Source organism: Anastrepha ludens, chromosome 6 (genome assembly GCF_028408465.1).
Source record: "Anastrepha ludens isolate Willacy chromosome 6, idAnaLude1.1, whole genome shotgun sequence".
NCBI lineage: Eukaryota > Metazoa > Arthropoda > Insecta > Diptera > Tephritidae > Anastrepha > Anastrepha ludens.
This window is the reverse complement of record NC_071502.1, coordinates 101,754,918-101,818,065: the sequence shown is the minus strand read 5'-3', so window position 1 is coordinate 101,818,065 and position 63,148 is coordinate 101,754,918. Positions and strand designations below refer to the sequence as shown.

At 36.1% G+C, this 63,148-nt stretch overlaps 1 protein-coding gene across 6 annotated transcripts; it reads right to left on the bottom strand.

Annotated features, from left to right (window-relative positions):
- Positions 1–6,181: 6,181 nt before the first annotated feature.
- On the bottom strand, positions 6,182–30,079 carry LOC128867845 (uncharacterized). 6 transcript variants are annotated; one of them, XM_054109397.1, is made up of 4 exons: positions 29,820–30,079; positions 15,425–15,800; positions 13,132–13,284; positions 6,182–8,111 (listed from the first exon to the last, which is right to left on the bottom strand). In XM_054109397.1, the coding sequence occupies exons 1-4, from the start codon at positions 29,869–29,871 to the stop codon at positions 7,259–7,261; spliced, it is 1,434 nt and encodes a 477-aa protein (XP_053965372.1). In that variant the 5' UTR covers positions 29,872–30,079; the 3' UTR covers positions 6,182–7,258. The 6 variants fall into 6 exon arrangements, 4 of the variants coding, with proteins under 4 accessions (XP_053965372.1, XP_053965373.1, XP_053965374.1 ...); XM_054109398.1 differs by having other exon boundaries at positions 13,132–13,281; XR_008455031.1 differs by having other exon boundaries at positions 8,025–8,111; positions 12,614–13,284.
- Positions 30,080–63,148: the final 33,069 nt, after the last annotated feature.

The following is a 63,148-nucleotide window of genomic DNA, read 5'->3' as shown; positions in this document are numbered from 1 at the left end:
TGCAAGCGAAGGCGGACAGACCAGTCACGCTGGCACGCTAGCCCGCACTGTCGGACTGGGGGTCAACATCGCCAAGAAAAAGGCTATGAGAATCAACCACAATAAAGCAAGACCTATAATGGTTGATCGGTGTCCGGTGGAATTTGTCGAAAGCTTCTGCTACCAGCAGACGGCGGATTAGATGAAGACGGCAACTGCAGGCTAAACAAAGCAAGGGCGAATACATACAGTATGGGAGAGTAAACTGCGAATTTTCAGCTCATGTGTGAAATCAGTATTGTTGTATGGAAATGAAATATGGCTGGTCTCCAACCCCATCACATAGAGGCTACAATCTTTCGTCTACAAATGCCTCCGCATCATCCGTAGAATATTCTGACTGTACACCAATGAGTAGCCCATCGTATGGCAAATCAAATGCAGAAAGTGGCGATGGATAGGTCACACGCTTAGATAGCATCACGAGAATAGCACTGGGCTGGAACCCGCAAGGGAGTAGAGGTCGCGATCGGCCAACTTGGCGTAGGTCGATGTTGCGCGACCTATCAGATATCGACATCACATGGGACGGCGCAAAAACAGTATCCCAGAAGCGTGTATGATGGAAGAGTCTAGTCGAGGCCCTATGCTTCCGAGCAGAGTCAACAAGTATTAAAAAAGTGTCTTTTTATCACCCAATTTGTATTATTGTAATATTTGATTAAAAAATAAAAGTAGTAAACAACAAATTTTGAGCTTAAAAAAATTACAAATTTAAAAATTAAAACTCACTATTTTTTTTTAGTTAAATTTCATTTGTTATAAATTTTTTTAATATTCTTATTTTAAATTAAGGAAAAAATTGCTTTCTTGTGGAATGCCCCATTCGCACACTGCATAGGCAGGTACATAAATATGCCAATGTACGTGCGCAAGTATGTGTGTTATGCTAATTTATATATGTCATATTGCATATGAGCGATAGAACTTCTATCACCTGCTGCTACTCCCAACCGACAGGTTTCTGAAAGAGCTAATCGCTCGAATTATAACGTTGATTGGTTGAAATCATAAAACAAGTAGCAAAAGCGATTAAAACATCTTCTGCACCAATTAAGTAGCGAATGCATTGTTTATATTATATTGCCATGCATACTGGATTTGCTTACAAACATGAAAGAAGCGGGTTGGCTTTCAAAGAAAATTTGCCTTTCTATGCCCCCTCGCACACACCTCGCATACCTAGTAGACAAATATAGTACGAGTGTATTGCTTTACTGCCAATTATATTTATGTACCTGCCTCTGCATGTGTGTGTGTCGGTGTCTAGTTAATAATTCTCCAGACGCATTAGCGAATGGAGAGCAGCAAACGAGTTATTTCGGTTTATAAATTTGCTTATGCTAATTAGGTACAAGTCGCATTTGTTGCTGGAAAAATAAATAAATGATTTGATTTTTAATTTCAATAATGACTTGAACGAAGCTAAAGAATGATTTAGAGCTGTAACAAAGAAGAGAAATCAAAACAAAAATGTTTTCGGGTATTTTTAGCTTTTTATTGATAATTTCATCTGCGCTGATAGCGGCAGTGAGCTGTCCGATTATTTTTTACGATTTGTTAGTTGCGTGGTAAGCTCCCTCAGCTTAGCTTGAAGTGAAAAATATGTATCTCTGTAACAATGAGCAGGCTCTAACGATCGGCCTGCGTTGCAGTCACTAGGATAATCAGAGGCTTTGAGCTTGATCCAACTAATGTTCCTTTATCCTTAAAAGCTACATGACTGATAGACACTTCTTCATAAAATATGACGATGAGTGTTCTGTTATCTTGACGGCGTCTGCTGGAGTACCTCAAGGAAGCGTACTGGGCCCCATACTATACTTAGTATACACAGCAGATATACCAACGCCAACTACTCGAGGATCAATGATAGCTACATTTGCAGACGACACAGTTTTAATGTCAGCTAACCACAATGAAGAAGCAGCAACAAAAACACTGCAAGATACGCTATCAGCTACAACACAATGGTTTGAAAAATGGGGCATTGGGGTCAATAAGGATAAAACACAACATGTAATATACGCGAAGAGAAAATCTGCAAGATATCCAATCCAAATTAACGGGGAAGACATAAAAATACACTCAAGTGCAAAATACTTAGGCATAACGATTGACTCAAAACTCACATGGAAAAAACACATACTGAACAAGAGAAACGAGATGAAAAACAATTCCGACAACTCTACTGGCTACTAGGAAAACATCAACCCTAAGCTTACTTAATAAACAAATGATATACAAATCAATAATCAGACCGACATGGACCTACGGACTAGAAATTTGGGGGACTGCCAGTAAATCAAACCTACAAATTATTCAGAGAAGTCAATCTAAGATGCTAAGGACAATCACAAACGCAAATTGGTACATAAAATATTATGACATTCACCGCGACCTCGGCATAGACACTGTCACTGAAGCAGTAAAAAGAAGCACCAGTAAGCACATCTTGCGTCTATTAGAGCACAAAAACCATGAGAAGAGACTGATACCGGAAACGGAACTTAAAGAAGACTAAAGCGCAAAACACCCACAGATCTTGCTCGTACTGTAATATAAAATAAAATATAATAATATAAAATTATAGAAAACTAAGTATTGGTAAAATTGTAACTAAATACCACCAAAGACAATAATGTTCTCTTTCAAAGGGAAGGGACATTTTAATTCCAAACCCTAACACCAATTACTTATTGTTAATATTAACAGATCGTAATTTATAATGGAAAAAAAAAAAAAAAAAAAAAAAAAAAAAAAAAAAAAAAAAAAAAAAAAAAAAAAAACTAATGTTCCTGATAGAGCTGTTCGCCGAAGAAATTGCTTCGTAGATTATCGTACGGCTAAAGGAACTGGAACTTTGGAAAGAGTAAGCGTGTGAACATGGACTTATCGCATGCTGCCCCAACTAGCCACGAATATGCGGCGAATTAGTTCACATTGAAGATGGGCTTCTCACATACGCATAGTATTTACTGAACGCTTCGAAGCACCTATCTTTAAGGAGGGTTCGAGAACGAACTGCGGAATAGACGCGGGTTTCTCGCGGATCTTTACACCGAGAAGCCTGTGCGATTAACAGACTTAGAGAGCGTTTCCAGTCGAGTCTAATATTACCGTCATTTCGAGCAGCCAAGCAGCAATAAAAGCTCCTGGTTCTGTTACAGTGAGCCTTTTAAAGCAGTGCAAATAATCTATCGTTGACTTTGCTCTAATGAGGAGCATATACTCTGGTTTGGATGTCGCGGCATCGTAGTGTGTTTCTAGATACTCGGAAGAGTTTCTAGGTCCTCTGATCATCAACGGTCGGAACTGCCAACATTGGCTAAGCTTGGCTGGCACTAATAAGTATATATATATATATATTTGGCGCGTACACCCTTTTTGGGTGTTTGGCCGAGCTCCTCCTCCTATTTGTGGTGTGCGTCTTGATGTTTGTCCCCAAATGGAGGGACCTACAGTTTCAAGCCGACTCCGAACGGCAGATATTTTTATGAGGAGCTTTTTCATGGCAGAAATACACTCGGAGGTTTGCCATTGCCTGCCGAGGGGCGACCGCTATTAGAAAAATCTTTTTCTTAATTTTGGTGTTTACCGAGATTCGAACCGACGTTCTCTCTGTGGTTTCCGAATGGTAGTCACGCACCAACCCATTCGGTTACGGCGGCCGAATCTATCAGTAATCTAAGTAGGAATTTTTAACATGAATTATAAAGATCGCGACAATTAAGAAGAAGAAGAATATAAAGATTTCTATGACCAAAATTTGGAAACATCGACGCACTGTAAACAAAAGACCGGAGGTGTGCTGCAGTATAATTCTATTCTAAAAAGGTGCTTTACACATAATAAAGGGGTTTTCAATAAGAGGTGCTATTCCCGTAAAAGATTAATGGTTTTGTTGCTTGTGTGGCACGTAGCGCCGTCTTGTTGAAAATAAACGTTGTCCAGATAAATATCATCCAATTCCGGCTATAAAAAATTGTTAATCATCTCCCGATAGCGCAATCCATTCACCGCAACTGTTGCTACAGCTTCATGTTCGAAAAAGTAAGGTCCAATGACTCCTCCGGACCATAAATCGCACCAAACAGTCACACGTTGAGGATAGAGAGGCTTTTCAACAACAACTCTGTGATTTTCTGAGCCCCAGATCCGACAATTTCACTCAAGATGATTTTTCGATGGAATTCCGTATCATTGCAACGACCCAATCAGCAAAGACACGACGTTGTTGATGATCGACCGGCTTGAGTTCTTGTGTTAACTGGACTTTATAAGCCTTAAGACCAAATCTTTATGCAAAATACGGTGTAATGAGGTTTATGAAATGCCTAGTTCCAAAGAACGACGAGGAATGGACAAACCTGGGTTTTCTTTCAACACGGCTACAACAGCAGTATTTTCGGCTGTTCTTGAGAAACGGGCATGGTTTTTATTCATCACTAACTTGTCCCAACAGATCGAATTTGTTCACCAATTTCTATATTGCGGTCCGACAAGGTGCTTCACGATGACCCAAAAATGTTTGAGTTTTACGAACCGTCTCAGCCAAATTTTCCCAATTTTTATAGTGAATTTTAATAATTTCAATGCGATGTTGAAGCGTGTATCGTTCCATTTTTATTAATGGCGTAGTTTCTACTTGTCAAATATCAAAAAATGACAGCTTCAAAAGTGACATCTACCGAAATAGCGGGCTATTCAAAATAACACCTGTTATTGGAAAACTCTTTATATTTTCAGGATTGCACTACCGATCTTTTATGTTCCAAAAATGCTGTTCAATAGGAATGATTAGGATGTGCATCATAATCGTTGGACTCCCGTCGCTTAAGTCTAAATGAAATAAAGGGTTTTTCAATTGGCGCGGGTCGATTTTGGCGCCCTGTGGCAGCCATTTTGTTTTGGTGACATCTGTCAAGTCTTTTGTTTATTTTTCAGTTGTTTATGCCAAATCATCGTGGCAAGTTCAAATGATAAAACTTTATTATCAAAATGAGTGTTCATTAACGCAAACGTTGCGCGCATTGCGCCCATTTTTCGGTAGACGTGGTGGCCCTTCCAATTTCTTATGGCCCATATTGGCCATATGGACCTAGACGACTTGTGGTTCCAGCAGGACGGCGCTACGTGCCACACAGCAAACGCCATTTTATTCCATTTCAACATCTCTACCCGCCCTTATTGAAAAAACCTTTCGCTAAAAATGCTGTGATATAAAATCTTTGGCTTAAGATATTGAATTTAAGCATTAAAATGGCTTATATTTTCAGATATTCAGCGATGCTATTATGTTTCATGTCCGAGTTGATTGCCTTAGCAGCCTACTTGCCGCTCTTCTAGAAGGAAGAATAAATTGCTTTCTATGCCTCTGTTCTGGACTTTGCATCCAGGGTAGTATGGATTCCATGTCTTCCCAGTCCTTGATAACTTAGGGTAGCCAACAAAAGAGGTTTTTGTATGTAGTTTGGAATCTTGATGTAGCGCCTAATTTCGCTAGGGATGATAGATTACAGGGTGTAGCTATTCGAAGCAAAATTGTTTGAGTGACTTCGGTTGCCACGTCATCAGGGATTCGCTAGCATAATTCTGTCCGCTCATTGCCCACGTATGCCCACGCATGTGCAATCAATCGTTGTTCAGACATCAACGAAGAATGAGTGTAGGCTGCTCTGATCTTTTTTTATATCACCAACACAACCTCAGTTTGGACGTAAACAAACCGCTTTCATATCCCCTGTTACGTCAGCAAATCAGCTGATTCCTTCACAATCGATGAGAGTCGGTTAACGGTCTGATGTTGGCAAAACCTTCTGAACTCTCTCCAACGTGTAATTTTGATATGTAGTCCATCCATCCATAGTTCGTTGTCATCATGACCTTCATGTTATTATGTGAGATTGCAGCGACTATAAGGCTGCCTGGCTGTCTCACATAATACATATGCGCTTCAGATACATTATTCCCCTATAAAATATTTGCATCTTAATCGCTGCTTCCTCATCTCACACCCCTCTCATTCTGACACGACCCACATTTTCTGGCATTTCCATTAGCTGAGATTAATGAAGATATCAGAGGGAGACCACCTTTTACAAAAAGATCCATTAATAACTCATTAACATTTATGGGTTTTTGTATATTTTTATTGAATACACATAACACTCTCACATGCTTACGTATGCATTGAGCGGGGATGTGTATTTGCAAATACATACATATCATTTTTAACTTAAAAGTCTAGTTTTACTGCCGATAGCAATCGATTGTGGTACATACTTTCTATTGTAACTGTTTATTTTGTATAGTACATATTACATAATTCGTACACACTCGAACTAAGTACGTTGTTTCATTACAATTTATTTTTTACTTTCATTTCGAATAAAATATTTATTAATAATATGTGTATGTATAGGTGTGTATATGTATATGTAATTTGTTATAATTTAAAATAAAATTATTGCAAATATATTCTTGAAAGTTCAGTACTAAGTAATTTCTTTGCAAGCGCATACTAAAATATAATTTAATCTTTATATGTATTTATTTTTATTTTTCTTTTCACTTTTAATTGTTAATACTAACGCCATGAAAGTACTCACACGCCTCGGTAAAATAATGGATCGCCCGAAAGAGAGAGCAAAGTTGCGTTTGTCTCGTGTACTCATCTGCCTGTGGCAAATAAGTGAGTCTACCGTCTTGCCGAAGCGTGCAATGATTCTGATACTTTTCAGGCTCCAAAGATTTGTTTTAAATCGTAAAAAATATTTCACTGCAGCATACTATTACTAAACTTTAAGGCATCGTCGTATAGTTAGAGGGTTTGTAGGACGGTGGCCCGTGGACAAAATTATTAAATATAGGATATTTTTTTTTTGTTGAAGATCAATAGTTACTTTGGAAGAGATTATTCATCAAAAGAGGTGGGCACAATTTTTCATATTCATAGTTTCTTTTCGTTATTCCTTTTAAAGTGCCAATTTTAAAGTTTGTACCGCGTAAAAGTAAATTCGAGATCGCCAGATCTGTATGTAATTATGTATATGTAGGGTATTATCTCCGTTTCCGCTCTGCAATTGTGCATGTTCTCACGCTTTTGCTGCGCTTGCGCTCGATATCTCCCCTTTTAATTTCTAATTTTTCTCGCTTCTATCTTCTTTTTACTCCATCTCTGCGTTTTTATGCCTCTCTTTCACAAATCTTCTTCTCTTTAATGCATATCCTTGTCGTAGAATTTGTGCGCCTCCTCATTGTTAACTACCTCGGAAGTCTCGCCGAGTACGCGCATAGCATTCGAATAATCCGAATCGATTTGCGGTATTATTTGTTTATTGTTGGGGCGAAGCGTACGTATGAGATCGGTGAGTGAGAGGAATGATTGTCGATCGACGTCGTTGTTGTCATGATGGAGCACACCCACGGGCGCATTGTTATGACGCTGATTCTCATTGTTGGCTGCAGCCATCTTTTCGATTTCTTGCGAAATCTGCTTTAGACGCACTTCGACGGTGGGCACTTCGGCGGGTGCAGCAATAGCCGGTACAGGTAATGTTTTCAATTGATGTTCGCCAACACTGTTGCTTTTGGTGTCCACATCATCGGAGCTATCCTCATGCGAGACAGAAATATTCTCCTCATTAGCAGTCTCATCTTCTTCCTCTTCGCCCCCGTCTTGTTGGGCATCTTGGTGTGCTTCTTGTTCGACATGTTGTTCGACGGACTCCTTATTGATGGCATGCAAATTGTTGTTCTCGTATACGGGCAGTGTACGCTTCTTATCATCTTCGTCTTCATCTTCAGCATCAAAGTTGTCATGTTCATGTTCCTGTTCGTGTTCGTGTTCATGTTCATGTTCATCGTTTTTCGCTTCTTCCTCGGCGCTCTCAAGATCATGATCGAGATTCAAGGAGACGAATGACAATTGCGGCTCATCGTGATCATCCTGATGTGAACGCTTCGAGAAAGGTGTGTATGTGGACATGGTGAGCGGTAACGGAGTTGTGGATAGGCTCAGCTTTGTTAGGTCGACAGTGGGACGTGAAGTTGTAGAGGTGACGGGACGGCTGTGTGCGAAGACAAGGTGAAAGGAAAAGCAATTAAAAATGTAATTAGAACTACATTTTCGGTAGTAAAAAACTGAGGCTAGTTGGAAATTTTGTGAAAATCATGGTAGTCTGTGCGTGCGTGCGTGCGTACATGTGTGAGTGTGTGCGTATGCTCTTATGCACATTAATTTGCCGTAGCGGTATTTTCGACCGTGTAACAAATCGTACGGGCACACACACACACACCCACGCCTACACATGCAAGTCACATAAAGCTGTTAGAGGTGCAAAAAAGTATGAGTTTTAAGCCACTACTTATACATAGATATGTACATACAAACAACTGTACTTGGAGTTAACCGATACAATAGCAACAAAAGAGGTGTGTAATCCTTAACGTACGATTTATTGGTAGTCGATCAGTGATAGGCACCAAAACATGGCAATTTCATTTCTTATTGTCTGTTTGTAATTTGTTTTTATGTTTTCGTTCCATTTTTTTTTTGTTTTGATGTTTTTTTTTCTGTGTTGTACAAGCAGCTAAGCCCCAAACCATGAAATTCATAAAAATATTTGTTATCAACTTTTACAAAAAAACGAGATTTTAAACAGGTTAGTACGATCATAAAAAGTATGAATACTATGTAGTACGAATACAATACGAGCATGTACGAATACGGGTGTGTTGTATGTGGGCGTGTAGATGTGGAGATGGGTACTAAGCTTACAAAACTGATTTATGGCTAATGTCGAGAGATTACATTTATTTTAACGCATACGAGCATAAGCTATTTTTATATTGCTGTTGTTGTTGTGGTTGTTGTTTTGTTAGTAGCGAAATGAAACGTTATTTGAACTTGAAAATGACAGAATAATTGCCTTATAACGTTCTAATATTTTGTATTTGCGCTTAATAAAAACGATTAGATGCAAATAAGGCACATACAGTGACTCGGGAAATTGTGCAGTGCAAGTTTCTATTTTTCGAATTTCTAATTTTTTGAAAGTTACATTCTTTTTATTTTCTCCTTTTTTTGCGGCTTTCGTATGAATTTGAAGAATTTCTATTTTCTTTTATTATTCATAATATTTATTTAAGTCTAGAATTCATTAATACTTTTTTTATTTTATTTTTTTATTTTCGCCTTGTTTGCGGGTTTTATGGTTCAACGCCTGCTTTTATATATCAAATTTTGAAGAATGTAAAATTTTATTATTATTCATAATTTTTATCCAAATCTAGAATTCGTTAATACTTTTTTTATTTCTTGAAAGTTACAATTTTCTATTTTCTCCTATTTTTTCGCGGACTTTCTTATCCAGCGCATGTTTTTATTAAAAAAATTTCGAATAAAATCTACTTTTTCTTAAAAATCCCACAATTTTATTAAACTCTAAATGTCGTGCATATTTTTTCTTCTTCTTTTTAATTTTTTAAGTTTTTAATTTTTTTAAAATTCCTAATCTTAAAATTTTAAGAGACACTTAAATTATTCGCGATAAAAATTTTTATCAAAATTATTTCCTACTGAAAATTTTCATCTAATTTTGAGGTTTTTTTCTTTGTGAAATTCCATCGATTTCTGTTGGAATTTTTTTAACAGTTTTGTTATTTTTTAAGTTAAAATAATTTGAGCTCATTTGCTGAAATAAAAAGGTTGAAGTGCCACTCTGGTACCCCCCAAATTGCACTAAAGCGCCGTTTGATTTTCTTTGATTTTGTTTTTTCATTGTTCCCGCCTTTTGGGAGCATAGGGCCTCGACAAGATTCGACTTGCGTTGGTTTCGTTAATCTATTTGATTTCTGACAGGGTAGGAGATTAGCCTACTGCCGTTTGATATTCATTCATAATTCTCGAAACTACACTTAATGAATATTTGTGACAGCTAAGCAAGTTTTTAAATTTTTCTGTGTTTGTTGTTTTGTTCTTTTATAATTTTAAGCAACTTTTTAAACCCTCTCAAAATCTGTATTATATATACATAATGTATTTCAGTGTTAGAAAATTCAACATTTTTTTTAATTTTTTTTTCAAAATTTTCTGCAAATTTTTTTGCACTGTATAGTTGTTGCTTAAAAAATCGAAAATGTTTAGCGCTGAAGCTACAACCAAATAAAAAATAAATTGAAATTTTCCTAAAGATTAATTTATGAGGAAGCCTTTCTATTGATGATGAGTTACTGGAAGCATGCCAAGGCATCGGCAAGACCGACTGCCACTTCTACCTTTACTCCTTCGTACCATGCCAAAGTAAAAAAAAATAACATTAATCACCTACTTCACGTTGTGCGAAAAACTCCTAGTGGCATTTATTTACACTCTCTTGTTTTCATTTATTCCTAAAGGCATACAATACTTTAAAGCGGTTTACTCCGATTTTTTTCGCAGTTTTTCCAGCGCATCGTTTGTTTGTCGATTTGCATTTTTTCAACGCTCTTCTCTTTAAATCTCTAAATGTGATGCCTACTTTTTAAAATACTCCTTCGAATAAATAGTTTTTGATTTCTCTGTAGAGAAATTTATTGAATTGTTTGAATTTTTGATACTTGGAAAGGCAAATAGCGAACTGCAAATGTGGGGAAATTAAAAAGAAATTCAAAAGCTCCGAAACATTTTTTTTATGAATATCTGTTAAGATTTATTGTAATAAGCCCTTTTTTATTATCTGAAAATAAAAATTAGTTTTTCTTTTTAAAATTTTCCCATAACTTTTTCGGTATAATTTTGCATACATTTATGATAATTATAAATTTATTATTATTTTTTTTTAATTTTTTGCTTGTCCTTAAATCGAAACAAAATGCTTAAATTTTGAAATTGTTAAAAAAAATTTTTTTTGCCATTATTGCTTGCAAATTTCCACACATTTGCTACATCTCAATGCATTTCAACATGTCTCGGCATGAATTTATGACAACAATCGGGTGATTTTTTTATTAAAGCTGCATCCGAGCTATCGATATCGATAACAATGGTTTGACCATTAAGGATGGCAAAATGTGTTGTAATTTTTGTTCAGTAAGCGAGTCATCATGAATCATTTAACGCCAGCACAACGCTTCCAAATTGTGGAAATTAACTTTGCAAAAAATAAAAAATAAAATAAAAAATAAAGTGCGAAATTCATAGAGCAAAGTGTTAAAGAGGACGCCGAAATCTCGATTCGTCGTCGTTCTCAATTTGTTGGCATTTGTTCTTCGACTAAGTGTCAAATTTTATGTAATTATTCTTGGTTTACGTGGATTTTATAGGCAGCTCGTGCAAGAAATGGAGCTAAGTGACCATTGTTTGCGTCGCATTTTTGCTGATTGGGCTCATTTAGATTTCTTATTCGGATTTATTGGAAAAAGTTTTCAAAAATTTGACCGAGGAAATGGACCATGCCGCATATCATATTTAAAAAATAAATGCCATGAGATTATATCTGATAACTAAAATTCATTCCAACAACATTTCTGTTTTAAATTGTCATTTTAAGTTTTCAAACTCTTAAAAAACACCCTTTACCCCTACACCCTTTATATGTATTATTGTATATTCTTTATTTTCACAGAAATTCAATTTGTTTCTCCTGAAATCCAATCGAAAACCCCTATACATCTACTAAATCTTGATGCAATGAACCAGTGAAAAAAAAAATTGAAAATAGTTGTATATTTGCCTCCTAAACAGAAAGAATTTTTGCATACATATTTTCATGATGGCAAATTTTCAAAACAAGATTGAGGCCCGACTTTTATGCTTTAATTGGCCGAGCTCCTCCTCCTATTTGTGGCGTGCATCTTGATGTTGTTCCACTAATAGTGGGACCTACAGTTTTAAGCCGACTCCGAATAGCAGATATTTTTTATGAGGAGCTTTTTCATGCCAGAAATACACTCGGAGGTTTGCCATTGCCTGCCGAGGGGCGACCACTACTAGAAAAAACTTTTTCTTCATTTTGGTGTTTCAGCGAGACTCGAAACAACGTTCTCTCTAAATTCCGAATGGTAGTCTCGCACCAAAATTGTTTGAAAACTCCTTTCATGACGAATAATTGTAAATTTTTTTCCTATATGCCTCCTTCTCCAAAACTTTGCTTCTAAATTATAACCTAATTTATCGTTAATCTTTGAGCAGCCGAAAAAAGTGCTCCTAGAATTATTCATTAAAAATGAAAACTAAAGTTTATAAAAAACAAAACACGTATATTTTGTGTAAACTCGCTTTTTAAATTATAGTAATTTTATTTCAAACCGAATTTCAACGAACTCAAGAGTTCACTCATTCATTATTCATTCGTTATCATTTCATTTTAGTTTTACTGTTTTTTCAATTTTCTTAAATCAAACACATTTTTTTAACAAAATCCTATAATTAGTTTTCTTTTTATAAAGAAAATCGTTATATAAAAAATATCTTTAGCTTGCGCTGAACAATTTTCCGAGTCACTGTGTTCGAGTTAATGAAGTATTAGTTTTTGCTTATGTGTTTTATCTCTATTTTTATTGTATTTTTATGATTTGGGGTTTAGCTCACCTATATTTGTATGTATTTTTATTGACGCTTCATTGATGCGCTTGTGTTGGTGAATGTATATACTCAGTTTTACAAAAATTGGAATAGTAGTTAAAATAGATTACTTTAATTAACAATTTCACAAGTTCACTCTGCTGTTACTATTTCTCTTAAATCCTTAAATATTTTCTTTGTTTTTTGTTTTAGTTGTTTTGTGCCAATATTTGTCGTGTTGCTCAAATTTTTGTAATATTCTTTCGATAATTTTTACAATACTTTTTTTAAGACTTCTGCACTTCGTTTCTCCTTCATTTCCCTTTTTTTTTTGTTCTTTGTTAATTAATTTTTTTAAATATTTTTGTGATCTCTTTTATTTATTTCTTACTTCTCGCCTTTTTCATTTACTTATTTTATTTATTTTTATTTTCTGCTTATTTTTGTGGATATTGTCAGTGAGTGATTGTGTTTTTTTCTTTTGATATTTTTTATTGTTTTGTTGTAGGTTGATTTATTCAGTGAGTATTGGTTGGTGTCCTTACCCCTGCGCCGATGAGACTGGAATACTGCCGTAGTTATAGTAATAGCATCGGGTCTGTTCGCAGATGAAATCTTTCACGGCCGAACAATCTTCGGGCATCCACTTTAAGGTTGGCTGTTTCAAAATGACGCAACCCTTCTCGGCGCCGCTACTGCTGTAGAGGGTTAAATGGTGAAAAGGAACGAAAGTTAGCAGTGCGAACAATTTTCAAATAAAAAAATTGGTGATTAAAAGTAAATCAAGAATTAGTAACTACTAAAGGGTGATCAGATTGGAGGTACTTTTTCCAATATCCTGTTTTTGACAGAGCACGCGTGACTACTAAATAAAATGTTTACAAATCGTACGATTGTATTACGAAGATCGACGCTCTGTGGAAAGAGTTCATCGCACGCTCAGGCAAACTTCCGATGTTCAGCGATGAGATCCATTTTTGGCTTACCCGAAGCATCACGAAGCCATTCAAGAACAGCCATTATATCCATTGAAAACAACCGTTTGGTGCGACCTATGGGCTAGAGGAATCATCGGCCCATATTTCTTCAAAGACGAGACTTGCGCCAATGTAACAGTGAATGATGAATGCTATCGCGCCATCATAAACGACTTTTGATGCCGGGAGTTCAAGCCCGTCATCTCCACAACATTTGGTTCCAACAAGACAGCGCTACTATAATTCGATACATCTAAATTGATCACCCTTTATATAATAAGCACTTTTTGTAACCATGTTCTTGGTATAGACTATATCGCGGAAAAGGATTGACTTGATAAAGCTGACGAGCTAACTATTTAAAAAAAAGTGAATATGTCCTTTTGGAAGCTCGAAGTAACGAGAAATCCGAATCCGAAGCAAATCTAATTCCCTCAGAAGGCGGATGAGCCTTGGTTCTCTAATACAAAAATAGTGAGGCAAAAACTTAGACTACATAGTGTCCGCGTGTACTGGATCTCAGGCCATGGTGGTGTTTTGAAAATTGAAAAGCACATAGAGTAGTGCACTAGGAAAACCTCTAATAAAGCTTCTCAAGCGCTTCCAAGCATAAAAGCCCTGCTGGGTTTTCTGATTTCGCAGGCTAGGAAGAAGTCTAGAACAGCAGGTGACGTGTCAACTTTTAATCTGGATATCTGCAGAGCACAACATTCACTTTTATTCATATTCAGTGAACGATGAAGGCAGAACACGACTCTCTCTAAACATTTGAGGCAGAAATGCGCAACTTTTCACGTGAACAATATTGGGGCACTGTACAATTATTACCCTAATGACCGCTAGGTTAGGAGCCTCAAATAATCATTTTTGTATAAGTTTTCGAGACAAAGAAGAGGTAACATTTGCTCCGCACTTCCTGTGCGAATACCCCTGTTTTCGAGGAATGCGCTGCAGTTTTCTGAGCGACTATTTTTTTGAAGACCAGTTTCATTGGAGGTCTTTTGGATTCTCCAAAAGCTCGGGGTGGCTTTTTTTGACCGCGTGAACTACTTTTTAAGAGCAGCTCTAATGTAGCCCAAAGACAGACTGAGCGAAAGCTTCAGGTGTCTTAAGTTGGTTGAAATGTTGAAAAACTTGAGGTTTATTGTTATGTTGGTAGGGCTGTATTCTGTAATCCTGGATTTTGCATGATGACAACCGAGCCTAAATTGTGCTGGATTAATTGAACAAACTCCAAGTAAATACCATCGTGCAAGCACCGTATTCACCTGGTATGGCCCCGTGCGACTTCTTTTTGTTTCCCAAATTGAAGTTACCACTTCGTGGAAGGAGATTTCAGTCGATAGAGGAGATCAAAGAGAATGCGACGAAGGAGCTGAAGGCCATCCCTTCGTCGACCTGCGTCGAGGTGCATGGAGGACTGGGTTAAACGTTGGCGCATGTATGTAGCTTCAGACGGGAGATAAAGTAAATTTGTCTGAAAATTCACGCTGTTTTGTTTTATTTAAACATTCCCTACATAAATATAAATAACTGGCGCGCACACTTTTGTTAGGTCTTTGGCGTTGCTCCTCCTCTTATTTGTGGCGTGTGTCTTGATGTTTTTGCACAAATGGAAGGGCCAAAAGTTTTAAGCCGACTCCGAAAGGCAGATATTTTTATGAGGAGCTTTGCAGAAATACACTCGAAAGTTTGCCATTGCCAGCCAAGGGGCGACAGCTATTAGAAAAAACTTGTTTTATCATTTTGTTGTTTCATGCACGGAGTGGTAGTCACACACCAACCCTTTCAGCTACGACGGCCGAGTTTCATATTACTCGCTTAAAATAAAATCACTTAGTCATCATTCCTCGTCACTTACCTGTCGCGCGCCGTCCGCTGTGGTGATGTATTGCTATTGTGATCAACTGGATCTAGCAGACCGGCTTGAATAGCATCAGCTGAATTCTCGAAGAAGTCAAAAGTCGCATTAAACGGCAGCCCAGTACTCATCCATAGGAACATGCCGGTGCCCAAGCGATTACCGGAAGTCCAGAAATCATAATTGCCATAGCCGGCATTCTTCAAGTATGTGGTCATCGACTCAGCTTTCTCTTTTGTTTCAAAGGACGCCAATTGCAGACCTAATGAACGACAATACTGATAGGCCAGGAAATAGTTGAGTTCGGGTGAATAGGGATTCATGCGGCTAATGAAGTATTGAACGCCATCCAGGTGAATGGTGGTGATGCGTTGCCCTGCGAATACAAATTACGATTGAACAGCGTTATAAATAGCCTCTATGGGTATGTAACTTATTTTATTTTATTAATTCATTTTTACTATTTTTGAGCTAAACCCATCAAGTGTTGCAATTGCAAGTACGTATCTATGTGTGTGTATATATATATATATATATATGTATATAAAAGCGAAATCGTATTGTCTGTTTGTTTCATTAACGTTTTTTATACTTTTTAAATAAAATTTCTATTATTTTCTTGTTGGTTAAGGGACTCAATCCGCGTTGGTATCTAAGTACAATTCGAGTATATAAATTATTCTGGACATGAGTTTCCCACTTCCGATGAATGTTTGCAGCACCTCGAAGTGTGAGCATAGTTTTAATAAGGAGGAGAGTACAAATGGTTTTGGTTTTTTCGTTTAATTTCATTTATTTATTTATTTTTGTTGTTTCAACTACAAGCAAACCAACGTCGTCCAGGCGGCAGAGGTGGGTAGAGCGCGCCTCAGCCATGCAGCTGGGTGGCAAAAAAGAATGCCAACAATTGTGACAAACACACTTTACTCCATACAAACATACCCAGCATATACATACATGCAAACATACATACGTACATACGAACATCCACATGCTCATGCACATATTTACTTAGCAGACGAGTCGTCGTGTGCTTTCATTGATATTTTCGACTTCTTCCACTCAAAGCATTCATATGTGTGTGTATGTATGCATGTATGTATGTATGTTTATGCATATGTTAATTGTTTTTCTTATAAGTATGCATATTTTTTGTTTTACTTCTTTAAAAACGATATTTTTGACGAATGTCGAAGATGAGAAAACGTGACAGTCACCTCCTGTGTCGCTAAAGCTGGATGAATGGCTGTCTGATTGGCTTTCTTAAGCAATGCACTTACATACGTGCATATATTTACATACTGCGTTAATACAAATGTATGCAACATTTTATGTTTGTATGCCTAAGTGCCTTAAGGAATGTCCGTACACGTAAATGGGACCGGTATGCGCGCGCTCCTTTTGGGTAGTGCATTGAAAAAGGTCAACAGAAACAAACAAACTAAAAATGAAAAAGGCAAAACAAAAAATGTGTTTGGTCACATACACACATGACTCATTCAATATGAGTCGCATTTATTTGGTTTCAAGTGTTAAATTAAACAAAAGAAGCACAGAAAAGAACAAAACGGCCTAAGTTGGAATAGGAAGCCCCCCTTTTCATACCAAGTGTATGCCACAAATCCGTTTTTTCTAGCCAAGAATGAAAAAGATTTATGGCTGCTATCGTGTTTGCTAAGAGCTACAAATTTTCAGAGAATGGCGCCAATTCTGGCTTACAATTAAGGTTTATGAATGAAGTTATCATTACTTTATTGGCCTAGAAAATACTCCAAAGTGATTATCACTTAAATCAGATTTTTGTGTTCAGTGTGTCTTCTAACTCTTTGCATGCTTCCTGCTAGACAGCTGACACTTTTATAATGACTGGGCTTATGTAGCGCCGTCGATTTTACTTACTGATAAGTTATCATTTTGTTGTACCTCCGGTGCCAGTCAACACCTTACAAGTTGCTTCGTAATTATGAAGGAATAGTCAGACATGTCATTAGTCAGATACCTTCTCTCTCATAGACATGATAAGTGGAACGTAGCCAAACTCGTCGCCATGGTCCAGTAATAAAATGAGGGATCTGAGCAGAGTGAAGGAATTGGCCACCGCGATGCTTTTTAACCTTTGGGTACATTCGACGTCCGAAGTACGTCATGTACTTGTTTGCCCTAGGAGCGGATGACGTGTCTAGGACGCGATATGCGTTTAGTCAATATTTAACATGCACAGTTGTCGGCATGTGATGGCTGTAGAGATCGAAATCTCGTAAAGTATTGATCAAACAATTTAAAGTTTATGCTCGTTGTCAAAGTGACATTTCACATTAAAAAAAATTGTTTGCTGTGTTTGGTTTGTTCCATTCAGTTGTGAGTTACAGGGTGTTAACAATGGAAGTCAACAAAGAGAGTATTCTGTGCATTTTAAAGTTTTGCTTTGATAAAGGCGAGAATGAAAGCCAGGCAGCAAACTGCCGAAATTGTGAGTGGTGTTTATGGTGCCGATACTGTAATAACGGGTGATTTTTTTAGCTATTATCTTTTTAAACAGCTGGTTTAAGCAGCTGACGCACATTTCGTGTTTTGTTTCACTGTCAAACATCTTCAGTTCGGTCTATAATTTAACCATAAATCGTCTTATAAACGAAAAACGCTTGCAAATCATTGAATTTTATTATAAAAATGCGTGTTCTGTTAAGAAAGTTTCAAGTCGAAAAATTGTGTTCAGCGACGAAGCTCATTTTTGGGTCAATGGGTAGGTAAATAAGCAGAATTGTCGATTTTGGAGTGAAGATCAGCCAGAAGTATTGCAAGAGCTACCAATGTATCCAGAAAAGGTCACAGTTTGGTGCGGTTTATGGGCTGGAGGTATCATTGGACCGTACTTCTTCAAAGATACTGCGAATCGTGACGTAACTGTGAATGGTGAGCGCCACCGTGAAATGTATCCAACTTGTTTTTGCATAAAATGAGAGAGCATGACATGTGGTTTCAGCAAGACGGTGCCACATGCCACACATCACGCGTAACAATGGACTTGCTGAGAGGCGAGTTCGGTGAACATTTTATTTCACATTCGGGACCTGTCAATTGGCCACCCAGATCGTGCGATATAACGCCTTTAGATTATTTTCCGAGGGGTTATGTTAAAGCTTATGTCTATTCAGACAAGCCTGCTTCAATTAACGCATTGGAAGACAACACTAAAGCATTTATATGTGAGATACCGGCCGAAACATTGGAAAGAGTATGCCAAAATTGGACCAAAATTGGACTAAGCGGATGGACCATTTGAAGCGCAGTCGCGGTCAACATTTGCATGAAATAATCTTCAAACATTAAATTTCGATTTACATAAAAATTTCATGCATTTTTCTGAATTTTACGTGTGCTTTTTTGAAAAACTTTCCTATAGCTCTGAAAAAACCACCCTTTGGCATATTACGCGCAATTTTGTTTTCGTCGATTCCGTTCAGGAATTTTTGATGTTAAAGAAAATGTCGATAAAATCATAGAAATAACCGAAGTTGACCGGCATGTTAGTAGCCTTAGCATCGCCCAGGAGGTAAAGATCGATTATAAAACACTTTTAAGCCATTTGCGCCAAAATAATGAATTTATTTTTCCCCACTCTAAAATGAAGTCATACATAAAATGTAGTACTTTTACATCTACTGCAAGCAACCCAAAAAGAAGTCCATTGTCCTACATGTAAATATTTTCTCAAATAAATCCACACCCAAGGAGTTAAGGAACGCTTTGATGCTAATGGTGCTCACACTCCCCAACAACAACGTACGCCCGTACGCCGGTATCAGCTGGCACGATGAAACAACCATCTACGATACTACGGAACAGAAGGGTGCTGAGAATTCATATACATGGGGTTCTCATTAGTTTCATCCTGTCAGCTGATACGGGCGTACGTTTACGTTGGAGAGTGTGAGCACCATAATTCATAACATTTTACCGAAGCCCCAAGCGCTTTCAAGCAGAGAGCGGAAGTTTCAACCAAACTATCGTTGCGTTCACACTCTGGGCAGAGTATCAAACGCAGATATACCTTTTAAAAACGAAAAAATAGCTCTGATTTTCGCTTATCCCCTGAAACCCATCCAGTGTGGCTGCAAGGCTATGTGTACCACACTTTCCAGCGCTTTACCAAACCATTTTAGTCATGCGCACGGTAGGGTTTGAAATGAAATGAAATGAGCTTGAAATGTTCATTTAGTGGACAAAGCTACAAAATGCTCAGCTTAGGCTGCAATACCTCTTTGGGGAGGCTCTCCGGAATGAAAGCTTTTGTTTTTTTTAAGGGTTATCCAATGGCAGGTGTTATTTTGATATTCAAAGAAAACTGCTATTTTTTAATATAAATGATCGGATGTTTATTTCATTATAAAGAGGAAGGTATGCCGTTAATAGTGGAAAATAACATCAGGCAAATTACCACCACGACCACGCTTATAGGACAATATCCTTTTCATGAAGTCTTCCATAAATGAATTGCAAATTGGCTTCCCTATCTCCTTGATAACCTTATGAATTCCATCTTTGAGGTCTGGAATTGACCCTGGGCTGTTGGCATAGACCTTCTCTTTCACGTGGCCCCAAAGAAAAAAGTCACAAGGTGTTAAATCACAAGAACTCGGTGGCCAATTGTGATCACCTCTTCGAGAGATAACACGGTCGGGAAACTATTTCCGTAAAAGATCAATGGTTTCATTACTTGTGTGGCATGTAGCGCCGTGTTGTTGAAAATAAACGTTGTCCAGATCAATACCATCCAATTCCGCCCATAAAAAATCTTTAATAATCAATAATCAAATCAAAATAACACCGGTTATTGGAAAACCCTTTAGTTTTTACTAATACTATTTTATATTATTATATTTATTCTTATTTTCATTCTTTGACACACAAAAATCGCCGCATAAGTGTAAAAACAAAAGGTTATCAAATAGGCTATGTCAAGAGGTTAAAATTAAAAATAAAAATAAAAACAAAAAGAATCTTTGAACATATCTGAAAACTAAAAGTAGATATCCTGAAACATTAATCTTAAAAACGAATTAAGGTATTTGTTCTTTTATGTCAGCTACAGCGCTGTAGGCGTCAATGTTATGCACACATTTAACAGGGAGCACTAACAAGTTCGTAAACTTTATGCAAATGGCAACAAAATAACATCGTGTAAATAACATTTCGCCTGTTTAAGATACAGTTCGAGCAAATAGAGAATTAAAGAGGAGAGCATTTTAATTTAAGGTGAACAACCTGCCAATTTAAATTTTGTATAAGTAGAAGTATAATTATAATGGTAATTATTTATAGTACATAATTCCTCAATCAAATCAATTTGGCTCCACTTGCTGAAAATTAACAAATCATCGATTTCTCCAATAGCCTAAAGTAATAATCAATGTGGTTCTTTTTTATGTCATATTCTATATTAATATTCTCAATGCACTGCGAATTATTTGATTTGCTCCTCGCCAACTGTTGGTGGAACCGTTAACAATTAACTTGTACAAATAAGGCCGCTGGCTATATTAGTTATTGAGCTTTTATGGTTTTATGTTAAATGAGTTAGTGGCGGCAACAAAAAATCGCGCTCGCTGTTCTAATAAAGTTCTAATAAATTTATAACAAAAATTTTTGAAATTATTAACTGTGAAATGCGATTAACAGTTAACGAAAGTATGGGGTAAGCGGAACTTAAGTTTTTAATTTGGTGCTATTTTAATTATATACTCATTTATTATTTGAGTAAATGCCTAGCACCTTAATGACGGTGTGTCATAACGATTTACGATGCCCGATTTTTTTTTCACTTTTCATTTGGTGGTGAGTTATTTTTTAGTAAATATTTTTATAAAAATAGGAATAAAATAAATAATTGGCGCTTACACCCTTTATTAGGTGTTTGGTCGAGCTCCGCCTGCTATTTGTGTTGGGCGTCTTGATGGTAATCCACAAATGGAGGGACCTACAGTTTTAAGCTGACTCCGAACGGCAAATGGTTTTTTCATGAGTAGTTTCTTCGTGGCAGAAATACACTCGAAGGTTTGTCATTGCCTGCCGAGGAGCGACCGCTATTAGAAAACAAGTTTTTTTATCATTTGGTACTTTATGTCCGGTAATTCAAACCCGGTCACTTCCGAGTGTTAGTCACGCAACAACCCATTGGGCTACGGCGGTGGCCAAGAGGTATTGTCAATAGAAAATTAAAGACAAGTTGCAAAAATAAAGTCACATAGATTAAAATAAGAATTAACAATAAGAAGAACAGAATTTCGACTACCAATATGTTGCACGATTTGGCATAAGGTCTTAACCCATTTACACTGAGAGCATTTATAACAGTATACACAATTTTTTAAGATTTTTATTCCCATACTTAAGTGGTTTCTTATCCAACTGTAGTCAAGCATTGGATGGTGTCTGCTCAGTCACTTAACAGTTTTTTTTTTATTTTACATAGAATATAAAGTAGGTTCCTACAAACCATTATCAAAATATCGAAATTTTTCCATCACTTCAAAAATGATTCCTTCTTTTTTCCAGAATAATTAGACTCCTCGATCCTTTTAGAATTAACACAAATTTAAATCAGCATTATTTGATGCGTACTTTTGATTTTAAATATGTTCTGTCAAAAAATACTGGGAATGGGTCAATACATAAACATGGCATATTTAAAATGGGAACATTCGGAAATAGAAAACTTTTGTCAAAGAGTAAGAATAAAGGCAATCTCGACCTGTTTCTCTAAACAAAACTGGAACCAATTAGAATGAATTTAGTAGTAATTTTGTATAGTATTAAATTGCATATAGAGGCATAAAATTATTAAAAATTACGTAGAGATTTTGGACTCCAATTGAACTATTTTCATTCACAATCAGAGTTTGGAAATTCAAATTTGCCTTTAGCCCCTCGAAAATAAATCGCATTGCAAGTTTAACATTTGTTTTCCAAGGCTTAACAACTGTTTTCAAATTTCTTGTCGAACCATCATTTTTTATAAATGCATAAATTTTAATTACAATTACAATGTGGAAACTAGGGCCACATGTGATCTCTTGTTTGCTCTAATTGTTTTCGAAATTAAGAAGTATTGTGAAATTTAATATATTGTGGATTTGAAAATGTTGGAAAGTTTAGCCCAACCAAAAAATTGGTGAAATTGAGAATTTTGTCATTTTTAAAAGATGTAAATTTCCAACCTCGAGAACATTTTATCCTTCATTCGCCTATTCGAACTATCCAACAAGCAATTGAAATTTGTTGCGTTTTTATATTTTATTTTATTTTGCAAGGATTTGTTCGCTGTTTGGCAAAGGGTAAGTATTCATTCGATAAAACTCTTTCTGCTCCACAAAACTAATATAAGTTAATTGTATTTTTGAGTTATTTAAATTTTTATTACTTTTGAGGCTTAGAAATGGAATACCCAGAAGGCAAAAATCAGCATTTTCGACACCTGCTCTTCTTTGCTTGTCATCGAGGTCAAAAAGCTAGCGAAGCAGCCCGGGACATTTGCTACGTGTATGGAGAAGGTGTCTACAGCAGGGAAATGGTTTGCAAAGTTCAAATTGGCGACTTCGACGTCGATGACACGTCCCCCAACGGATGGTCTTCTGAATTCGATGAAGAGCGTCTCAAATCACTTTTGAAAGATATCGGTCGCCAAACCAGTCGTGAATTGGGCGGAAAAGATGAACTGCGATCATAAAACGATTCTCAATCACCTTCACTCAATGGGATTTACCGTAAAATTGGAGGCCTGGGTGCCTCACGCAACTCTATGAAAAAAAAAAAACAAAGAAAGTTGTCTTCGAATAAACAACGCTTTTTGCACGACACGGGACACGGAAGATGAGAAAATGTCCTTATACATCAATATGAAGCAAATAAAGGAATGGGGGGCTCCAGGAGATAAGCCAAAGATCAAAGCCAAAGAAGATCATGATATGTGTTTGGTGGGGCTGGGTGTGCATGGTCAAGCCGGACGTGATCGACATGGTCAAACCATACTCCTTCACGACAACGCCCGGCCCCATGTTGCCGTAAGTCGTCAAAGCCGCATTCCCCAAGAACTCGAATGGGAGGTCCTTCAGCCTCCGCCGTATTCTCCGGATCTTGCACCGACCGATTACCATCTTTTCCGCTCCCTGTCAAACCATTTGAAGGGCGTTGCCTTCGATAAGAAAGAGGCTCTTAAAAACTGGCTCAACAAGTTCTTTAACACCAGTCTAGGCGATTTTTGGCAGAACGGCATCAACAAATTGGTCGAGAGGTGGGAAGAGGATGTAAACCCCAACGGCGAATATATAATTGATTAACTTATTGTTATAATTATTGTTTTTTGTTTATGAGACCATTCGTAAATTGGGAAAAAGCTCGAAAATGCATTTGGAAAAAGTAGAAATGTTTTTATCTGGAAAGTAAGCGAAACTTTGAAAATTAGAAAAAAAGTTGGCAGATTTATCTTGGTTTATTTCTTTTTTTTCATAATTTTAGACAATTATTTGAATGGCAGAATTGTTACTCAAGATTTTTTGTTTAGTTCATTTTGATATTTGTTTTTTTTTTTTATTTTGCATTACTTCTATTTTAATTCGTTTTTTCATTTTTAATAATACCAATTCTTTAATTTTTATATTACTTTTTTATATTTTATATTTTTAATTTTGTTTTATATTTATTTTTTTGTTGCTATTTCTTTGGTAGTTTTCTCTGTGTATTATTTATACAAAAATATTCCTTATGTTTCTGTGAAGAACAGAAGAAGAGAAATTACAGAATCAAAAACACTTTCTAACAAATATTTAAAATTAAGTCGCAATGCCGTTAGATGCTACGAAATTTCAATAAAAAATTATACGTTTTGGATGACGAAAGTCATTTTCCCCTCAGCAAATCTCTGGTACCGGCAATGGGTAATTTTTTTAAAATAACGTTTCAAAATATGTTCAATTTGAAAATGAAGTTTAAACATAAATTTGAACCAAAACTAATCTAAGTCGCAATATCTGAGAAAAGAATTTCGATACCTTGTTCAAGGAAGTATAACAGAAATAATATTTAGGCAAAATTTTGAATCCTTTCCTTAAAAGTACAATAGCAAGACAATTATGCCTAGTGGCCTAAAAAAGCGTCATACCATTACGTCGCTAGAACGCAGAAGTTGTTAAATAAGCGAAAAGTTGAATTGACGGAATCCACCAAACTTGCCGCATCGTCGTCCGGTAGAAGATTTCTGTGGAAATTTAAGTTAACTGGTATACAAAAATAACTGGATAACTAATAATATCGAACAACTAAAAAAGAAATCCGTGTATGTATGCGTAAAATAGATAAAAATTTCGTTTGGCGATCATTCAAAGGTATCCGTACAAGGCTCCGACGTGCGGCGAATAAGCAAACTTTTTCAACTAGCCATTGATTTTTCTTAACACCAATAGATTGCCAATGCAGTAATTTTGACTTCTTTTTAATTTCAATTAGAAACACAATGCGTTTATTAATAATTGTAGTTACCTTCCACGTCCCTCATATCCGGTAAATGAATACGAGTATGTGTTATTCCTACTTTTTCGCGATGGGGAATAAAAGTATGATTATACTAAGTTTCAGCCATTCTAGTGTTAATGCTCTATCATTAGCAAATCGTTTTATTGTAAATTTTCTATGTAGAAATGCAATAAATTATTTTTACAACATTTTTGAAAAAATGAATTGTTTTTAATCAAGCATGTCATTCCTTCTTTGTTAAATTTTATATTTTTCTTATAATATTATATATATTTTATATTTTATATTTTCTTATACCTATATATTTTTTCTATTTTTTTATATTTTCTATTTGTCTTTTTTATTCAATATATTTTTCACGTTTTATATTTTGTCAGAACTTATGTTTTGTATATCTTTTTATACTTATGTAATTAGTTTTTTATGTCTCCTATTTATTTTTGATAGAAAAAGTTGTTTCTAATAACGGTCGGCAAAGACAAACTCGCGAGAGTATTTCTGCCATGAAAAAGCTTTTCATAAAAAATATCTGCTGTAGGTTCCCTCAATTGTAAAACAACAAGAAGACGCACGCCATAAGCAGAAGGAGCAGCTCGGCCAAACGTCCAAAAAAGTGTGTAAGCGCTAATTATTATATATCTAATATATATATATAAAAATGAAATGATGTTTGTTTGTACGCATTTTTTTGGGCCGATACGAGGCCAATTTTATTCGTTCTTTTTTTCATATTATAGAGATCCACTAGGGGAAGGTTTTTAGCAAAAAAAAATTTTTTTTTAATATTTTCTTCATATAAAAAAAAGAAAAAATCAAAATATTGTACAAATTGTGTTTTTAGTGAAAATTCATTTTCTGTGTACAACTTTTTTTGAATAAATATACGAATTTTTCGTTATTGTGAAACGATTTGTGTCGTGTTGCTAAGTTGCAATTTTTTTTCGACGGAGAGTAAACATAAACACAGAGGTTTGTACGCTCTTTATGAAAAGAAATGCTTCAGTACAGATACACGAAAGCCGAACTACTGATTTGTGTTTTGTGTGCAGTTCATTTGTGAGAGCAACAAGTGTATTGACCAAGGATAATAGATTTACCAAGGTTTACCAGACAAGAAAACAGTTATTCGCCTCTCAGAGATTTGACAGAAGTTGTTTTTGGGTTTACGTCAAACGAGATATACATTTTGTAAGAACAAAGAAAATGTTGAAACGGTTTGTTTACGAATACCGCACACCAGAGCACACCACTTTATACCTTTCCCCATGTGATGTGGCAGAAAAAATTCGTTTTTTCAGTTTTCTTTGGGTATTCATATCGATAAGATTACAATAGAATACATTGTTCCCGGATTGATACGAATTGAAAAAGATAACAGTACATTTTCGGAATGGCAGATTTAAATAAAGTTGTGGATTTATTTACCGAAGAGGATGAACACATGAATACACAAAATTCAGATAACTCCAACGATATGAGCATGTTTCAAGACATGGGAATTCAGATCGATGAGGACAATGTGATTGTTGTTTCAGACGAAAATTCAACGAACAACGAGTCAAAGACGGAAATTGTTCATCACGAAACGAAAACACAATCCGAAGTTCTCAATCGAGAACTGGAGCGTGAATACCATTATGATTGTAATGAACTAAACACATTTGTAACATCAAATTTAACGAAATTGAATGACCAACAGCAACATGTTGATGATACAATCATGAATAATGTTAGCCATGGAACTGGTGGATTGTTTTTCTTGGATACTTCTGGGGGAACAGGAAAGACCTTTTTGATTTCATCGATATTAGCAACAATTCGATCAGATAATAACTTTGCATTGGCACTCGCTTCTTCCGGAATTGATGCTACATTACTGGAAGGCGGTCGCACAGCACATTCTGCATTAAAGTTGCCTTTGAATATGCAGGTAAATGGAACACCAACATGTAATATTTCGAAAGCATCTGGAATGGCAAAAGTTCTTAAAGTATGTAAGCTCATCGTATGGGACGAGTGTACTATGGCACACAAGAAACCATTGGAAGCACTTGATAGTACTTTGAAAGATCTACGAGGAAGCCGAGCAGTCTTTGGAGGTGCCATGATTTTATTGGCTGGATACTTCAGGCAAACATTACCTGTGATCCCAAAATCAACGGCTGCAGATGAAATCAATGCATGCTTAAAATCATCGTATTTACACTTGCTACAAACGTACGTGTAGTTGAACAGAACGATCCGTCAGCAGCTGAATTTTCACACCAATTACTGAAAATCGGAAATGGCCAAATGTCTGTCGATCCAACAGGAATGATTACATTGCCTAACAATTTCTGCATTTTTGCACAGTCTAAAGAGGCATTGATACAGAGTGTATTTCCAAACATAGTTCAACATTACAAAAACCATGATTGGCTCAGCGAAAGAGCAATTTTAGCTGGGAAAAATAAGGACGTCAATGATATAAATGCAGCTATTTTGGATCAAACACCTGGTAACATAGTTGCATATAAGTAAGTCAATGGACACTATTACTGATCAAGATGATGTCGTAAATTATCCAACTGAATTTTTAAACTCACTCGATTTGCCAGGCCTACCACCTCATAATTTATGATTAAAAATTGGAGCACTGATTATTATGCTGCGCAACATTAATGTGCCACCACTTTGCAACGGTACCAGACTCGCTGTGAAGAAGCTAATGGGTAACGTTATCGAAGCAACAATTTTGAAAGGGAAGTACAAAGGAGAAGACGTTTTGATACCCAGAATTCCACTGGTTCAGACGGATTTACCATTCGATTTCAAACGTTTGCAGTTCCCTATTCGCCTTGCCTTCGCTATGACAATTAATAAGGCGCAAGGACAGTCTCTACAAATGTGCGGTATTAATTTAGAATACCCAATTTTTTCTCATGGACAATTGTATGTAGCTTGCTCACGAGTAGGCAAACCATCGTCATTATTTATTTACGCGAAAGATGAAAAACGTTGTCTACCAAAAAGTGTTACAATAAAGTTCGAATGAAATTGTATCAAAGAGTTTGCTTTGCTTCGTATTAATTTTATTCTCTTTCAGCAAATCATTGAATTTATCGCCTAGCGAAGCAGGCGATGGTACGCTAGTAAATATATATAATATATTTGTTTTTTATATTTAATATTATATATTTCTTAAATTTTATATTCTGTCGTACTTTATTTTTTATATTTTATATTTCTTGTTATAATTTACATGTTTTATTTTTCCTTGCCTCATTTTTTGTATTTCATGTTTTGTCATGCCTTATTTTTTAAATTAAAACTTATTTATTTCAAATGTTTGGAATTTTGTTTTTACAATATATTTTTATATTTTATAATTTTTGTTAAATTGTTTTTTTATATTGTATATAATATTTTACTTTTTATCATACCTTATTTTCATATTTTATATTTTTTGTTAATATATAATTTATTTTTTCTATTTTATATTTTGTCATGCCTTGTTTTTAAACTTAAAAAATTTGAAATAATATAATTAAATTTTATAAATTTTTAATAATATATTTTTTATATTTTATATATTTTTTGTTAAAATATTCGTTTTATATTTCACGTTTTGTCATGCCTTATTTTTTAATATTTTATATTTTTTGTTATAATTTGTATATTTTATTTTGTCATGCACCATTTTTTAAATTTTATATGTTTTTTATATTTTATATTTTGTCATACCTTCTTTCTCATATTTTTATTTTTTGTTAAAATATTTTTCTTTATATTTCACGTTTTGTCATTCCTTATTTTTTTATTTTATTGTATATTTTTTGTTATAATTTGTATATTTTATTTTATCATGCCTTATTTTTAAAATTAAATTTTAATTATTTCAAATTTTATATTTTTTTATAATATATTTTTTTTACATTTTATGTTTTATCATACCTTGTTTTTTGTATTTTATATTTTGTCATACCTTGTTTATCATATATTTTATTTTTTGTTAAAATATTTTTCTTTATATTTCACGTTCTGTCACCCCTTATATTTATATTTTATATATTTTGTTATAATTTATATATTTTATTTTGCCATGTCTTATTTTTATATATTTTCTACAATATATTTTTCATAATTGAATTTTTGAATTTTTTGTCATTTTTTTTATTATTTTCCCTACTTATTATTAGGAAAAAAAGTCAGTGTTATTTTTTACAAAAGCTTAAGAACGCTGCCATTCAATTGGTATTCATTGCAATCACTCATTTTTGTTTTTAATGTTTTGTTAGTTATTTTTTCTTTTTATTTTAATTGTGTCTTATAACTGACTTTCTATATTTTATAATTTTTTATTTTATATTTTTATATTTTACTTATTTAATTACTTTTAACTGCGCTTATATGTTGTTTTTTATATTTTATATATACATTTCCTTTTTTCTGTTTTATTTTTAATTTGTGATTTTTTCTGCTCATAAATAAATAATTCTTCATTTTCTGATTAAAAAAAAATGAATATACTTTTTAGATCCACAATTTCCTTCGCTAGATACATACAGGACTCCGCACATATTAAAAATATCCCATGCTTGCCTATGTTAGCCTTTGTATGCAACAGTCTACACTTAGGAAAGACACGCAAACGGAGGCTCTGTGATTGATGTTTTTTAAAAAATATATCTTTTTTTTCGTACATAAAAAGCATACATTTAGGTAAACGCCTTTTTTGTATCAAAAATTTTTTTTGCAAGGAAATTTATAAAAAAATATATTTTCTTCCATATCAGCAACACATCCCATCCTTCTTCCAAAAACTTATTTCTAGTAAAAATTCTTATTCACTTAAATTTACGTATGCTTGTGTGTATGTTGTACAAACCTGAGACGCAGGCTAACACGCTCAGTAAACAGATTAAAATAATTTTCGCCATTTCTTCTTCAAAACTCTTCTTCTTCAAATAAGACTCTTTCCGCCAATTAATCGAACACTAATAACCAATTTTTCAAGTTGTTGCACTATTATATATAGAACTACACCACAATATATCTATGTATATGTGCAGTTGTTATGTATTTGTGTGTGTATTGAGTAACTATAGGATCCGTGAACGGGAGAAAGACACGTTCTTTCTAGATCGCTGCAAAACACCAACTGACACAAACACTTCACGGCCAAGAACACTAAAGCCAACGACGAAGTTGAAGTCAGTCATGAAGTAATTCTTTACCGCGGCGGCTTCGTCTTTAACTTCTTCTTTGACTTTAATTTCGACTTCTTTGACTTGTGTGTATTGTCGCTTTGTCGCTTTGCTTCGCTTAAACTCGGCTATTATTTGTTTGTGTGTGAATGCTGTGTTTAATCCTTTGAGCCCGTGACGGCAGTGTTGGCAGTGGCAAGTAAATTCACACACACTCACGCACACATGAGCTGCGATCCAACACATAGTTTCGTTAGTTTTGTTTTTGTTTGAGGACAGGTAACAATTGGGATGGTTACTAATGTGATGCGATCCAATGGCAGTGCTGCTCAATGCCCTACGGCTCCACAGCATTCACAAGTCATTCAAACACATGCACACTTATATCTGTATACATACTACATACGTACATATGTACATCGACGTATTTTCATTTCGGTATACTTGTAGGTATGTTTGTTGGCGCTCGTTTGGTGAACTGAGTGATGTGCGAAATGCTTTTTAATCAAGTTCACGGTTGCTGAGGTTAAGAATGAAGTTCGTTGCTTGACTTCAAGAAGTTCCAAATAGACAATTGGACAATCGGGCAATCGGGCAAATGGACAGGCTGTTGGTTAGGCGGCGGATATGTGGATAAATGGATATGCGAACTGTGGACAGCGCATATACGAAACGAACCGCACACACATGCATACCTATCTTTAGCGCTTAACCGTGAAGAATTCAAGAGCGATCAATGCGCGCTGACTAAGTAAGTCGGTATGTTGGCGAAGGTGGCTACAGTGGCCGCGGTGGCAGTAGCGGTGGCGTCTGAACATAGGGCATAAATAAATATTGGTAAAAAGGAAGCGTTAAGAGAATCATAAGATTCCGGGAGTATGTACAGTAGCGTAAAAAAATGTTGCATATTGAAAGAGTTGAAATACAGATTAAGCTTCTATGCGTAGGTGAATGACTGAAGATGGGTGTCGCTGGAATATTTGGAAGAGTTGCGAACAGACAAAGCTCGAAAGCTGAAGGCGGAAATAGGGTTTTTATTTATTAATGTCACACCCTATTTAAACTAATAAAACGGATAAAACGCTCATTCCAATAACATTTGCAGTACGCACGAAGGGAGCTACTTCCTTGCCTTCTTCTACATGTATTATATGTATGATGGAAAAGTCGAATTTGTTGTTGCTATAACAGCTTACAGATCCTTCACAATTTTTATAGCTGAATAAAGCACTGAAAGGCATAACACCTAGAACGCTCGGTATGGATTCTAGCTTTAGAGCGGTAAAGCCATCAGTCGTCGCATCAATAAGATCTAACGGTAGGTCCAAGACACAGGCTGTTTCAACAAAGTGGCACCAAAAGGGAGCGAAGAATTAGATGAGTCGGCTTAACTGGAGATATGAAGAACTCTCAAGGCTTGCTTTGACATACTAACTATTATCGGGTAGACAGATTCCTCACGTTGTGGGACTTAGCGCAAAAAGCAATTTGTAGTCTAGAGTAATATCGTTTACTTTCGTTAACTTTTTTACTAAATAAAAAAAATGATATACATTGATTGATGGAAACATTTATTGGGAATTTCACGCGCTCCATTGCTTGTCTGTTTTTATATTGCAGCTGTCTAGTTCGCAAGTGTCAGAAATGCTTAACATACGATGCCATTCGCAAAAATTATATATCTTCCGGAAGCGTGACTAATTTTGCGCCACCTTGTGAATATATTTAATCTCGCTCGTACTGCGGTTCAACCTAGCACACTTGGATATCTGAGAACTCATGTAGATGGAGTACCTACACACTCATAGTGAATCTGTAGTGATTTCATAGAACAAATGGCACAATGAAACTCGTGATGTGGATATATGACCAGCTTCTTAATTATATTATATATTGTATTTATATATACAAGGTGAAGTCCAAAATAAACAAGGCTGAGCTAAAATAGAAACGATAGGAGCTTTGTCCTGATAACTTCGAGTTTATTTATTCAAAATAGTCCCCTCTGGCCTCGATACATAGTTTTGCGCGATCTAAAAGCTTTTCGAAAGAGTGTTTCAGGTCATTGACCGGGATGTCCTTCAAGATGTCGGTATAAGCCTTTTGGTTGGCCTCTACAGACGCAAAACGTTTTCCTTTCGAATAGTCCAAAATCAGTCACAAGAGTGAATCTATGTGATTGTGCATTATTATGCCTTCCTCCTTCGCGGTATTCAGGGCGAATTCGACGGATACGATGCAACAAATGCTTCAAAACGCCAAGATAAAAAATCGCATTGACGATTTGGCCCATTGGCATGAACTCCTTGTGGACAATTGCCTTGGAATCGTAAAAACAAATAAGCATCGACTTGATTTTTGACTGCTCTAAACGCGATTTTTTGGGTGGTGGCTCGTCTGGGGCTTTCCTTTCGGCACTTTGACGCTTAGTTTCAGGTTCATGTTGGAAACACCACGTTTCATCACCAGTTACAATGTTGTAAAGGAAGTTCTCGTCTTTTCTCGCCTCGTTAATGAGGTCTTTCGAATGTTGAATTCCGAACAATTTTTGGTCCTCAGTTAACTTGTGCAGAATAAAACGTGCACAGACCTTTCGTAAGCCCAAATTATCAGTTAAAATGCAATAAATCGATGTTGTGAAGATATTCCACTCCGACTCCATGAATTTCATTGACGATTTCAATTTATTTTTGATAAATTTACGAACAATTTCGATGGAGTTTTCGGTGATTAATGATTTTGGGCGGCCCGTATATTCATTGTCATTTACGTCCTCACAACCATCTCTGAAACGTATAAACCACTCATCACCGCCATAAACTTTTTTCATCAATTCAAATGTTTCGGTAAACAAAATTTGATATTAGCTCTCTGTTCGAAACTCATTTTTGTACCGATGATACAAGCATACCGATACTTTAGACTTAATAACTTCGCTTCCACTCAACTGAATGTCACCAAGCTTTCACTGGAAGTCAGCTAGGGATGTAACTTCGAACGCATTAACTCATTAAAAAGATGGCGCCATCAAAAACATTTTTATGACGCCAGTCTCGTTTATTTTGGTCTTCTCTTGTATAATTCCCGCTTACATTCTTTATTAGGTATCTGGCCGAGCTCCTCCTCCAATTAATGCTGTGTGTCTTGATATATGTCCACAAATGGAGGGATCTACAGCTTTAAGCCGACCCCAAACGGCGGATGGGTTTCATTAGAAGTTTTTTCATGGCAGAAAAGCACTCCGAAATTTATCATTGCTTGCCGATGGGCGACCATTATTAGAAAAAACTTTTTCTATTATTTCATGCTCCTGCACGGAGATTCGAACCTACGCACTTCCGAATAGTAGTCACGCATTAATTATTTGGCTACGGATACTCCTCAGTGAAAAGGATGACATTTATATTTCCATTTCCATTTCACTGTTTGTTTTCATACTCCCACACATTTCACTATTCCTACTTTTCTCGGCACTGTAACGCATTACGCTGCAGAATGACTCCTAAGCGCAGAGATAGCAAAGATGTTCCGTTCCAGTGGGATTCTTATACTATTCCTATACCAACACCAACTTGCCGCTTTTACATTCATACAAACTATGCATACATCCATACGTACATACCTCCTTTTTTAATTCTTTCGCTTTGTTCTGTTTTGTATCACGTTTTTGTGGTTTTGTGGTCGGAAATAGTTTTTTCTATAGTTAGTAGAGTCTTACACACACACGCATGCGCACATACTCCCATGCACCCATACATACATACATATGTACTTGGGTAGTTACTTAGTGGGGCCAGAGTATGCTTTTATGTTTGGTCACTAAATATGCATGCTCATACAAACATACATACAGAGACCTATATCAATACGATCGTATGAATGTACACACAAACATATACCTGTACACTGATACATATGTACATAAGTATGTTGGCTTTGTGTATGGGTTAATGCGTTTAGCTATGCCCGCTCGCAATCGTTCGTGCCCGGTTCGTTTTCGTACCCGTACCCATATCTCTATACCCGTATTTCTATCCATATCAACTTATAAGAGAACGTGCGTACGATCGTACGACCCGTACGCGAGAGTACATTTTCTCGTTACTATTTATTTTTTCGTTTGTACAATTTGTCTATGTCTTCTGAATTGAACTCCAGATCCCATTGTTCATTTAAAACTTTATTTGATGGACTCTTTTTTTATGAGCCTTCCTCCCTTTTAACTTTATATTGTACAAGATAATTTCAAATGAATGCCCAACGTAACGTAATATTAAAAATAGGTGTACTCGCGCTGGCTGGTGCAATCGTAATGTCCAACACTCCTAGATATTGGCATAATAGCAAAATGTTCTTTTATGCGAAGGCAAAGGTGCGATGGCAATGGCGATGGCTACGGCATTGGTGCAGGCGAAGGCCAATGCGAGCAGTTCTTCTTCACTGGTCAATGTGATCGTTTTCATTCTATTTTTAAACACTTTTATAGTTGTTATCCACGGATTTTGAAAGGTGGTTTTATTGCAAATGTCAATCTCGATCTCGATCTCTCGGTGTAGGTGTACGCACACATATGTACGTGCATGTGTGTGTATAGTAATTATATATTTCAAATACTCATAGCTTTGGACCAATACAAATTTTAATATAATTTTAAGTATTGACTAAGGATTGCGGCCGTAAACGAATTATGGTAATTTTTAAAAGAAATAACCAATGAGAGAATGCCATTAAAATTTAGTTGCGGCATCAAAGAAAGGTGATTAAGGACTTTTTTTATTTATTTAAATATAAAGTCCATGAACAACAAATTCTTACAGACTACTAGCACAAATTAAACAAGAGTACAAAAGGTTAATGAAAACAACAGCAGACAAAGAAAAATCAAGGTCGATAAGAGATGAGATCCCATTGATTTCATTAAGAGCGCGAACAGTTGGTGCGTTTTGGGTATAATTTGTTTCGCTATTACTTCCATAAAAAGGATAGGAGTTTCAAAGTTCTCTTTCTGCAACATCACTGTTTATTTTTTCCAGAAGGGCAGCACAAACAAAATCTCCCTTTATAATGCCATATACAAAAGTTGTGGAAAGAACAGATCTTCTACTTTCTAGAGGTTTGAGATTTAAAAGAAGTAAACAAGCATTAAATGATGGAAGAGGTTCAGTGAATCGTAAAGATAGCAAAGTTTACCTAAGAAAAACCTTTTGAATTTTCTCAATTCTATTGGTTGAGAATCGATCATATGGCCACCAAATAATAGTGGCATACTCAAGGTGAGAAGGCATAAAGAGGTGTAAAGCAATTTTACTGTGAATCTTCCGAGAACTCCGAGCTATTTATTTTGATTAACAGTCTGCAGGACATGGATAGCTATACTACAGGCGTTCCTCGTATAACACGGTTAATTCGTACCGTGTTATATCGAAACCAAAATTTTATGATAGCTGAAATTTCGTTCCAAATACTACATAAATGAAAAAGGAAGTTACCTTGAAGCTTTTATTAAGAAAAATAAATTAAATTAAATTTTGTGATGAAATGCAAAAATTAAAAAATACAACAAAAAATATATTCGAAGACTAATAATAATAATTACATAGGGGGTATTCCCCTTATTGGACGGAGAAAAAGTTCAAATTTAAAATGCATATTTTTCGAAAACGAGTTATAGGTATTAATATCAATTCTTATACCGTGTAATATCGAAACCGTGTTTTACAAGTACCGTGTTATAACAGGGACGCCTGTATAGCAGCTTTCATAAATAAAATGCGATTTTAAGTAAATGGCATGAGAGCAGAAAATAAATAATAGGTTGTTTAGTTCCCTTAGTGGAAATACTGAGAATGAAGTAAACCAGCAAACAATGAAGTGTCTTAAGTCCGTGCGAAATCGAGCTTGATTTTCTACGAAACTCATATCCCAGTAGAATTTGCTCAGTTTTGTGTGGCATCTTCCTAGGAGACTAAGGCTGACCAGGCTTTGGCCCAATCAGGCATTTGCGCTTCCGCAGAATTATCCTCATGGTCTTGGAGGTCATGAAGTTGGCAGTTCTAGGTTTTTACGAATCCTAGGGAGTTGGATGTACGATAGCATTGATTATTGCAATACACCTAGCAGCATTTTTCATCCCCGACTTTGGTTTTTATGGCACTCCCAGGCTTACCATTTGCTAACCTTTTCTGTCATTCAAGATTTCGAACCATAGCTCTACCGAATTGTAGTTACTCACCAACCTATTCGATTGCAGTGCGCTCAATATTTTTAATTCCGTATACTTCTGAGTATGTATAATTATAAATAAGCCAGAGCCGACTTGGTTGCTTATCAAGTAAGATAGAAGGTTTTCACCAAGGTATGAATAGTCTTAAGTATCTGCGATCTTAAAGTCCCTTTTTAATGGAATGTCATAACCTATACATAGTAAGTGTAATGGTAATATTGATGTTGGGTGTGGAAGTTCTTCATCTCATCTGCTGTTTGCGCTGTTGGCACCCAACTTAACATGACGCTTTTCTCACACAGTGGCTCTGAACTGTATGGTAACGCAGTATTCCCAATTGGACTGAAATACCCATCTTTGGATACTCAACTACCAACTCTTTTCATATATGTATGTATATATGAAAAATTTGTATTCAGTAACACATTTTTAATGTGAAGTGCTTGGTCTGAGACAAATATCTGCTAATAGGTGGCTGTCCACACCAGGGCCCACTTGAACAGAGAATCAAATTCGTCTATTGTGATGCCACATAGAGGAAAAAATAGAGGTCACTAGTAACAGCTGGAGGTGCTGGTAACTACTCCTCCTGCTGGGCTAATGCTGGTTACTTTTCTAAATCTGAAACGAATACGTCTATCTCTCTCCCTCTCTCTTTTTGTCTATCTGCCATGACTCAATATCTCTCCAGAATTGGTGACTACATCAGAACTCATGTTTTACGAAATCCTGCTACTCATTCGGGAACGGAAGAGTCAGGTACAGGTATGTAAGTGCAACTGTAACACTGAAACTACCATTATAACTTCCTCCTTAGAAGCGTCTCACTTGTAAAAATACCATTTATGGCATCATGTGAAGACTTCACTTGCAACTGGCTCAAGATGCTCGATAGCGTTATCTTACAATACATCAGATTTTTTTTGTGGAGGAATTGTGGAGGAAGTAATCTGTATGTAATAAAGCAGTGCCAATGCGGCTACATCCCACCCTGTTATATGGAGCCGAATACTGGCCTCTAAAAAGTCACACGAAAGAAGACTTCAAACAGCAGAAATGAAAATGCTGAGATGATAAACATGGCTCACAACGTTGGACAAAGTACCACACCGACACATTCGTCGAGGCCTCAAAACCGCGCCAATTGCGCAAAAAATACAAGAGGGCCATTTTGGCTGGTATGGCTATGTCCAGAGGAAGGCTGAACCCGATATGACAAAGAAAGTTGTAAACATCGTTACGGCGCCGAGGAAGCCAGGGCGACCCCAGCATGCATGGACGAAGCAGATCGAAAGCGACATGAAACGTGTGAATTTAAACACCGAGACGAGACAAGATCGAAAAATTTGGCGATTACGAGCTAGGAGAGTAAGCACAAGAAAGAGGCAAAAGCAAGAAAGAAGAAGAGGAATGCAGCTGCATTCCCACAAATACCCCATATCCGGATATATACTAAAGTATTACACTACTTCACAGAGTTTAGCGTTTGGTGATCGCTCCAGATCGCCTTGAGCGAATGTGAATGGCTAATATGATCCAATTTAACCTAATCCAATCCCATTAGCGTGTAATTGCAGTATTTCCTTAGTTTTTGCTCTTTGTTTTGCTATAGCACAAGAAAATTGCTCTGTTTAATGGACTTCAAATGAACTCCGAATGCTCCCTAATAGCTTTTCTTTATATCCACACTATTTCGCATTACTGAAGTGCCGAAGTGCCAAAAGAGACTTAAATTTGTTTATAGCTTTTGAAAATTATCATCATTTAGTTCATCATTATCATTAGCATGTCGTCTCGAGCGCATTTCAACTGAAACTCAAGTAAGAAAATCTGTATTTTTTCTTTTGGTTTTGTTTTTGTCGTTTGTTGTTTTTGTTTTTGTTTTTATGCCCATGACTATCACTTGGGTTTTCCGTTAATCCCTTTTTGCGTCCATCTGTTGCAATAGAACGCTAACTAAATAACGCGTTGTTGTCCTCATAAACGTGCAGCCCGAAACACAGACACACACACGCACACATGTGTATGTAGATACATTTACAATCACACATTAATGCAAACTTGCAGAAAAAAGCGTCCTCACGGTTCTAAATGTGTACCTTCCATGCATTCGTAGAATATTCACAGAGCCCTACGACGGACGTTTGGGTTTAGGCCAAACTGGTTACTGGTTACAGCCATTCGACTGAGCAGATTGCAAAAGTATTATTGTTGATGTTGCTGTTACTGTAGCTTTTATTGTTGCTTTTGTTGCAGTTGTTGTTGTTGGTGGTGCAGAAATCCGTGGTGTATTCTGTTTTCGCATTAATAGGTACCCAGGATCCACGGCAATTTGGCTCGCAGCGGACAGTTGAAGAATAGAAAGATTTTCTTTGCATGATTTTTTTGTTTGGTTTTGTTTTTGCAGCATTTTTATTTGTGCATGCTTTTTTTCTTCCTTTTTTTCTTGTTATTCTGCTATTTATGTGCGACTGCAGACGGACTATGCTGCTGTGTGAAGCGCATTCGCGGGCGCAATTGAACGCCAACAACGCCGTCAACTGGCAGCCAAAGTAGTCAGGCCTCAAGAAGCTGCTACACTTTGAACTTTGGGATCGCAAAAGGCGCATTTATGCATATATATGTATGTACATGGATACATATACTGCGATGAATTATATACACATATGTTTGAATTATTGCTGACATTCCTGCGTACACACACATACTTACATTCTTCATATGTTCTTACCAATCACCAAACACATATGCACACAATGGGTATACAGATGCGAAGCCAACACGCAGATATTTGTATCAAATGATAATTATTTTGCTCAACTCTCGGACGGCCACAATAATACTGGGAGTGTAACCAATAATCTTATAAATATTTGCTACAATTCAGTGGAAAATTTTTAATGCTTCTGTCTTGCCACGAGTATTTCGGTGCCAAGCGATGTTGATACTTGGAGTACCTGTGTCGCATTTGGAATTGGTCAACGGCAAGGAATCCAAAGTTAATACTCGTATTCTTGATGTTATGCTTATCAAAAATTTTATGCTCCGATTTGTGTATCGTAAAGAACAGCTGAAGCAGCACAAATTAATGTGAATGCCCTCTTGCTTTGGCAATGCAGAAACTTTGGGATTATCCACGATGTTGAAGGACAATTAAGTGCTGCGGATTCCATATTTAAGTTTAAAGTGTACGGGTATGTTTGGGATATGCGCTTTGCACATATAATCGGGTCAGCCGAAGGTCATTGTATGTATAAAACACTTTTATAGAATGGAGGAGAAGTGTGTGTACAGTATTTCCCGCATATAAGCACCAAAAAATTGGTCACCTTCCCGCTTGCATCACTGAAATTTTATTGTATTCTAATCGCTGCAAATAAATGAATGCTTGAGATTGATGATTTTGGGTAATACTATGAAATATTAGAAGCTTTTTTAAAACTAAAGGGTTTTCCAGGTGTTATTTTGAAAAGCCCGCTATTTCAGTAGATGCCACTTTTGAAGCTGTCATTTTTTGATATTTGACATGTAGAAACAACGCATTGAAATTATTAAAATTCACTATAAAAATGGTGAAAATTGGCCAGAGACGGTTCGTAAAACTCGAACATTTTTGGGTCATCGTGAAGCACCTTGTCGGACCGCAATACAGAAATTGGTAAAAATATTCGAGCTGTTAGGATAAGTTGGTGATGTGAAGAATAAAACCCGTGCACGTCGCTCAAGAACAGCCGAAAATATTACTGTTGTAGCCGAAAGTGTTGAAGAAGACCAAGGTTTGTCCATTCATCGTCGTTCTTTGAAATTAGACATTCCACAAATGTCATTTCACCGTATTTTAAATAAAGATTTGGTCTTAAGGCTGATAAAGTCCAGTTAACACAAGAACTGAAGCTGATTGGGCCGTTGAAATGCATGAAAATGATCCGGAACTCCATCAAGAAATCATCTTGAGTGATGAGGCCCATTTCCACCTCGGTGGCTTCGTCAACAAGCAAAATTGTCGGATGTGGGGCTCAGAAAGTCCAAGAGTTTTTGTTGAAAGCCTCTCTATCCTCAACGTGTGACTGTTTGGTGCGGTTTATGGGCCGGCGAAGTCATTGGACCTTACTTTTTCAAAAATGAAGCTGGAGCAACAGTTACGGTGAATGGATTGCGCTATCGAGAGATGATTAATGATATTTTATGGCCGGAATTGGATGGTATTGATCTGGACAACGTTTATTTTCAACAAGGCGACGCTACGTGTCACACAAGCAACGAAACCATTGATCTTTTAACAAAATAACACCTCTTATTGGAAAACCCTTTACTAAAAACGCGTCCGCCCATAGTATAGGGTGGTGAGCACATGCATACATATATTTGGCTGCAACTTCCCGAAACAATTATTTTTATTTTTGCTCTTTTTCAGATAAGACATGGAGATCTACAACTTTACTCAAGAAATGCAGTTATCGTTGCTCTATGTGCAAATCTCAAATTTTCTTAAGAGCGCCCGTTCATAAGGTTCGCCGTGAATTGAAAGCATCAGGTATGGATGCAGCACCTGGTGTAAAAAGAAAAACATGAGGAACGTTTTGAACCTGTCCGATGTGCGGGAGTTTAATGTTTCTGAGTGCCTTATCCATCGAGTTGTCCAAAAAGATCTCCGCTTAATCCTACGTTATGCGCAGAAAATAGTTTATGTCGGAGCAAGCACGAGAACAGATAGTTATCCGATCAAAACGCTTTCTAAACAAAATTAAACATCCTGAAGCGTTTGACATGTTATGGTTTTTCCTTATAAAAAAATGTTTACCACGACCAAAAAACAAACCCCAGAAATGATTGATAACTATATTCCTGTCTCACAGAAGCTCTATTGTCATACCCACTGACTTTCCAGCCACTGTTATGGTCTCAGGTGTTGGTCGAAGATTTCAGGTGAACTTTTCCGCATATATCGAGGTTCCAGAGACAGTAGTGAAACCTTGGATTGTTACGCCCCGAAAGCCCACGCATCTTTCAGCAGCGCTCTGCTCATTCACACAAAGCGATGGCGATACAAGAGTGGATGGCTGACACACTTATAAGCATCAAATATCTTGCTGTTTAGATAATGCTTATATCCGGGAAGTTAGATAGAAATCTATTTCCTCTTGCCATCTGTCTAGCCAACTTCGTATAGAGTGAATTAGGCGATAAGTCCAACGTCGGTTCGGTGAACTATTCCATCGAATCTGCCATTTCTGCCAACAATTCTGCCTCACCGCTTAACGACTCATCTTATTTTTTGGGGATTCATCAATCTGTCTCTCTCTCTCTCTCTCTCACTCTCTCTCTCTAGAGAGAGTGCTGTTTTCTTTGATAACGCTCGGAGTGATAGGCATGACAGGAGTTCAATCTGCATATTTTTTTAATATTTATTCTTTCCTGAGTGAAAGTAAAGCCAAATCGGAGCAGTTTCCCTATTTTTGGTCACAGCTTACTATACGAGTATTAGTAAATGGCGATGTTACACTGTGTACCGTTTCTTTACTGTCCTTGAATTCGCAACTGCGGTATCGAGTGTTTTGCGGGAGCCTCATATTAGTCGTATTTCACCAAGGGGCTAACTGGCTCACTGGAGGATATTTTAAGACTTGCTAAAGAATCTGTCACAGAACTAGCTATCTCTGTCTTTATTCTATCCTCTCTGCCACTTCTCTCATTTCCTCCTTGGTTATCTACCCTTTTACTTTCCATAGTTTCGAACACAATGGGCTTTTTTAGCGTGAGTGTTTTATGAGTTACCATTCTTTTGATGCTTCTTGGCACGACTTTTTCAAATTTCAATTTCAATTTCAAATTCCCATAATCGCAACTGTGAGTCTGAAATATCATTTCTTGAGAAGTTGTTATCTTTTTGGCTTCTCGCTGTCGGGTGATTAGTCTGAAAATATCTCTTTTTACCCTCCTTAGAAATTTCTCTGTTTTTAACTATTCTTATTTAGGCCAAATATACTTCGCAAATTTGTATATGATTATCTTGTTCCATCTCGATTTAGTATTTCGTGTGATTTTTCGCGTACTTAATGCAGCGATCAGTTGATTTTTTATTAAAATCAGAGTTTCGTGTAGAGGGATGCTCGTCTACTTCTGATACCCATAAAAGCCAGTGGTACTGCACAATAGCGTTTCCAGGTGGGAACGGGGGATTAGCCGTAATTGTTCTTCCAATCTCACTTTATTTAACCAATTTGCCTGCTAGGTAGTCCATCACTTGCCACTCAACCATAAACCGAGGACTTCTAACCTTTCTCTGAATTACTTAATTATGCATATAAAACTTTTTAGTTAATTTCAATGCTTTATGCACGAGTGAGTACATACATACACGCATAGTTGCTTGATGACGTGACGACTAGAAATCAAATTTCTTCCGCATGGATGTGAACGTTCCATCTACATAATTATATACATATGTACATATACAACTACGGACACATTAATAGCGCACTTCGCCACAATTACATGTAACGATGATTATTTTTACTGGATGATCTAGGAAAATAGTTATTTTAGCATAAATCTATTCTTTTATTTCAGTACCTATTTCAGGGTTTCGCAAAATCGAAATTTATCACATTTTGAACTGGACACTGAAAGAGCACCTTACCCGACATGCAACAAACAAAAAAAAAGAATTACTTCAAATTGGTTAAATTTGTTTATTTAATTACTTACCTGTTTATAATTTGGTTGAGTATCCATTATTTTGTTAAATTACCTCACATCTGCGAGGTAAAATTTCTATCAGTTATGGTATCCCTTCAAGGGAAATGAGTTGCACGCTTTCTGTACTATCACAGTTAGTTGGCACCATTGTATTTTTTAGAATATCAACTTGAGCAAAATTCTCCATATTGCCATTTTTCTCACTATTGGTCCAACTGTATTCTAAGAAAATGATAACCAAATTTTCAATTTTTTTCTGTACCGGAAATTGAACTCTTGGTTTTTTTCCCATGTGGGCCAACCGTATTAATTTTCGTTTCATCGGTCAGATGTAGTCTTTTCCAAAATATTACATCTTCGCAAAAGACAAACGAGCTTCGTTATTTTTTTTCGACCGTAGCGGGTTTTCCCTGCTGCCACGGCCATATAATTTATTTGCATTAAGGCGTTTCTGCACAACTCTGTTTGAAATATTTAGGCTATTTTCCTCATTTATTTCCAGCGTTATCGCTTAGAGGACTTAAAAGGGTCACGCTTACTTTTCTAATGCTGGTCTTGTCCTGCTAAATTGAAGTCTTACCCACAGGCGTCTCTCTTTCTTTTAAGCATATTTTTGTTTGTACATATACATTGGATGTCATTATATACGATTTTACGTGAATTTATACAATTTTTATTTCTTTGTACCTTTTTCGTAAAGGACCCTAATAAAGTGTTTCTATTCAAGTGAGCAATGTCCTGCAATTATAAAAAACAAGAATTTACTGAATAAAGCAGCTTTAATTATCTTAACTTTTAATTGAAATAGAACGCCCTATTTCATTGTCCAACGCAATAATAATGCATATTGAGAAAAAAATGGCAAAAAGGAACATTAAAAATTTAACGCATCATGTTGTCCGATATTAGAGAGCAGTGATTGACAGCATAACATTGGCGTAAAAATATGAACGAATATCAGTTAATCGTCTAAGAAATAGTCATTCGTATAAAGGGCACTATAAGTGCCCTATTTCTCTGGCCATAGCTGTAAATATGTATATATATGTATAAACAGATATATCAGATATACCTGATACTTAGCACGATGTCCACAAAAGAACAAAATTTGGATATATTCATACAAAATAACATATTTATTCAATATTTCAGGAACAAAAACCTCCAAATTCATTTTTAGAATTAGAGAATTTAAGGCAATAACGAAATAAGACACAAAAATATTTTTCGTACATAGCCATATAAAAATAGTTTACTAAAAAAAATAGAAAAAACGAGTATTCAGTACTTTGTTGGGCCACCTTTAATAACTGCTTCCAAACTTCGGTGCATACTTTTCCCCAATACCTTGGTTTCATTAGCTGCAATTTGCTACCACTCAACACTTAAAGCTGTCTTTTATGACACCTTTGATGTTATTTTGTGCTTCCTGATTCTCCTTTCTAAGAGCTCCCAGACATGCTCAATTGGGTTCAGATCCAGATCCAGTGATCGTGGTGGAGTTTTAAGCTGGTTACAGTGGTAAATAAGCCATTCTTGCACGAGATAAGATGAGCGTTTTGGACCATTGTCTTATTGAAACAAGAACCCTTTAGCATCCAGTTCAAGTTCAAATCCACCATCATGCAAATTATTCTTCAAAATGTTTAAATACAGATGTTTGCTCATTTTATCATCAATAAAAACCCTTTTTCGTACTCCAGATGCAGCTATGCACCCCCAAACCACTGCATTTCCTCCTCCACGCTTAACGGTAGGAATACAATTTTTTCATGCTGTTCTGTATTTTCTTTTCGCCAAACTTTTGGAGGACAATCTGAGCCGGAAACATTAAATTTCTCATGACTGAATATGACGTTTTCCCAAAAAGAATATGGCTCATTTATAAAGGGTTCTCCAATAAGAGGTGTTAGGTGTTAAACAGGAGAGATGATTAACGATTTTTTATGGCCAGAATTGGATGGTATTGATCTGGACAACGTTTATTTTCAACAAGACGGCACTACGTGCCACTCAAGCAACGAAACCATTGATCTTTTACGGAAAAAGTTTCCGGACCGTGTTATCTCTTTTTTCTTTCTTCGGGGCCACGTGAAAGAGGTCTACGCCAACAGCCCAGGGTCGATTCAAGACCTCAAAGATGGACTTCGGAATTCGTGAGGCTATCGAGGTCATAGGGCAGCCACTTTACAATTCGCTTATGGAAAATTTCATGAAAAGGATATTGTCCTGTAAGCGTGGACGTGGTGGTCATTTGCCTGATGTTATTTTCCACTATTAACGGCATACCTTACTCTTTATAATGAAATAAACATCCGATCATTTATATTAAAAAATAGCATTTTTCTTTGAATATCAAAATAACACCTCTTACTGGAAAACCCTTTACATATAGCGTTTGGCGAACTTCAATCTCTTCTTTTTGGTAATATCTGAAATATAGGGCTTGCGCCGTGCCACTCTGATATGATAACCAGCGTTATGCAGACAATTAGGAACTGTTTATGGTCTTAGTTTTTATGCAAAATCTCTTGAATATTTCGGCATAGTAACGAGGAGGTTTTTTTTTTGATTTTGCGCGACTGATGCTACTTTGTTGCGTTCCTCACGTGGAGTCACTATTTTTCGCCTTCCGACTTGGTGGTGATTAACATCCAATTTTCCAGTATTAACACTTTTCACCCTAGAATGCGATTTGCCAATTGTTTTGCCGATTTCGCGCAAAGACTTGTTTTCCAAGTACAATTTAATAACAATTTTACGCATTTCTAAAGGTAAATCCGCACTTCGTCCCATTTTGTTACTTTCAATTGAGGTATTACGCGCTGCTAAAACTGAATCGGCAAGAAAAACTAAAAAAAAAAACCGATCTTATTTCGTTTTCAGCAATAGGTATTAGTAAAAACACAAACGATTTTTACTGTTACTTGTGCAGCAACAATATCAGGAGCTCAAAGTGTACGAATAAATGTTCTGCATCATTTTGCTATGTCTGCCCACTTTCCTTGGAACCCCTCAGTGTGAGTTGAAATAACAGGAGTTTTGTTTGCGGCAATTTATCAGGAATGTAACATTCTTACACTGACGCAAAGAAAATATATGGTATATTGTCACAGCAAATATTTTGTGCAAAGCTAAAGATTTTTACGTACTATGCAGGGTGTACGAATAAATTGTGTGATCACTGTAAATATATACCATACATATACAAACATTCATATACATTTTTTTACTGACGGTGTTGGGTGTTTTCTTCCATATACGAGGGGTGCCTTTTATATTTCGGGATTAGAGAACAAAAACAAATTTTAATCATCGAAAATCACTTTATTGTTTTTCAAAATATTCTCCATGAAGATCTATACACTTTTGCATGCGTTTGAACCAATTGTCGAAGCACTTTTGCCACTCTGAATGAGGTACCTCCAAAACATGCATTCTGAATGCCGCAACCGCTTCTTCAGGTGTCGAAAAACGTTGACCTCTCAGTTTGTTTTTTACGTACGGGAATAAAAAGAAGTCATTCGGTGCCAAGTCAGGACTATACGGCGGATGACCCATTAATTCGATGTTTTGGGTGCTCAAAAACGCAGCTGTTTGAGCCGATGTGTGAGAGCTCGCATTGCCCTGGTGAAGAGTGATCCATCTTTGGCGATTGGTTTTCCTAATTTCTTGGAAGACAACTGGCAAACAAATGGTTGTGTACCACTCAGAATTTACTGTTCTGCGTTGTTCTAGTGGTACGGTTGCGACATGTCCAGTTTTTCCGAAAAAACAGGCAACCATTTGCTTGGAAGTGCTTCGTGCGCGAACAACTTTTGTTGGATTTGGCTCATCTTGAAACACCCATTCAGTCGACTGCTGTTTACTTTCGGGCTCATACGCGTAAATCCATGATTCATCACCTGTCACGATGTCATAGACGTGTTTCGAAGCCCCGCGATCGTATTTTTTGAGCATTTCTTTTGACCAATCGACACGAGCCTTTTTTTTGAGCGATTGACAAATTTTGTGGGATCCAACGCGAACAAATTTTTTTGACAGTCAAATGTTTATGCAATATTGAATGTATGCTGGTTCCACTAATGCCTAAGATTGTCTCAATCCCACGATAGGTCACATGACGATCTTGCAATATCAGTTCGCGCACAGCATCAATGGTTTTCGGAACAACAACTGTTATACAATGTTCTAAACTTTGCTTTATATGGTTTTTGTGGTAGCATGAACTATATTTTTATAATTTGAAGTTGAAATTACAAATTGAATAGCCAAAACTTCTCAAAATGTTGTGCACACTTTATTTTGACGCTGACTGTATTCGTATCAAAGAGCCGCATATGCATAGGTCATGCAACTGAATTATCCGTTTTGTGACAAATGATGCGGTTGATGCCATAATATCGGATTGCGCAAGCGTGAATTTCTATGCGATAGTTTGTACATACACACATACATATGCATGAGTGGGGCATGTCTCTCTGTGATGTCTCCTATGATAATTGATTTTATGGCGCATTTGATTTCAAATTAACAAATTCGAAAAGTTTTAATTTATTATGAGTTCTTTATGGCTTTCCTATCCATCAAAAGGCCAGAGAGGGGAATAAGGGCACGCTAAGTGTTTGGTCTTTGGATGTTGATGATTAGTTGACGAGTTATTGACACGCGATCTGCATACATACATACATACATAGGTTTTAAGCAAACAGAGATAATTAGAGAATAGTAATTTCGCATAAACAAAAACTAAAGCGGGCAAATAAGCAATACCAAAAGCAATACGTAGTTGTCAAAAGTTAATGAAATGTTTAGTTTTTCTTCTATTTTTAGACTTTTAAATTTCTTATTGTGGTTGCAATTTTTTTAACAAAATTACATGTCGTTGGCCTTAGCTGTTGCAAACATACAAATTTAAGCTGCTAACATACACATGCACCCATCCATACATACAAACAAACATAATGGTAAAAACGTTAATAGTATAGGATGAAAAAAAATTACGAGCACGCCAGAATATACGGGCTGCCCCTTAATTACAATGTGTCCAAAAGCAAAAGCAGCAGCAAACAAAAAAAAAAAAAAAACGAAAAGAACAGTTAAAACTTCACAATACATTTTCGCTCCCCAATCATCTAATTCGTCAAAAAGGTGCTTGAACTCATCGACTTTGGGAATGAGAAATGCGGAATGAGCCGAAGTCGTAGAAGACTATGTTTTACTGATACTCGCAGTACCATCATGGATGGGCTACTACTACTGCTAAATATTATTATTATTACTACTAAGTTGTGCTGTGGGGGCATATTTGTAACTACACAAGTTCAAACACATGCAGTACGTAGAGGCGCATAGAGGACAGCCTGTAGGAAAAATATGAAGAGTATAAATAAATTGTATGATTGAGCGGTTTATCTACTTATGCACATGTAAGATAATTTTTATAACTTTTTCAAAGCTGAATTATTATAGGATTGCCATACATTGTTGTATTTATTTGAAATGTACATGAGTTATGCAAAATGCATATCGTATGACAGTTATTTGGGTGTATGTTTGTTTCAATATAATTTCGAATAACCTCGAGGTAATAGTTTTTTGTCAAATAGTGGATATTTATGCGATACATAACATTTTTTGCTGTGACAATATATATTACATAAAAAATAAGGAAATTGAAAAATATCTAAAAAATTTAACTCCTACACATGACACAAATTATTCCTTGTGGAAATGTACAAAAAAACTTAAAAACCAGATAAAGCATCAACCCCCACTAAGAAAAGATGACAACACATGGGCTTTTAAAAATGATGAAAAAGCAGCGACATTGGGAAATTACTTTGAAAATGTCCTATCGAACGATGAACATAAACAAATTGACACGATTAGTAATGTTAATACTGATACCATCACAAAAATAAGAGAAACAAGCACACAAGAAGTGATATTATGCATCAAAACTCGAATTAAACATAAAAAAGCACCCGGATATGATATGCTGACAGGCAAAGCACTTACGGAGCTACCGATTGAGGCTTACCTATTCCTTAGAAACGTATTTAATGCAATGTTTCGCTTACAATACTTCACAAAAGTATGGAAAGTCGCAGAAATCATTGCGCTACCAAAACCGGGTAAAAACCCAACAACTTTAACTTCATATCGACCTATAAGCCTACTTCCGACTATATCTAAAATTGCAGAGAAACTTTTACATGACAGAATTACCACATTACTTGACACGAAAAAAAAAAAACACTCAACTATCCAACAAATACATCGAGTTACACAAAAAATAATTTCAGACATGGAAAATAAACAATATTGCGTTGCTGTATTTTTGGACGTCGCAAAAGCTTTTGACAAAGTTTGGCACAAAGGCCTCTTGCATAAAATTAGGACAATATTACCACTGGACTAGTATTTAATTATCAAGAGCTACCTTACTGACCGATGCGTCTACATTAAATACAATGACAAATACTTACATATACATGCAATAACAGCAGGAGTTCCTCAAGGCAGCGTTCTAGGACCACTGCTATATGTCTTATTTACCTCTGACATACCACTCCCAGACGAAAATAATTCTACTATAGCAACATTCGCAGACGACACAATTTTATTGTCATCTGACAAAAACCTCTCAACCGCAACAACAAAATTCCAGATGTACACCAAGAATGTAAAGAAGTGGTTTGACAAATGGAGTTTAAAAGTAAACGAGGACAAATCTGTACAAGTAATATTTACGACAAGAACAGAGATTGCTGCTATGCCGGTTAAGCTCAACAATAAAAATATACAAATTGAAACATCTGCAAAATATCTTGGAATCCATCTGGACTCAAAATTAACTTGGAAAGATCATATCAAAAAGAAAATAAAACAAATAAAGGAAAAATTTCGACAATTGCATTGGCTAATAGGCAGAAATTCTAAGCTCAATATTTTCAACAAACTTTTAATATACAAGGCGGTCATTAAACCAATCTGGACCTACGGACTTCAAGTGTGGGGAACTGCAAAAAGAACTCACATAAACAAAGTACAGCGACAACAATCAAAAATCTTACGTATAATAACAATGTCCGACAGGTACACAAAAAATGATGACATCCATACTACGTTCAATATACCATTAATCGACGAAGAAATAAAGGCGATATCAACAAGGTATTTTAACGAAATAAACCAGCACAAAAATAGAGAAGTCAATACACTCTCACAACTTGAAAGAAGAACTTTACGACGTCTGAAGAGAAACCGACCAATTGACCTATTAAATTAAATATTAATTCTCGTATGCTAAAATAACTGTTCTATATAAAATGTAATTGTTTTCCTAAAATGTAATCGCTCTATTCGTCTTGGCACTGGCCATGATGAAATATATTTAATAATTTTCCTAACTAATTGTTAAAAAATGTACCAAATGTCAGTATGACAGATGTATGATTAACGTAGGAATAACAAAATAAAAAAAACAAAATAATATTTACTGGTACTCGCTCAGTTTTCAATGTTTTTGAAATAGTATTTTGAAAAATATGTTTAAAATCTTGCACTATTATATGGGAATTGTAGTAAAAAAAAAATGCTTAAAATTATGCCTGTTTTCCCCCGAATCAATCTTACCTCCTTAAGAAAAATTTCAAAGAGCTGCCGGAGAATTCTTAAATTTGTATTTAAAAAAAGGCAAAACTAAGCCCATAAATTTTTTTTGTTTGTTTCCAATTCCTACGATGCATAACGAAACAGTTCTTCTTCTTCTTAGCATCACAGTCCTTGCTGAACCATTGCTTCATTCACAACCTTGCGCTATCTGTCTCTATTTAAGGCTACCTCCTTCCACCGCCGCACGTTTAGCATTTCAAGGTCAACTTCCACGTGTGCGAGCCATCTCTTTTTGGGGTGTCCGCTTCTACGGCTTCCAACAGGGCGTACCTCAACTGCCTTTGAAGTTGTTCCCTCCTTGGCCATTCTAAACACGTGTTCGAGCCAACTTATCCTCTGAGATTTTATAAACCTTATCATAGTTTCGTTGTTTGATAATACTATAGTTCCAGCTCATGATTATATCTAATTCGATAGGTACCGTCTTGCAGTCTTACAGGTCCCTGTATATTTTTCGAAACAATTATAGTTCATAATTCACTAAAATTTCATCAGGTTGAATTTTCTACAGGGTTTATGAGTACCTACATATCTATGTGTGCATATGTATATGTATGTGAGTATGTTTGTATGTACTTAGGCTTGGAGGAACGTGTGTATAATGATTGGTACTTATTTCTTTGGCTCGTATTAACTCGCTGGCGTTGAAAAGAAAACTTGCGTCATTCCCTCTTGTTAAATTGCTGTCAATGGGATTTTTCTTCATGCCTTCTAGCGCTGCTGCTTATGTTGCTAATGCTGGTGCTGCTGCTGCTGCGGATGCCCCATTTTAGGGAGCCAGCTGGTGGTAATTGGAGGTGATGAAAAACCGAACTGAAATGTTGTTGAAAATTTCTTCTGTTACTCACACTTTTAAACATTAATTATCATAGCAGTTAAATTAACTATTATTATGTATTGCATGGTTTTTTCGTTTGAATGCTAAGCAGCAAGGCCTTATTTGTATGCCAGCTTTCGTGCTTAATCACTTGGGTACGTACATACATACAAACATATGTATGTACATACTCACATCTAATCAGTTATTTACCCCTATAAGGCCACTTTATGTTCTGCTGTATTCGGAGGAGCCGTTTGTTTGGCCCCCAAATGGGTGCATTTGACCTAAAAGTAAATTATGTGGTGCGCATGCGCAGGCCTCTTGGCGTTAGGAGCTTGTTAATTAACTCCCCTAGAATTAGCAGAGAATTTCATCGCTTTAAGTAACTGATTTTTACCAAATGTTTTTCCGCTGTTTTTCGTTTTTTGGGGATCACCAAAACCAAAACATGCACGATTAGCTAAGAAATTAAGGTAATGTTTGCCTTTGTAACCTTTTCTCCCAAATAGCTTTTATTCTGCTGCCTAATGGTCGCACAAAGGCGTCATTAGGTAAACAGCTACAAGGCAATGACTCTGTTGTCTGTCCGTCAATGATATTGACTTTGGTTTTGGGTGCACTTTTTGGTGTTTGCCTTTTGCTCTGCGGCTGGAGAAGCGCAATGATACAATTTCATGGAAGTCGTTTTAAAAGTGATCGCCCTGGTATAACAATAACAAATGTGATAAAGAAGCGCTGCCACAAACATACTAACATATACGAGTATTATATGCGCATCCAGACATCCATCCAACCGTACAAACATACAAATATACATTTAATTCACACACACAGCAAACATGTCTTGCATTCACTCCTATATTCGCACATACATACATACCCACTTAATCGTGCATAGCCACTGACGCCCAAGATGTGCATGTGCGGTGGCCTGCTTGTTTGTATGTCATGCCTTGCTGCACGAATGTACGAGTGCATATTTGCAACCCGAAGCGAATAAAATTCCTCAATCCTGTAATGAATTTATTTTTAGACTAAAACGCACATTCACACATAAAAAACGCATAAAAGAAAAACACCAACGACTGACCGACCGTGCAACCCAGTGTTCCAACCAATCGACCGACCGGTCAACCAGTCTCAAACGCTCTACATACAACTATCTATGTATGTATGTATGTATCTATGTATGCAGTTATGTTGCTGAAAATATTGCTGCTGATGATGAGGCGAATGGTGATGATGGGAATGTTGCTGGCGCTGGTGAAGTGGTTGGCAATATTCTGTTGCTGTCATGAAATCTTTAATCGGAAAGCGGGCTTCCTTCACTTCACTGCGAGAGTTGTACAGTGATTGTGGGAAAAATTCGACAACAAACTACGCATAATATTTGTGTCTGTATTATACGGGCATGAAACATCAAACGATAAAAGACAAGGGTTTTTCTAATAGCAGTCGCCCCACGGCATGCAATGGCAAATCTCCGAGCGTATTTCTGCTATGAAAAAAATTCTCACTAAAAAAATCATCTGTCTTTCAAAGGGGGCATAAAACTGTAGGTACCTCCATTTGTGGAAAAACATCAAGACATATTTTTACCTTCTCTTCGCCCTTTCTCGTTTATTGGTACAATGGACCGATTTCAACCATCTAACCTAACCTAACCTATCCATTCAAATAAAAGTTAAGCGACGTGAAAGCTTTCTGGACCAATATTCCAGTTATTAGCAACGTTCCACTAGAGGATAGAAAAGTAGAAAAGGCGACTAGCCTCTTAAACTCTCGGAACATAGCTACCGAAGGAAGGTCTCGTCAGAATAGTCCCGTGCCATGTCTAGTTGATATGCGCTCATATTTCGAAAAAAGCATGTAGGCACATACCATATTTTGACCACTCTCACTTCTTCTTCTTCTTAATTGTCGATTTCGTGTGAGCTCAACAAAACATGCTTATAGACTCCTATTAAATACCCCAAGTGAAGCCAAGTCCTTCCCTACTTAATCTTTTCTCATCCTCTGCCACCAACAGTGAGTGCCGCGTCGAATACTCTAAGAGCTGAAGCATTCGGATCCATATGACATAACCTAGCCAGTGGAGTCGCTGTATATCATGCAGCTCATTAATGTGTAGTCTACGATATTTCCGGCGCAAGTCGATAGTCGCTAACGCGTAGAGCTCCGTAAATCTTCCACGCAATCTTTCTCTCGAACATTCCTAGGCCGTGCAGAAAAATTAGCTCGTTCATAACTCCTCTGCGTGTCACGGTATTCTCTGAAGATGTAAATTACCGGCCGTCTTCGTCTAGCTCACCTAACGGTAGACCCAGGGAACTCGCTGTCTCGACAGGTTGGATCCAGAGGTAGAGGGGTGTTAGATGAGTGGGTTTGTTGGGGCATGTGAAAAGGTGGTTAGTGTCCTTCACAAGCTGGACAAGTGTTTGGCATATCGGGGTCACTTCTGGATAGATAGGAGTTTAACCTGCTACAATTTCCAGAACGTAATTGTGCCAAGGTTACGCGGATCTCTCGGGGTAGCTGGAGCTCTTCATCTGCTGTGGGTGGTCAGTTTTTAGTCATTTTGCCCGGTTAAGCAGTTTAAGCGTTTGCTTAAAAGTGTGTGGATACATCAACAATGAGGTTCAAAATATCAAATAATTGTGTTTCGATGGGCGAAGTGGAGTTCTCTCTGTTCCATAGCATGAGGAACGCTAATTCGACATTGGTTTTGAGCAAGAATGACAGAATACAGAAAAGTAATAAGATAAAGCATTTGTAGGCTTTACTATTCTTCGCACTTTCTCAATTTAATACGCGGCATTTAATTTTTATTATTTTTAATGTGAAAATATTCACTAATTGATTCCCAACCGGCAACTTTGCACACAAAGATTTGTTTATTTTCTGTGCTGACGTCACTACGTCTGTCAAATTCGCGAAGAACATAGTAGTGGCTTGAGGATGGCGCCCCCTTTGTACTCCCAATGCTGTGGGATTTGGAAGGAATTGGGAGAGATGTTCATCCAACGAGCAGAAAGATAATGGTTTTGAAAGGGATTAGGTGAGGCGTTCATCCAGCGAAGCAGTTTCCTAGATTAAAAATTTATATTTGGACTTTGTTAACGAACTCTCTTTCCCGACTCAAAGACTAAAATTTCCACTGTGGTAAGGAACTCTCTTTCAGAGGAACAAGTATATAAAATACATCACGAGATCGAGTGAGTTTTGTATCTTATCTTAATGTTGCCAGCCATTATTTGTTGGAGATTTCAAAAAGCCACGCCGAGCTGCCTTTCGATAGAGAATCATATGAGAAAATTTATTATTCTGTGAGCTGTGAACTGTGAGCTTTTAATATTACTACCAGCGTACGACTTTCGAAGCTTCCTTACGGATAAGTTCTGAAGTAATGGCATTCCATAATAAAATATTTGGTTTTAATTTTAAGGGGTCCCGGTGGTCTAGAGCTAAAAAATTTTGGGTATTTTTAGGAATTTTTTTACAATAAAAAAATGAAAAACGATATTTGAATTTTTTAGATTTTTTAATTAACTTCTTTTGCATACAAAAATGGAAAAAAAAATTCTTTTTATTTGAAATACGGCGCTGAAGTTGACCCTCCCGAAAATTTAGACCTGGACGGTGCTGTCCATTTTGGCTCTTCTATTTATCTGAAACACGAAAACCAAAAAAAATGTTTATCAGTATGACTGTAGGTATGTCCCGCACTAGAAAAAAAATTGACAAAATGGCGCGGTTTTGAATTTGACACTCAGAAACACGTTTTTGTTTTTCAGTTTTTTAATCACAAAATACGAAATAAATGAAATGATAATATGATTCTAGTACGGGCGATAGCCATTGATGTTGTGAACAACATATTGAAATTTCAGACGATTGACAACCAAATCGAAAAAAGTCGTTTCGGGATAAATGAGTTTAAAGTTTGAGGTACAGCAGCGCGCGTAACGTTCTCTACCTAGTTAATGGGCTATAGAAGCTATAATATTGGATATTTCCGCATGAAATAGATACGCAGATATTATATTTTCGAAATATCGAAAAATCAAAAAATCGATTTTTTGAAATTTCTAGACCAACTTAAGTGAAAATATTTTGTTATTGCATTGCGGCTAAAAAATTAAAAACCTAATTATAAATTTTCTCATATGCGAACACTCTAGGAAGTAACTGTTATTTGTGCGTACCACTGTAGGCGTTAGCCCCATTTAGACACGCATTACTAAATACAATTCAGCCATCGGTCGACCGACTTTGTGCCCACCAAACTTTATAGCATATTTTTCACTCAAAAGTCATAAGTATGATAGGTAGGAAGAAGCTCTAGGTTGAGTGGTGGCCGCTTCCAATCTCTTTCTTTTCTTACTCCTTTCCACTACATAATAATAATCAGGAAAATAAAGGACCCTTGCTGTTTCACATTTACGCATTGGGCGAAGCATACAAATCCAAAAGATTAGCCAGTGGCTAAATTCTGTCCGCGCGTGCGAACCGACATGCACGCATGCTGCGAGTGCGAGTAAATTTTAAAAGGTACAGGTTAGTCTTGTGCCCATCAGACTGCTAGACAGACAGTCTTGAAACGATATTTTTCACAATATGACCACAACAGACTCTATTAAAGTACGTAACGAATTAAATAATACAATAAATGGAATGCGAGGCAATATTCCACGCAGCATCACTGGGAAATTGCTAAGTGTCTGTCAATTTTACAATGAGACGCAAAAGTACCCAAAATAAAAAACAAAAAAAAAAAATTAAAAATAAGGGCCCTTAAAGGGTCAAATGTTTGATGCAATGGAGAAGGGCGAGGTGTGGTGGCTGAAAGAATTGCCGGGATGACATAAATCTGATTGCTGTGGTGCATATAAAGCGAAATTATTTGAAGGCAATGGGAATGATTGTTGAGATGAGTTTTTTAAAGGTAAAAAATGTGATGGGTGCTTTGAAGGTGGAAGAAAGTACACAATTTATTGTGTATTCTGCTCAGTCAGTTTATAGCTAAACGAATTGTTATTATTAATTGCTTTATTTTACCAATTAGTGCTGAATGTAACGTTCTTCTCATTCTAATATAATATTTTGTGAATTTATTTCTACTGAATGCAGATGCAGATTTACTGCTGAATGGAAGGAGTAGAGATATTTCTACCACGTTCACATATTCCACAACAAGAACTGGTGATGTTTAATTGTACTTTATGGACTTCATGGATTCGTTAGTCTGCCTTTATTACGCTGATGAACAGAAGGATCTTAGAACCATGCGATCTCATATATCAGTTCGATTGCTCCAAACCTCATATGTTTAAGAACAGCTGGTAAGAGCCAAAAGAACCCCAAAACGCTGTTTGTTCGTGCAAGTCGCCTCGAGAGTGACCGGTTTTAGGCCAGTTACCTATCCACCTCTAATCTTTGTTAAAAAGTATTTTGAATGATCGAAATAGAAATCAGACATACACCAGTAAATTTGAAGCGCCATTACGGTCCCGCGTCTAGACCCTGAATACTCCTGGTTAAGAGATCTATGATTAGCAGTGAAGGAGAAAAGATAGAAAGGCAGAAGAGGAGTTTGAAGTACTACACTGTCTATTTATTTGAGTTCTATAGCTGGGGAGGCCTGTTAGCGCACACCAATGTAACTCGAGTATCTACAAATTTGTTGAGCTTAGCATCTCGGCGAACTCTCGCGTAAAGTCTTGCTCTTTTGAACAAAAGCATAGTCGTAGTGTGCATACATGATTCAACAATAAAAGGTTTGCTCAGTAAGCAGCTTTCTCGTTCCCTCTTGACAAATCAACTCCCTTAGCAAGGCACTGGGTTGCTAACTCTAGAAACTTGTAGCAAAAGTGGAAGAAAAGTAAAATTTGTAGTAAAAACATTTTGTTTTCAAAAGGGTTTTTTAACACAGGAACTTTCTCGGTATGTCCATACCCAAAACGATATGAAAAACATCCTGGCATACGCTTAAATCTGGGTATGACAGCGCATCTTTTTGGGGCAATGAACGCGAAAGATGAACGTTTTGACAATTTGAGTCGGATACTTTTCAAATAGAGGTTGGGGAAGTACTTACTAGGTTACTTTAAAAATACATAAGTTACCAACAAGAGCTCACAGCCTCCAGATGGCAGATGGTTTTTTATGAGGAGCTTTTTTTATGGCAGAAATACATACACTCGGAGGTTTTGCTACCATTTTAAGCAAAGAATTATTTAGTATTTCCATTTTCTTCATCGTTTTTAAATGCGACCTTTTGTAAGGGAGTGTCAGAATTCTAATGTCATAAGTGAGCAGCTTTCTCGTTCTCTCTTGACAAATCGGCTCCCTTAGCAAGACACTGGGTTGCTAGCTCTAGAAAGTTTGTGTAAAAGTAAAATTTGTAGAAAAAACATTTCATTTTCAAAATGGTCTGCTTACGAGCAACAACTCGCTCAAGAGGTTTCATCGGTATGTTCAGGACTATAGTAGTATAACATGGAATACATACCGCTTAAATCAGGCCATAATAGAGTAATTGACGCAATCCGAGATAGATGAGTGGAGAATTTACAAAGCTTTATTTCTTGTGATGTGTTGATTTTAGAAGGAATTCATGTTTTGCAAAGAGCTAGCATTTTCCAAAGAATTACGGCAAGGAGAATAATTGGATAGCCCCGACGCGACCGATAACATTGCATATCTCATTATAAAAAAGTCGGGATTGACGGAATTTATTTCCAATGAGCCCACCTTACCATGGATGTATGAAGTGTCCAGAGGAGGCTTAGCAAAGAACAGTACCAGCATGAAAAAGCTCCTCATAAAAAACCATCTACCAGAATCGGTTTCAAACTGTAGGTCCTTCCATTTGACGAACAACATCAAGACATGCGCTTCAAATAGGAGGAGGATCTCGACCAAACAACTAACAGGACTGAACGTGACAATTATTTATTTATTTTTAACAAAATAGTTTCATGTTGTCAAAACTTCGCATTTCGCGATCGGTTTTAAATTTAAAAATTTATTCACAAAATAAAATTTTGGATTAAGTGAAGTAATTTCTTGTTTTAATATAAGACTTGGCAATTTCCGCTAATAACTTCTATTTGTACCATTATTTACATTCAAATATTAATTAAAATTTATTTTTTAAACCGTTCGCAGTTTGTTTCGATTTAAGTAAGAAAATACATTTTTGCTACCATTTTTACCAAAAAGGATTTGATTTGCTCCACTTTATTCACCTTCTTAAATACAACCTTTTGTAAGGGAGTGTCAAAAATCGAATGTCACTAGTGAGCAAATCTTTAATAATTGAATCATGGTGTATATATATGTCAGTGTACCATTTCAATTTATCAATTCATGAGCCCTTGGAGAGATGAGTAGACATAGACTAAGCGAATGAAATGATATTTCTGCTTATCAATGCAACTTCTGGCCCACTTACAGGTGACGAAATTTAGGTTAGGTTGGAGCGGTTGTCCATTGTGGGACACCCTCGACCTCATAGCGCATTGTGATGCTGTGTGGGGAACGTGCCCTTTCTTTCTCTTCCTCTCTCTTAAGATCAGTTTGAACTTTCTAAATATTTTAAGAAATTTTCATTTAACTGCCTACCTAAAATGATGAATCTCCAAACATCTGGATAGAGCGGGCAATCGCATAGAAAGTATGAGATCGTCTCTTCGTCTTCCTTATTTAGACAGATTCTGCAGAAGTCATGTGTTTGCACGCCCATCCTCTGGGCGAGTATACCTATTAGGCATCGCCCCATTATAACGGAAATCAGTGTGCTAAGCCTATTCTTATTTTGGCTTAGCAGAGATTCTTTGTTATTCAGCCACGAGTATCGGGCGATTCCGTCGGGGAGTTGATTACGCCATCTTTCATTCGTTGTTCTTATGACTTTTCTCAAAGATAAGTAGCTTACAAGTTTGCAAGTAATGCCCATGTCATGGTTTGTGTACTCGTCAGTCAATTTGGTGCCAAGTCTCGCTGGTACATCGACCTTGCAGTTCCCCTCAATGTCGCAATGGCCAGGAACCTATGTTACCTTTGCGTGAAATGACTCAGCCATATCGTTAAGAGATGTGTGGCATTTCATGGCTACCTTGAAGGTTGTTGACTGTTTTGTGAGGGGTTTTGTCCCCTCCTGTCTATCAGTGAAAATGTAGATATCATCTTCCGGTATCACATCGCGCTGTGTCAGTGTCACGGCTTTTATTATTATCATCAGTTCAGCCTGAAATCCACTATAGTAGTCGGAATGCCCAAAACTAAAGGAGATTACAAGCGACGAAAGTATTTGGCATAATTCGTTTAGACGGCCAATAACTTCATGCGAATATTCACGTTCAGCTGGACACCCAGAACAAATGAAGATATTGAACTTGTCGCTACAAGTTTGCACTATATCCGCGTCAGTTCGCGCGCAAGACACCGGCTGCCCTGGGGTTTCCAAAAACGATTGTGCATGGAGTATCTGGAGTAACTCAGACTTTAGCCCTTCAAAATTCGAATCGTGCAAGTGCTTAAACCTAATGATTCCAATTTGCGTAAAAATGTCTGCGATACAAAGTTGGCGGCGTTTCGGTGACATATCCTGTCTACCTGATCGCTCAATCTTCCCCCCTGGACTTTTTCTCTACGGGTATCTCAAAATTAAAATCTATGAAACAAATGCAGCGAAAAATAAAAATCATTCGCGATGTAAAGCCATTCCGACATGACTCCTGGATCGAGTGATATGGAGGCCAGATTAAAATAGTGTATCCGACGTAACAGTTAACATTCAGATATCGCACTTGCCTTTTTTGTAATAGTTATTGAAATATACTTTCTTAACTATTTTTTAATTTAGCTTTTAATTTCTAATTCTGCCACCGGACACCCTATATACCATATACATATACATTTTCACATTAGGGTGATTTGATTCTATCTATAAAAAAATTGCAATTTATTCCGCGGAATACAATACAACTATATTTATTTCGAGTATTATTCCCAAAGGAATGCGGACAATGAAGGTTTAGAACTTACAAAAAGAAAATTGGGAGTCACATTCTCACACTTCACATACAAGTTTGTGTTCAAATGCCATGTCCTATTTTCGTATATACATATCGCACCCTAAATACAAAAGGGGCACAACTCAAAATTTTCCACACTCGAGCTTGACTTGTTTACAGTAGCACAGAAAACAAACTATGAGACATATCACGCTGAAATTTGCCATGTAAGCTTATAACAATGATAAAATTAAAATAAAAATAAAATTTATTTTTGCCATATGTCATCCGCGGACCGTTTTATTGATAACGTCTCGTTCATATTTGAGCAGAAGTACATTTTGAATTGTGACCCTTTTGTATTTAGGGTGCGATATATTGACTCCTCGCCTGCCCTTAATTTTTTGGATGGTTATTTATGCTATAGGATTTTGTGCACACATCCCTTGTTGGAACTGATCAGGAGTAGCCTAATCAGAATACGACGAGAAGAATGTAGAGTTGTGGCCAATATCAGGCATTTCAATGGCTCTCAGCGATTTTTAAGGAATCAGTGGTTTGTCTGCGAAAAAACTGAGAAAAACTTTAAGCACATTTGACTGATTTTTTCCAAGAAACGGGTTTGGTTTCTGAATTTTCTTAAGTTTAATACTTTCTTAATTGTAGATCAAAATTTCAAGCAAATCAGGGTAAAACTTACGGTGAAATAGAACTTTAACCGAAAGAATTTAGTAAAGGAAATTTATTATTTGGATCAACCCTTTTACACGCAATTGCAGGAAGCTTTAAGAGAGCTTCTTCAAATAATTCTTGTAGAGAGTTGCCAAGTTTGAAAAATAACTTTCCTTTTTTACAAATTATGTAAGATATTACTTTTTTACATCATTTTTTACTGAAAGTTAATATGTATATTACTTCTGCATTTATCAAAAGTATTATATGTAGTGCAAAAAACCTCTTCCTAACTTCATTTTGAATTAAAACAACAAACATTTCTTGTAATTTACGTATTTAATTTGCATATATGTAATTTGTTCAATATACCGTTATGATTTTAAGATGTTACAAAATCGTAATAAGATTTCATAAAATAATGCACATATTGCAATTAAATTTTTCGCTGATCGACCATTTAAAATTCCGACCACCCTAGTAAGCACTACACACACACATGCATATATATAAGTTATACTTTAGGGAGTATCACTCACTATACAAAAAAAGGAGTACTATTTTCTATTGAAATAATAAAAAAAATTTAATTTTAAGACTTCCACCAAAATATTTCAGGAAAATATTAAAATTTAGCAAATATCAATTTTATGTGGATTAAATAAATGAAATTAGTTTTTAGAAATATTTTTTCTAAAAATCATTTCAGATGTTTGGAGAGTTAAAAAATAAAAGGTCTGCAAATGTTACCAACTGAAATTTATCACGATAATATTTGGGAAAAAAATTTGGGACGCGAAATAGAAAAAGTGAGGAAATACTTTTCCCAGGATGCCTTAGAAGTATAAGTAGATAAAGAATTGGCTGACTTCTTCAACTTTTTCTTAAGCCCATATTCTAAAAAACATTAAAAATAATTTTATTAAAAATAAAAAATAATTTTGTTAAAAAAAATGAAAATAATTTTACTAAAAAAAATAATTTTATTAAAAAAAATTATTTTATTACAAAAAAATTAAGTTTTATTAAAAAAATCTGGAGTATAAGCCAATAAAGATTTGGCTGCATTCTGTGACCTATTCAAAAAAAAAGGGAAAAAATAGCGCAAAACTGTCATTATCTTGATTACATTGACAAAATTTGTATGCAGTCCTTCTAATCTTAAACTCTTTTGTTATCTGAGTTAATTTTTTGGGGAAAATGGCTAAAAACTACTTTTATTAAAAAAAAGACATTGTTTTATAAAAAACAATATTTTATTGAAAATAAAAACTTATTTTATTAAAAAACATTATTTCATTCAAAAAATGAAAAAAAAATAAAAAAAAAATTAAAAAAAAAATTTATTAAAAAAAATTATTTTTTTACAAAAAACCTACAAAGCATTAATTTTATTTAAAAAAGCTGGTGTATAAGCCGATTCGGGTGAAAAATGTCTAAAAACGAATTTAATTAAAAAATCTAAATTAAAACAAAATTTATTAAAAATAAAAAATTATTTTATCACCAAAAAATTTAGTTGTATTAAAAAAAATTAATTTTATTAAAAAAATCCGGAGTATAAGCCTATAAAGACTTGGATGAATTCTTCAACTTTTCCCTATCCATTTCCAAAAAAATTCAAATAAAATTTGTATGCCGTTCTTCTAAACTCTTTTGTTATCTATGTTAATCTTTTGGGGGAAAATGGCTAAAAACTAATTTAATAAAAAAAAAATAGTTTTCTTAAAAAAATAATTTTATAAAAAAAAAAAAATTTTATTAAAAAAAATAATTTTTATTAAAAAAAATATTGTATAACATTAAAAAAAAATATTTTATTACAAAAAAATTTAATTTTATTAAAAAAACACATCTTTTCTACTAAAAAATCCTGGCTTTTTGGAGCAAATCGTA

Excerpts from the sequence above, each read along its gene's own strand:
- LOC128867845 (XM_054109397.1), bottom strand. The coding sequence starts at position 29,871 with ATGGCGAAAATTATTTTAATCTGTTTACTGAGCGTGTTAGCCTGCGTC. Across the intron at positions 15,801-29,819 it reads CGTGTTAGCCTGCGTCTCAG|GGCAACGCATCACCACCATT; the intron begins GTTTGTACAACA and ends TTGTATTCGCAG. Across the intron at positions 8,112-13,131 it reads CCAGTCTCATCGGCGCAGGG|CCGTCCCGTCACCTCTACAA; the intron begins GTAAGGACACCA and ends CTTCGCACACAG.